At 46.2% G+C, this 72,089-nt stretch overlaps 1 protein-coding gene across 1 annotated transcript; it reads right to left on the minus strand.

The window, feature by feature from the left end:
- Positions 1–11,190: 11,190 nt before the first annotated feature.
- Positions 11,191–26,811, minus strand: LOC311227134 (uncharacterized protein). Its single transcript, XM_084312675.1, has 5 exons — positions 26,474–26,811; positions 23,997–24,113; positions 16,479–16,628; positions 15,555–15,665; positions 11,191–11,926 (listed from the first exon to the last, which is right to left on the minus strand). Exons 1-5 carry the CDS (start codon positions 26,517–26,519, stop codon positions 11,730–11,732), a joined length of 621 nt encoding a protein of 206 aa, XP_084168801.1. The 5' UTR covers positions 26,520–26,811; the 3' UTR covers positions 11,191–11,729.
- Positions 26,812–72,089: the final 45,278 nt, after the last annotated feature.

Below are 72,089 nucleotides of genomic sequence, written 5' to 3' on the forward strand. Positions count from 1 at the left end.
GCAAGCAGTGCAAAAATGCTTCCGCATTCGTCACCGCACGCTAGTGCGGTAAAGCGCCCTTCTTTTCAGACAAATGCTACCGTGCGTGCACCGGCGGCGGCGTGCTCGCTCAGGTGCGTGCGTGCGCCGGCGTGCTCGCGCGAGGTGCCCGCGCATGCGACACGAGCGGAGCTCAATATATATCAGTCACCGCCCCTTATTCAGTATCTAGCAAATAGCTCAATTGGCTAGGACACATGGCTGTGGATCCTATGGCTTGTTTGCTGGCGAGTTCGAATCCCATCGAAAATATTTTTTAACGTGATTTTTTTTTAACGTGTATTCTTTCGCCGATTAAGGTTAGGCATTGTTTCGGAGTTGGTTAAGGTTAGAACGGTTAAGTTTAGGCGCTGTTAAGGAGCTGGTTAAGGTTAGAGTTTGTCAAAGAGAATGGCAATATAATTTCTAAGGTTAAGGTTAAGGTTAGGCATTGTTTCGGAGTTGGTTAAGGTTAGAACGGTTAAGTTTAGGCGTTGTTAAGGAGCTGGTTAAGGTTAGAGTTTGTCAAAGAGAATGGCAATAGACAGCCTATTTCCGCGCGACCTGGGCGCTGGGCGGCGGAAAATGAAAGGCGCATTACTGCATGCCACTACGGCAAATTTTTGCACTGCTTGCTTGGCATAAAGCTACACGCAGACAGGTGGCCCAGTCCCTCCCGCTGTGCATTGCAAACCCTGGTTTCGCCAACCACGCGAGCAAGGTGTCTCGCGGAGTCGGGACATGTCAAAATACTTCCCAAAGGTCCCAATTGATTGATTGATTGATTGAAAACTTTATTAACAGATTGCAGAATGGGTACAATACAGTACAGCTCAATACACACAATTGTTAAGGGGATGCAGACCAGAGAAAGACTTTGGTCTTGTTTACATCAGGGTCCCCCATTTTCAATTCATCAGGACATACATGACATACAGATAGACAGTACTGCTACATCTATACATTTATGACATACCAGATTTGCGAATACAGTACTGTTTGTGATACAAAAAGAGTCCAGAAAAGGGAGTATATACATTTGACGTGAAAGCTGTACATTGGAGGAGGTTGGGTGGGGGGGGGGGGGGGGGGGGGGGGTTGGGTAGGAGGGGTTGGGGGGGGAACACTGTACATTGACAAGCAAACACTGTACATTGACAAGCAAAACTGTACATTGGAATATTGACAATCATACTAGGTGATTTACTGTACATTGGAGGGGGTTGGGGGGGGGGAACACTGTACAAACAAGCAAAACTGTACATTGGAATATTGACAACCATACTAGGTAATTTACTGTACATTGGAGGGGGTTGGGTTAGGACATTTACAGGGGCCAGTTTCGAATTGCAGTCTCCCGTAGGTGTTCTTTGAGAGTGGTTTTGAAAGTGGGTAGTGATTCACATTCCTTTACAGCTTTGGGTAGGGCGTTCCACATTGATGTGGCATAATTGCGAAACGTACTTAGTCCCTTGTTTGAGCCGAATCTGGGTTTAACATGATTTGTGGAGCTCCCTCTGGTGTTGTGATCGTGGTATTCACTGACCTTTGGGAAGTATTTTGACATGTACATGGGTACCTTGGTCGTGTAGTGTATCTTGTAGACCAGGCCCATTGCAAGTTGCTGTACTCTGTCGTCTACTCTAAGCCATCCTAGGTTGTAAAAGTGGGCAGGGGTGAGGTGGGTTCTAGGAGTAAGGTCAAGCAGTAGTCTGACCAGTTTGTTTTGAGATGTTTGTAATTTTGTTTTTAGCGCCTTTGAGGTGCTTTGGTACCATGAGGTGCAAGCATAGTCGTAGTACCCTTGAATGAGTGCTCCTGCCAGAGTCTTCAGGGTATTCTTGTTGACTTTTTTTATTACATTGGATGCCATTTTGTCACAGATTAGCCTCTAGGATGGAACCTAGGTAGGTAATTTCATCTTTCCTTGTGACAATATTGTCACCCACTGTAACTGAGAAGCCGTCGGTCTTGCTGAGTTTGTTATTTGAACCGAAGAGAATGGACTCTGTTTTGCCCATGCGTAATGATAGTTTGTTATCAGCGAGCCATATGCAGATTTTGCCTATTTCCGAGCTGAGGGTTTTTTCAACCTGTAACTTGTTCTTGTCAGAGACCAGCAGGGCTGAGTCATCCGCAAACAGGAACAAGTTGCAGTCACAAGCTGACAACATGTCATTTGCATAAATTAGGAACAGTAGCGGTCCTAGTATGCTTCCTTGTGGAACACCACAGCTCACTGTGAGGGGGGGTATAGGGTACCGTTTACCTCCACCATCTGTTCCCTCCCCTCAAGGTAGGATTGCATCCAGCTCACTGATAGACTATCAAAACCAATTGCTTTCAGCTTGTCAATCAGAATGGAGTGATTGACAGTGTCGAAGGCCTTTTGTAGGTCCAGCATGACCATTCTGCAGTATTTGCCCGCGTCCACCTCTTGTTTGATGTGGTCATTCAAATAGAGAAGGCATGTGTCAGTGTAGTGGGATGTTCTGAAGCCAGATTGGAATTCGTAGATTAGATTTTTTTCCGCTAGGTACTATTCGACCTGTTCGTAGACTCTTTTTTTCCATGACTTTCGAGATGGAGGTAAGAATAGAAACAGTGCGGTAGTTGCCTGGGTCTAATTTGCTGCCCTTTTTGTGCAGAGGGGTCACCCTCGCAATTTTGAAGTCCTTGGGGACGTGTCCCTGTTTTATGGAGAGGTTTATTATGTGTGTGATGACTGGGGTGATGGCGGCTGCTGAGTCTCTGAGGAATTTGGAGGGGATGTTGTCATGGCCAGTGGCCTTGTTAGGTTGGAGGGCGCTCAGTTTTTTGAGTACCTCATCTGTTGTTACCATTTCCAGCTTGAAGTCGTCCTTGCGGACCCCTAGGTTTTTATAGTAAGCTACTATGTGTTCTACCGCATAATGCCCTGAGTGGGAGGGTAGTTTGTTTACCAGTGTTGTGGCTATGTTTGTGAAGAAAATGTTTAAGTAATTGGCTACATCCAGCTTGTCTGTGATGAGCGTGTTGTCCGTTTTTATGTTTATGTTTGAGAATCTGATTTTAAGTTTTTTACTGCAGCCTAGTTGATTATTGAGTAATTTCCAAAGTTCACATGGTTTGTTTTTGTTTTCCTCAGTTTTGTCATTGATGAAATTCTTTTTTGCAGTTTTGATCATGGAGTTTACGTCGTTTCTTAGTCTGTTTCTTTCCAGTTTGAGTTCAGTCACATGGGCTTGGAGTTCACTGCTTGTGCTTTTGGTAAGCTTTGACTGACTTTTACGAAACTCAGAGCATTTTTTGTCTCTGGTTTTCATAGCGGCCAGTATTTCGAATTGCATCCACGGCTCAGCGCGATTTTTTACCCTGGTGGTTCTTAGGGGGGCCATGTCGTTTAGTATTGTTGAAAATTTGGTTTTAAAACCAAGCCATGTTTCTTCAACCAGTGTACCATTGAGTTAATCTGACCAGTTCATACTCTCCAGTTCAAGGTTAAAGGCCTCGCTAGAGTAGGTTTTGAGGTCTCTAGATGTGACTGTTTTGTGGCAGCCAGCCTTTTGTTTTAGCTTTTTACGGGTACAGAATATCATATAATGATCACTTAACCCGCATGCTAAAACCCCTTTATTGGAGATCTTTGACTTGTCGGAGGTCAGAATGAGGTCAATGGTAGTCTGAGTTGACTCACATACACGTGTGGGTTGGGTGATTAGCTGGCTGAGGCCGTGCAGATCACAAAACCTACTGAATGACTTGAAGACGGGTGCATCTTTTCGTTGCATATCCGTGTTCCAGTCTCCAATAAGAATTTTGTCTACAACCTCAACTCCAGCTAAACACCCGTCAAGTGTATCATAAAAGCCACTATGATCTGGCGGTCTGTAGATTGAGCCAACCAGTAGGGATTTCGCCCTTTCGAATAGGATTTCCACCCATACAGTTTCAATTGATTCATGATTCAAGTCATTTCTGTTGATGAATTTGGTGTCTTTGTGTATGTACATACAGACGCCACCTCCATGTTTGTTCCTATCATTCCTGATTATTGAGTAGTTCTCAATCTCTATCTCTGGATCTTTTACAGAATCGTCAAGCTTAGTTTCTGAGAAGCACAGTATGTTTGCCTTACCATTTATGAATAATTGTTTGATTTCATCCAATTTGTTTTTTAGGCTGTTTATGTTGAGGTGGAAAATGTTCAGTCCATTAGAGTTGGTTATTTCATTGATGTTGTCCGGTTCGAAGTATTGTTCATTTGTGATCTGTTCCTCTGTGTGGGGCGGGGGGCTTTGTTGTCATGGGTGGGAAGGGGGAGGGGGGAGTCAGGTCCCGCGCCGTGCTGGTACAACAAAGGACTCGTTCCTGGTTGATTTCGCTGTTAGCTCTGCTGGCTATGCTAGCTAGCCGGCTATCGGGCGTCGAGATGTTTGAGTCCCGCGTCGAGTTGGTCGTCATGGTTGCGACCCTCGGTTCACCTCCTCTCGTCTCTGCCTCACGTGTGCTCGTCTGCTGCGGCGTCATTGGGGGAAAGTCGCCGTCCGCGCTGTGGATGTAGCCGCGGGTTGAGTTGTTACTGTTGTTGTTCACGATGGGCACCTCCATCGCTTCTTGTGCTGCCAGACCAAGTCTTCTAGCCTGAGTTCTGGTCAAAACCGGGCCTGGGTTTAATTGAATGTCTCCCGAAAGTAGCAGAACCAGGATGATCTTGGTCCTACGGTCCAATCTGCCAGTCGGGGGTACGTTTTTACGTACCGGGCTAGCTGTTAGTAACGCGTGTATAGCCGCAGTTCCAAAGTCTAGATGTTTCTTTTCCGAGCCATTGAGAAGGTAGAAGTCACTGTGGGTCTCGTTTAATCCATTTTCACTTCTCTCCACTTCTGATTGATTTTGATTCATTGATGAATTGAGGTATGAGCCCGTAATCCATATTAGCAGGAGGAGAAAATGTGCACAAAACCTTGTTGTTTTGGTTCTATGGCGAGAGCTCTCAGTAATGCGACTGCTCATGACTGCGCCGGATGATGACACCACAGGGAGCTCCACAAATCATGTTAAACCCAGATTCGGCTCAAACAAGGGACTAAACACGTTTCACAATTATGCCACATCAATGTGGAACGCCCTACCCAAAGCTGTAAAGGAATGTGAATCACTACCCACTTTCAAAACCACTCTCAAAGAACACCTAAGGGAGACTGCAATTCGAAACTGGCCCCTGTAAATGTCCTAACCCAACCCCCTCCAATGTACAGTAAATTACCAAGTTTTGTCAATATTCCAATGTACAGTTTTGCTTGTACAGTTGGACAGTGTTCCCCCCCACCCCTCCTACCCCCCCCCCACCCCACCCACCAAACCACCTCCAATGTACAGCCCCCCCCACCCAACCCCACCCCACCTAGTACCCAGCCTCCCCCAATGTACAGTTTTTACATCAAATGTATATACTCTCTTTTCTGGACTCTTTTTGTATCACAAACAGTACTGTATTTGAAAGTCTGGTATGTCATAAATGTATAGATGTAGCAGTACTGTCTATCTGTATGTCATGTATGTCATATATGTCCTGATGAATTGAAAATGAGGGACCCTGATGTAAACAAGACGAAAGTCTTTCTCTGGTCTGCATCCCCTTAACAATTGTGTGTATTGAGCTGTACTGTATTGTACCCATTCTGCAATCTGTTAATAAAGTTTTCAATCAATCAATCAATATCGCACCCTGACTCTACCAATCGCACCCAAGGGGGACCCGACAAAAAGAGGTGGTCTGATACGGGGGGAACGTTCATCACCCCCGGTGAATGAGGTAGTTCCCCCGCTGAGCATCTTCCCGGCTTAGCTTGCTGGGGACAGCCTGCTCTGCGGCTGGACATGGATTGTGTGTGGTCCCCACGCTGCCCGATAGGGTGAGTCCCTACACACTGTCCCTGTAGTGATATTACTACCACCCAAATTACGCGTGCCTGACTGACCACCCCGGGATCGGAAGTCCAGACGGGGAGGCACTAACGTAATACCCGGCCTGGCTAGGGCGGGGCTGGAGGAAACCACGCTGAGACCTCCTGGGCCTAAAGTTCCCCCTCTGACAAAAATGTTTAGATACAGGGAACCCTGCTCCGTCGTCAGATACAACACCACGCTCACCAAACACAGACGTAGGACGTGTGGGGCGGGAGCCTCCCGACAGTCCAGCATTCTCATAGACAGACCCAGGCCTAGCTAGCAGCTGGGTGTCAGCCCCTGTCTTCATGAGAAGTGATATGTGGGGCCGCTTGCGCTTCACTGGAAGAACGCGGCCCGCAGCCAGAGGGGACAAATCAGAGCCTTGAATCCCGTAGTGTAGCGGGGGGGAGTGACCGGAGAGCGTGCTAGACACAGCTAGATGGCAACGGTTTTTTAGGGTGTGCCCATCTAATACAACCGATCCCTCGGCCGCCGAGGCTGTCGGCACTGTGATAACCTGTTCTCTTTGTGTCCAGGTTATCCCAGGCGGGGGACACATGGCCGCCGGTCGGGGGTCTCGCCGCAGCCGCTGGCGAGACCGTGCTCTCACCTCTGGCTGCGCAGTGTGGGGCGTCGTGGGACCCCGGTCAAATACCGCGCGCGTCTCCGTGGACAGACCAAAAAGTCCATCCACGGAGAGGGGAGCTCTGAGGAGGAGAACCCTCCTCTCCTCCTCCAGGGGAAATTGCTCCAACCAAAGATGTGTGTGAACAAGAATCGACAGCATCCTAGCCCTTCCTGCGGTTATTGCCTGCGGCTGGGTCAAAAGCTGAATAACCTCAAAACCTTGCGCGATGGTTTTGACGTCGGCTAGTCCTAAGACCCCATCACCGACACCTTTGAGCAATGTTATTAGTTCTGTACTGCGGCGGTATAAGCTTCAACAGCCCACTCAGCCACCTGCCGGGCCAACTCGCCCCTTGGCGTCGGCTACGGGGCGGGAAACCGCTCTACCATGTCAGGACAAAGGACCGATGCTACCCGCTTCACTAAGCACGGCACACCAGTTGCGGCTGCTGACCAAAGTATATTACTAGTGAAGCACTGCTTCACTAGTAGTCATGCAATAACCTCCACTGCGGCACACCTGTCCTGAGCCCCGTCGTCAGACCATCCACCCGTGTAAAGGATAAATGAATGAATGAATGAAAACTTTATTAACAGATTGCAGAATGGGCACACTTACCACGGCCCAATACACACAACTGCTAAGGGGATGCAGACCAGAGAAGAACGTTTGTCCTGTCTACATCAGGGTCCCCCATTTTCACTTCATAAATGCATAGGGTAGACAAGCCTCAGATACCGTTTGACCTACAGCAATGTAATGATTAACGGTGGGAAACTGAAAACAGCCCCGGCGGGACAACACGTGGGAGCAGCGTCCCGAAAAGCAACAGAATTAGTAGTAGCTGCGCGCGCCATGATAAATGGAAAACATTAAACAACGTGTCGCATTCATCCAAATACACAGCCCACCGCGCCATCACACCACCCGGTCGTCACACGGACAACCAGCAGTAGTGAACATGCTAGTACCAAAGCCTGCCGGTGTCGGTCCCCCTACCTGAGCGCGACATGGCTCGACCGCCGCACGCAGTCCGTCGTTCCACTGTCGAGGACAGAACAGAATAGGCCCGACGTTCCGTCTGGACGCGCCGAAGAGGGTCCGGGGGCTGGCGAACCTCTGGCGAAAGTCCAACATTGCGTAATTTCTCTCTTTGCTTCATAACAACGTTCCACCTGGTTGAAGTGCATATAACAAATCCACGGATGGAAAAAAACAAGGAAGGGCGTGGACGTGACCACTCCCTGTGTCTTGTAGGCTCGCACGGGAGTAGGCGTGGTCATGTGCAAGTTACGTGCATGTGCAATTTTTTCACAAGCACAGTAGGTGCAGGAGATACATCTCATAATGGCAGAGCGAGACGCGATTGGCCAGTATGAATATATAACCATGGGCTGATGAGCAGTAGAACAAGGCTATGCAGATAGACGGTGGGCCGAAGGTCTCTAGAGGCTTCCGTTAATGAAATGATTGATCTGGTTAAACAGACTATATGTTATTGTAATATGAACTACATAATATACTATAATAACACATTTCCGTTTGTTGGCAACGGTTGTTTGGTCATATCTTTATGAAATTAATGTGTTGATAAGATAAAAACTACCTACGTTTGTGAAAAGGGGCGTTGCTGCGGAACCAATCAAAACGCGTTACAACGTCAGGTGACTTGATTTCTCCCAATGACATTCCTCAAGCTCCGGAAACTAGGAAGTAAATTTGCAACTCGTCTGTTGACAACACTGGATTTAGCTCTGCATCGGTAAGCTCTCAATACTCATATACATTACTATTGAAATGCATTTTTACTTAACTCTACAGCATTATTCAAACGTGATAGGAAGTTATGAGTCATCAGCTGTTTATATGCATCCGTTTTGACTTCCGATTACACATTGGAAAATATTGTAGCCAGCTCACAGACTAACGTTACGTTAGCATTTTAACTTTCTCAGATAGCAATCTAACATTACGTTAGTGTAAATCAAACAACTCTAACCCAATACTAATAATAGTAACTTGTTTCACATTCTTGCTGTGTGTTACACTATGGTATAGCGGTATGTGTTGTTGCCTGTGACGTTGTACTCAGGGGCGGACCTTCCTACAGGCGATATAGGCGGTCGCCTAGAGCGCCACCCAGAGGGGGACGCAAAAAAAAAAAAAAAAATTGTGCAGTTTTGGCGCCCCCCTCTATATCTGCAACCATTATTTTTACATTAAAAAAATTCTAACATAAGGGAAAATGAGCCAAAAATCTAAAACGGTCGGTCGGTCTGAGCCTCAGCTTTAGGTGTTCACAGTCAGAACATGCTAGAGCGCTGTGCATTGATGGGTATTGGTCAAGTGGTTATAGAATTGAACGTTGAGGAAAGAAAGACTAACGTTAGAGATCTATGAAGAAAAAAGCAGTGGTGAATCTCGCCTAGGGCGCCAAATGGGCTAGGTCCGCCCCTGGTTGTACTGCTACATCTATTTATGACATACCAGATTTGTAAATACAGTACCGTTTGTCACAAGACGTTGTCACAACAGTTACATATGTACAAAATATACTGTCTCATAAATATACTCTTCCAATATATAAATATACATATAAATATATTGTTTTAGATGCTGTTGTCACTATGAATTACAAATGGGGGGCCCTGATGTAAACAAGACAAACGTCTTTCTCTGGTCTGCAATGTCTGCATCCCCTTAACAATAGTTTGATATTGGATGGTCCCTGTACTGTTGTTTACTGTCTATCTGTATGTCATGTATGTAATATGTTATGATGAATTGAAAATGGGGGACCCTGATGTAAACAAGATGAAAGTCTTTCTCTGGTCTGCATCCCATTAACAATTGTGTGTATTGAGCTGTACTGTACCAATTCTGCAATCTGTTAATATGATGAATAACGTTATCTATTGTAGTAACAATGTTCCAAAATGTATTGATTGTTTTTCTGTTTCCCCAGATGCTCAACCCTGGACCACACGACAGATATATTCTAGGCCTAATTAACCCTAGCCTGAGGGTTCTATAGTAATCAATCATGCAAGCTCAAAGATTGAGCTCTTGAGGTGACTGCTCTATATCAAGAACCATTATCAGAGTGGCAACTGCAGGACCTGTATTTCCCAAAACAATGAATATCATGATTGAATGAGAGGCCATGGTAAACAGCACAGTGAATAAACAATGTGCAGTCCCCTTATATATTGTTCTGGATAGAAGTGGGGCCAGGCTAATCTGCAAGAGCTCAACTTTTGAACAAGGATGGTCTCACATAAGCTGTCCGGGGACGACTCACACAGCTCTCTACTCTCTGGGGCCTGGACTGGACACCCCTCCACTGTACTAGTTACACATTACACACATACAAATGACAATAACACTATGTAACAACCATCAAATGCACTCACAGCACACACATCCACACGCACACACTCACTATTAAACAAACAACTGACTGCAGCATCCACTTTAGAACACCTAAACACACTTTATATTTATTGGCAAAGAATTTGCACTACAACCCATACCTCATTACACCTTACTGTAAATTGTACCTCATCCCATTTCTGCATTGTACTGTATAGTATATTGTATTGTAACTCAGTTACTTTTCTACTCTGCATTGTACATTGTATGTATATATTGAACACTTGTCTACGTACTTGACTTCTATTTTATACTTATCTATTTTTATCTAGCACAATCTCTGGAGCAAAACAGAAAGAAGCATTTTATATAAAAGTATTCTGTACTTCTGTATGACAACTAATAAAGAAACTTGAACATCAAAAAATCAACATTCTGTTCTCTATGCCAGGCTAGATCTGACCTTGACTCATGTTACAGGATTAATACACACTTTATACACAAATTGCATATAGCATTCTCTTTGGTAGCATTCATTCTGTGTTTATTGTGTCATACTGGGGAATAATATTAATATTATTATGTCCTATTGGGGACATAATTTAAAATTCTGAGCAATTCAATCGTTTTTTTTTATGGAGAGGACGTCTGACATTAATTGAAAACTGTATTAACAGATTGCAGAATGGGTACAATACAGTACAGCTCAATACACACAATTGTTAAGGGGATGCAGACCAGAGAAAGACTTTCATCTTGTTTACATCAGGGTCCCCCATTTTCTATTCATCATAACATATATGACATACAGATACAGTAGGCCTACTGCTACATCTATACATTTAATTATGACATACCAGATTTGCAAATACAGTACTGTTTATGATCAAACAATTGCAGATGGGATGCAGACCAGAGAAAGACGTTTGTCTTGTTTACATCAGGGTCCCCCATTTGTAATTCATAGTGACAACAGCATCTAAAACAATATATTTATATGTATATTTATATATTGGAAGAGTATATTTATGAGACAGTATATTTGCAGTCCAGAGAAAGACTTTCGTGAGAGACCAACAAAGTGAGGTATGTAAAAACTTGGAATCAAATTGTGGTCGTAGATCTAACGTTAATATCACGTTAACAATCTAATGGCTAGAAAGCTCACCTGACGTCGATATGGCTTAATACAGTGCGAAATACAATCTTATAGTAAGAAACAAAACACAAGTTGAACATAGTTTTGAACGTTTTATTACAATAGTATTTAGGTCGGACCGTCGGATCTAACGTTAATATCACGTTAACCATCTAAAGCTCATCTGTGACGTCGTTATGGTTAATACAGTGCGAAATACAATCGTATATAGTAACAAAACAATACACAAATTGAACATAGTTTTGAACGTTTTATTACAATAGTATTTACTGTCTCATGTTGCGATGTATAATACAGCTAGCGTTCCAGTCAGATTCTCTGTTGTTCTTGTTGACAATTTTGGGGTCCGTACTTCCCGTTTCTGTATCCTGATTGGTTTATCAGCTAGAGGTGTCGCAAGATATGCATGAGCAAACATTGAATCTAAATGTAAGATTACGAACACCGATGACCAACAGACGGCTGGCCAACAAACGTATTTTGACTCAACATAATAACTAGATATTACACACAAAGAATTGTGTAGTCTGCCAACATGGATCAATCAAGTTCACTTTAGACTGACTCGGCCTCCCCTCTAAGAGGGAAAGGGGTGAGGTTACTGTCTGAATGATCTTATTAATGGAAGAGAACAGATGCCACTGATGCCACCAGGAGCAACAGGCTAAACCCAGCCTGTCCTGCAGATGCGTTGCACAAATAGCCTTGGCAGCAGCTCAGATCGATGCTCCCTGCCATCGGCCCCGGTAACCCGGCCAGACACTGACCTCTGGAGGCACAGCCCTTCACGGTCACTTCCTGGTTTTCCACTTGAACTGTGAACACAAAAAATATATTGATGCATTTAACTTTAAAATGTACCAAAACATTTATTACCAGGGGAGCATGTAACCTAGAGGGTCACCCACCACAGTCTCACTAAATCCAGTGGGAAACACTGATGGACTAGCTTCACCAGGGCCAGGAATGTCAAATATTTTCTCTATATCAAAGATGTTGTCATTTGATGCCAGACTCATTATACCTTTAGCTTATTTAAAAAAATATTTATTGTCATTGTCACAGCCAACTAGTGACACTGGTTATTATGACATCCTGTTCTTATATATGATTATGAGGAATGTCTGTAGATTCTTCCTCCCACTTGTGTAAAACTGTGGGAACTATGGACTGTGGACTCTGGAACAGTAACTTGTGTACACTACAATATCTTGCGTGATCCTGGAGAATGGAATCAATGGAATCAATGGAATCAATGGAATCAATACAATAGGTTTATTGTATATATTTGTTTTAAATCTAGGCATATGTTACTATAGGTGTCTAGATGTGATATGTATTCTGGCTGGTAATGCCCAGTCAGAAAGGAATTGAGAAGAAACACGTTATGTGTAAACACATGTTAAGTGCCACAAGTCAACGAGTGACACTTTGTATAATGTTCTTATTTTAATTATATATGATTGGAGCTATGTATATGACCTGTATATTCTTTATACACTTATAAAACTACACTACAGTTAATGGAATATGCAGTCAGACAGCAAACAGAAACCTTTTGATAATGCATGGGGCTGCACAGAGTCCATTTCTCTGTCCATTTCTATTCATGCAGTAAGGAGTTACCCTTAGGAATGTGAAAGTCTAGAGAAGACAGCCCAAGTCAGAGGGGGCATTGTACTCTTGTGTATTCTTGTGAATCACTATTCTGATACATAACTGAAAAAGTAACAAATAACTGAAGGAGTTGAGAAGAAACACGTTATGTGTGCCACAAGTCAACGAGCGCCACCTGTGTTATAAACGTATACACTCTTAAAACTATATAACAGTTAAATGTTAAATGTTATGCTACAGTCAGAAATTTTGGTATAGAGGTGTATACATATTCTGCTGAATTAATTATATGTTTCATAATTCTATGCTTAAAAAGAAAGTGTGTAATACTATATATTACTATACTGTGTAAATTCTGTGTTCACTGGCTGAGAGCAACTCTGAGGACTCTCTGCCACTCTGAGACAACTCCGAGGAGTCGAGATGGGAGTTTTCACAGATGGCCTCGCGGCACTGGCAGACACCCGGTTAACCCTTGCAAGCCTTGCCCTGTTAAAATAGTGTGTGGAGGGACTCTCCATACTTGAATCACTATGTAACTGTATGTAACGCAAGTAGAGGAAAGGGGTTGATACTTACTGTATATGTACAGTACAATGATTGGATAAAATGTACTGATGTTTTAAACGTTGAGTGGCTAGTGAAATTACATCACAGTATTTAAACCAATGGCAAAAAGATCTTCTTTCCTTTATAAGGGCTAACTCGCTCCATCTCGAGAGATTTTTGGATTCTGCATTCTGATATTTTTAAGAGGAACCTTTTTGTACTTATAAACATGATTGTGCATTTATTGTAATTTTGTATTTAAAAAAAATAAAAACCTTTTGGAAACCACTTTGTGTAAATCCTTTTGACCATCCTGGTAGCGTGTTGCTTTTTAACAGTGGAGCAGTGCAAGAATGTGACAATTTGACCATGTGACCGCGGGAGAGCGGCAGTGCGGAAATAGGCTGTCTCTAAGACAAATGCTAACCTTAACCAGCTCCTTAACAGCGCCTAAACTTAACCGTTCTAACCTTAACCAACTCCGAAACAATGCCTAACCTTAACCTTAACCTTAACCATGCCTAACCTTAACCTTAACCATAGAAAGAATATTGCCATTCTCTAAGACAAACTCTAACCTTAACCAGCTCCTTAACAGCGCCTAAACTTAACCGTTCTAACCTTAACCAACTCCGAAACAATGCCTAACCTTAACCTTAACCATGCCTAACCTTAACCGGCGAAAGAATACATGTTAAAAAAAATAATCACGTTAAAAAAAAAAATTTGATGGGATTCGAACTTGTCAACAACGGACCGCAGGACCGCTGCTCTGCCAGGTGAGCTGAGCGCCAAATGAAAATCATGGCGGATTAGGGCGGTTACATAATTCCGCAAGCTCTGCCGCTCCGCTCCGCGGCAGCTCTGCGGTTGCCGCGCCTGCCGCGGGGCGTGTCGCAGCCAATCAGGGAAAACGCGGAAGCAACAGCAGCACTGCTCCGCTGTTATTAAGCAATAGGCATCCTGGTAAGCATTGAAATGTGTTGCACTTGTAACTTTACCCATTTTTTGCATGATGATGTAATGTTACAGTGGTAATACTTATTAAAAAAGTAGTAATACAACCAAGCTTTCAAATGAGCAGTATTACAAGCCCTTTCGTAAAATGATGATAATGATGATGATGGTAATAATAATATTATTTTTATTACAGGCGATAATGGTTCTCCTAGACATACATATTGTGACTTCGTAAGAGTAACTCCTAGTTGCCGTGTGACGGATAAGGGAAATGGATATCATCTGATTAACGACAGTGTCATACTGGTCAGATAAATCCTTCCCGGTGCAAATAAAATAAGAGACTCCGCAACTTCAATCACTTGACTATGGTCTTTGACTGGGGGGGTCGGAGCGGTGCGTGTGCTAACTCTGTCGGTCAGGTGTAATAACAGCATTTTGTAAGACGCATTGGGTTCTGAATATCAAAGACATCGCAGGACGCTGCTTGATGTTGAGATGAGCGGACCAATGAGTTATGGAGTTATCAATCTGACCGGAGACTAGCATGAGCATTTATCATATATATATATATATATATATATATATATATATATATATATATATCTTTCTCAGATTTTTCTCTGTTTTCTCCCCGTCCCAATTTTAGTCGTTGTGCCAATTCCCCCCCCCCCTCCCCTACCTGGTTGTTGTGCGCATGTTCTCCTACTGGTCGGTACAAGGGAACCCTGAAGTCATCCTCACGCTTCCTCCGACACGCGTGGTGACAGCCAGTGACTCTTTTTTCACCTGGCAGCGAGGACTCTCATTGGTGAAGTGTAACGTGTGGGAGGTCACGCTGCCTTCATCAAGTCCTGCCTCCGCTGAGCAAGCGCCCAGACCTGACCTGTAGGCGTCACTGTCCACAACACCAGATTCCCACCCATGACTTGCCCTCCCCCTAACCCAGCCAAACGGGTTAGTATAGCGATCAGCCCAAGCCCCAAGCAATGCTGACTCCGGGAGTCGAGACCGCAGCCTCTTGCATTGGTGACGAGCGCAATCTCCGCTATGCCACCTGACCGCCTAACTGTCATATATTTCTATTGTCATTTCTATGAACCTGCATGTACCCCCCCCCCCCGGTGCTGCTATGACACCTGCATTTCACCAAAGGAAAGGAGTAGATGAGATTAGATTCAAATGTATTGTCATTATACAGCACAAGTACCGTATAACCAAAAGAGGTTTGGCATCCAACCAGAGTGCAAATGTTACAGTAAAGTGCAAAATATACAAATTACTACTGTGTGTATAGTGCTAATCAGAACATCTTACCCTTAGCTGAGATGCAGTGGTCCTCGTTCCCTGAACAGCTCAGTGTGTCAGTGCAGTCCAGACCGACACAAGTGTGGCACCTCTTACCATTGGGAAAAGAGAAGCTGGGCACTGTAGGAATTAAACATTTCCATATAACGAGCCTGGAATAGCCATTGTCTTGAATGATCATGAATAATAATGAAACAATAATACATTTTTATATGCCTGAGAGTAGAATGAAACAAGATTAAACTGGATTAAACAAGATTAATTCTGGTGATTACTGGAATGTGTGGCTTTGTTCTCTGGTAATGTTTACCATTATACTATTGAACCAAATAATGCCACACAAACCAAAATCTGCTAAATCTGTCCACTTTCTTTTTTTTGTTAAATTACTTGAGGTCATAGGGGCAACCGTGGCTTGTTTCCCGGGGTGGAGCTTCATATAGGTGACATAGGTGGTTGCCTAGTGCACCACCCAGAGGAGGGGCCAAAAAAACCCAGCACATTTTTTTTTTTTATTATTATTATTTTGATTTAGCTGGGCAGAGTTTTTTGCACACATACATATTTTTTTTGCCATTTTGGGGTGAGAGAGGGGGGGGGGCTCGAGCTTGCCTAGGGCACCACATGTGCTAGGTTCGGCCATGCTCGTTTCCTTATTCTAGGTCAAATCACCAAAAAAACAAAACACACCTTTGCTAATGCTGAATGATGATATTTTGCCCCAAATCTGAAATGTTACAAAGTAAGCTGCTGGACATCTGACTGGTTCAGGGGATCCAAAATGATGTATTCAAGTTTATCCTGCTCTTTAGAAAACACCAAGCCAAAGAAACATCTGAATATCACATGGGGCAAAAAAAGCAAAAAAAGAAACCATAACAACCATAGCAATCGTTTTTTGCTTAAACATATGGCTACTGTAAACGTGGTTACCTTTGGGAGTAAGTTGAGTACAGTTGTCAGTTGAGCAACACTTGAACGCCGTCAGGGTTCTGACGGTTCCATAGTTGACCGAGCCATTTAAGTCACATTGATCGGCCATAGTACAAGACTTCATGTCCAAGTCGTGAAGTTGTATACCACCTGAATATTGGAGAATGAAAATGGAGGATAATTGATGTCTAAATCGTAGACGACTACTACCGTGCCAAGTTAATTCACAAGTGTTTGCTGCAGACATACAACATATGGGCTATAGGTTATGTTAAAGGGGTATGTGGTCCAGTTATGCTGCTCTGATTGAAGGTTATGTTAAAGTGGTATGTGGTACAGTTATGCTGCTCTGATTAAAGGTTATGTTAAAGTGGTATGTGGTCCAGTTATGCTGCTCTGATTGAAGGTTATGTTAAAGTGGTATGTGGTCCAGTTATGCTGCTCTGATTGAAGGTTATGTTAAAGTGGTATGTGGTCCAGTTATATATCGTATGGCTATCGCGTCCCGCTCTAGCCTAATGAGATACCCCTTATCTCCTAGTACCTACTGTACATCACCACAAACAACTTAATGCACCCATACCTGACCGGGCCCCGCCCCTATGGAGGCGTAGCCTATAAGACCATGGTCATGGTCACCAAACACCCTTCCTCTATTTTCGTTCCATCATATCGGCTGTGTGCACCGTATGTAACTAGTAGTATGAAAAAGATTGGAGGAATTGTGTAATGTTGAAAGCTTACCGGAGGTTGCTGGCCCCTGGCATCTTCGAAGCATGTTTTCAGCGACACAACGGGCCTATGTTGATGTTTCCTCGTCTGATGGCAGCAGACCAAGGTTCAGCTGTGCAAGATTGGCTGTCGGGCCAGCTTGTACCCAGGTAGGCCCTGTGTCTTCAGGCATGGGTATTAGTGTTAGTAATGCTGGTTTGTTTTGTTACACAACCATGTTGTGTGTTGGCGCCGGGGGCAGGATGGTTTGGTGAACGTTTCACTGCAGTGAACGGTTTCCAAACGGTCTTGGGCGTGCTGTTAAACATCTAATGCTATGCTACATGCTAACGCTAATGCTACATGCTAACACTACTGCTACATGCTAACTGCTACGCTGTTCTAATGTCTCCGCCGTGAGATGTTGTCACTTCTCCCTCCTCTTGCCCGGTTCATCAATGAAGGTCAGTCGGTAGCTGTTGTGGGGGTTTTGCTGAGTCCTATTTATCTTTTTTACGGGTAAATGGGTTGACAACAGGGTAGGCCGTGGCTAGGTAGCCTAGCCAGGTACGTTACCTTTGTGTTCCGGCGGGGTCTGTGGAACGGTGTCCCCATCTGGGGCCGATGCGTGAGCTCGGCGGTGTAGCAGTAGAGCTATACTACTGCAGGATGGGACTTAACGGCGGGTTATGGCTCAGCTGGCTAGTTCCTATCCACATTGGCGTCGGGTAGTGGGGCTATGGGTCCAGCCGACATGGTAAACATGTTGCGTGTCTGTGCGCAGGCGGTTGTTGATCTGGGTCCCACATCGCCTCACGCTAGGCTGTAGTAGTGTAGGGGGCTACTGTTTCGTTCTGTCACTCTGCTATGAGAAGGTCTGTCTTTGCTACAGCTTTCTCTCCTCTCAACCATTTATGCTGACGGTCAATCGGTGTCTACTGGGGGAGTAGTGCGGGGGGGGGGGGGGGGCTTTGTTTACCTTTTTTGGTAAATGGGCTAAGCTAGGGCTGGTGTGCTGTTGTGAATATTTTTAATGAAGGCGGGACTAGTTCGCTCTGGTCCGCCTCCCCTTAACGTTGTGTATATGGGTTTGCTCATTCTACAGTATTTTGTGGGTTAGTTCTTTTATTCATTTAACCCTTTCATGGTGCACACCACAGTGGAGGTTGCTGTTTGCAACCACCACTGGTGCTCCGTGTTAACATCAGTCCTTTGTTTTTGACATATTGAAACAGTGCCCCGCCCGGCCGACGCCATGGGTGGGTCGGCCTGGCGAGTGGCTGGTGGGCTGCTAAAGCCTGTACCGCCACGGTATGGAATTGGCAGCGATTAGAACTATGTTCGAATTGCTGTTTTTTTCTATTAAAAAATTTTTGTCTGGTGGCGGGGCCTTGAGGGCCAGCCGACGTCGACACATCGCGCGAGGTTGTTGACGTTATTAGCTTTGACCCAGCCGCAAGCTATAACCGCTCAGGGTTCCCCTCTCCGCAGGGGATTTTGGTCTTCTGCTGGAGCGCGGGCGGTATTGTCCTAGGCCCCACACCGCCTCACACCGCGCAGCCAGAAGAAGAGAGAGCACGGCCTCGTCAGCGGCGATGACGAGGCCCTCGACAGGCGGCCATGTTTTCTCCCGCCGGAGGTATCCTGGGCGTTGATTCGACTGGTGTCCACAAGGCCGACAGCCTTGGCGGCCGAGGGATCGGCCATGTTGGATGGGTTCGGCTTGAACAAACAAGCCGTCACCGTCCTGCCGCAAGCAGCCCGCTCTCCGATCACTCCCTTCCCCAACACCAGCGGAAAAAGTGGGCTCTGATTGTTTCCTTTGGCTGCGGGCCGCGTGCCTTCGTTGAAGCGCGGGCGGCCCCACTTTTCGCTTCTCATGGGGACAGGGGCTGACACCCAGTTGATGGCTGAGCCTGGGTCTGTCCGTGAGAATGTTGTGCTGTCAAGCGGCTCCCACACCATAAGCTGTGTTGGTTGAGCCTGGTGTTACGTCTGTCAACTTAAGTGTTGTCAGCAGGGGGGCTCGAAACCTTTCGAGGCACACAGTGCGGGCTTCCCTGGCCTCGCCTTCGCCAGGCCAGGTATCATGTTGGTGCCTCCCACTCCTGAAAAATTGGCAGTGGTCTCGCAGGCACGCGTGATTTGGGGTGGTAGTAATATCACTGCAGGGCTACGGTGTGTAGGAACCCATGGGGTCCTTACACCTTGCATGTCCGGCTGCAGAACAACTCCTCAGCATGTTCTGGAGGGGTGTTCAGTGGGGGGGCTTTTTTCACCTAGGAAGCCCCCCGTATCAAACCGGCCCTTTCTGTCGGGGTCCCCCCTTGGGTGCGATTGCCTCGTGGGTGGTGTCAGGGTCAGATGTCCCGACACGGAACGCTCTGCTCGCACGGTTCCAGGGTTGGCTACGCACAGCGGGGGGACCGGGCCAACTATCTACAGTTCCTGGCGGACCTGCGCCACATGGCGGCGGGTGCGTTGGGAGTGTCATCACATATGACTACGGCAGTACCATATGTCGAGGTGGATGGAGAGAACGCTGAGGCGGGGACTTGTGTTTACACAACCCCACCCGTTTTCAGGTTTGGTACAGACCCTATTGTCAGGGTCTCCAGCAGTGACAGCTCTGGTCAACGAGATCCAATCTCTGTGGACGAAGCAAGCCATCGTCGTGGCGTTCTCCTCCCGGTGTTCTCTGCCTGAGAAATCGGGAGGGGGGGGTGTCAGACCCAGGCTGGACCTGTCCCATGGGAAGGTTCAGCATTTTTTGGATCGTCTCCTACCTGTTGAACACTGTCAGGTGGGGGTCTGGTTCTCCTCCATAGACCTGTAGGATGCGTATGCGCATCTCCGATCTTCCATCCTAGGGCTTACCTACGCTTCCTTTGCAGGGTTAGCGTATGAGTACCGGAGGCTGCTGTTCGGTTTTCTCTGGCTCCCCGCATCTTCACCAAGTGCGTGGAGGCCGCACTGGGGCCTCTGCGTCGTCAGGGGTTACGGAGTGTTCTGCCCTGACGACGTTCTGGTCCTTCGCGGTCAAGGTGGATCGTCAGGTCTCGTACCAGGCAGGTCTCTACCAGCCTGGGGTTGCTGTAGACTGGATGTAGAGTACTCCTCTCCCCGTCAACGGTTGAAGGGCTATGGGCGTCCCTCTCAGAGCGTGTTGTCCTAGGACGGTTACGGCGCTGTCTCACGTCGCGTTTTCACCGACGCCTCCCTCGCTGGTGACGCGTCGGGCCAACGCAGTAGGGGGCAGCTGGCAAACCATGCTGCCCGGTCTGCGCTACGTTCAATGTGTTGGTGTTGAAAGCGGTCCTTCTGGTCCACAAATGGTGTTGATCAGGACGGACGATACGACGTCAGTGTCGTGTATCGACAGACAGGGAGGGGTACGCTCCCCCCGTCTGCACCAGGCGGCGGGCGGCTGGCTATGGGCGTCCTCCATCTGCGCGGCCTGAGGGCTCCCCACATCCCCGGCAGGGAGAATGTGGGTACAGGTGTACTGTCGCGGGGCGGTCCTCATCCTGACGGGTGGGGATTACGTCTGGACATAGCCAGGCAGGTCTGGGACCGATGCCGTGCCGCCTGGGATTCTTCCCCATACATCTGTTAGGTCAGTTGTTGGGACGGGTACGTTGAAGGGCGCAGGTTCTTGATCCTGATGGTGTTACCATCCGGAATGCGCATGCTCCATCCACTGTCGCGCTTACGCGGGCAGATGACGTATGTTCCAAGTGTGGTGTAAGGTGGGGGGCCGGGACTCAGTCTCCTGCCCCCTGGCTGCTGTCCTTAGTTACCTCCAGTCTCTCCTTGATAGACTGTCGGCTTCGACGGTGAGGGTATATGCAGCAGCTATATCCTCCTATCATAAGGGGTTTGAGGGGATGTCTTGTGAAGCGTTTCCTGCTTGGCGCTCGACGCGTTAAGCCGGTGCAACGCTCCTGGGCTCCGACTTGGGATCTTCAACTGGTCCTCGGTCGGTTGTCCTTGGCCCCGTTTGAGCTGCTCGAGCAGGCGCCGTTGGAACAGCTGTCGTTCAAGACCGCGTTCTTGCTGGCCGTCACCTCCGCTGACGCGTGGGTGTGCTTTGTGCTCTCTCGGTACGACCAGAGTGCCTGTCTTTCGTTCCGATTGCGGTGCCACTCTGCGGCCTAATCCTGCCTTCGTGCCTGTAAATATCCGGAGTTCTTCCGCTCCAGGGATATTGTGGTTCAGGCGTTTCATCCGCCTCCTCACAGTGGTGAGTTAGATGCGGGCCTTCACCTGTCATGTCCGGTCCGTGCTTTGGGAATTGCCTCAGCCTTACTCAGGACCTCGGGGTCACCGTTCGGCTTTTTGTCTGTCACGGCGGTTCTCATGCCGGTAAGGCACTATCGAACAACGCCTGTCTCATTGGTTGTGCGAGGGCATTGCCCTCTGCTACATGTTGGCTGGGCAGGATCCCCCTGGGGGCGTCAGGGCGCACTCCACTCGTGGGGTGGCTGCCTCTGCCGCTCTCCTGGGTGGGGCCTCGGTGGAGGACATCTGTGCTGCAGCTTCATGGTCCTCCCCGGGCCCCTTTGTAAGGTTTTACCTCATGGACATGACCGGGGGTTCTGTCTCCCAGGCGGTTCTGGGGTCTGTGGCCTTTCCTGCTTCCCGTCCTTTGGTAGGGTAGCAGGAGTGTGTGGGTATGGGCCACAGTGTGTTGAGTCACACGTGGTTCCGCCTGTGCGGTGTGTTCAAGGGGTTCTAGTTCCCTCTTGTTCGCATTCAGGTGGAGTTGACTGCGCCCCCCCTTCATTAGGAAGGATGGGGTGACAGGGCTCCCCGCACCCCTTGATGTGGGCTTACGGGTCCTCAGGGGGTACATCTGTCGGGTCTCGCGTCCGCTCTAACCCATATCTCATTAGGCTAGAGCGGGACGCGATAGCCATACGTTATATAACGATAGGTTATGTATATAACCTAGTTATATTAGTATTGGCTGAGCGTCCCGCTCTACACGGCCCTGAGTTCCCTTTTGAGGGATCTTTTACTGGAACGAGATTTGGCGAGGAAGAGTGTTTGGTGACCATGACCATGGTCTTATAGGCTACGCCTCCATAGGGGCGGGGCCCGGTCAGGTATGGGTGCATTAAGTTGTTCGTGGTGATGTACAGTAGGTACTAGGAGATAAGGGGTATCTCATTAGGCTAGAGCGGGACGCTCAGCCAATACTAATATAACTAGGTTATATACATAACCTATCGTTATGCTGCTCTGATTAAAGGTCGTGTTAAAGTGGTATGTGGTCCAGCTATGCTGCTCTGATTAAAGGTTATGTTAAAGTGGTACCGTATGTGGTCCAGTTATGCTGCTCTGATTGAAGGTTATGTTAAAGTGGTATGTGGTCCAGTTATGCTGCTCTGATTAAAGGTTATGTTAAAGTGGTATGTGGTCCAGTTATGCTGTTCTGATTAAAGGTTATGTTAAAGTGGTATGTGGTCCAGTTATACTGGTCTCTCTTGGAAGTTGTCAGGCTTCACATTTGAAAGTACATCATCTTCATCAATTGTTCCCATGTTTTCTCTGCAACATATTATATGTAACTAGTAACTGAGGGGTTCCGATGAATGTAGTGGAGTGAAAAGTACAACATTTCCTTTGAAATTTACTGGAGTAAAAGTACAAAGTTCCCTAAAATGGAAATACTCAACTTGGATTTGTACTTAAGCAGGGGCGGATTTAGGATTGTAGGAGATCCGGGGCTTAGCCCAGATAGGTGCCCGCGTTTTTTTTAATTTTTTCTATTTATTATTTATTTATTTTTTACTTTAAATCTTTTTCTTTTTTTGGCAGGCAAGGGGCGGTTTGGCAGATTTTCTTTTGAATTTAATGAACCTGTAAGTGCAATTTCCTGCAATATAGAGCCTTCAATCTTGACCAATAAAGCTGCTCTTTTCACTATAAAACTCAGTTAACCATAACGTAGTTATGGTTAGATTTATATATTGGGGGGGGATATATCATATTTTTCATATGATCAAAAAGTGGTGGAGCAAGAGCATACCTTTGCTCCCCCAAGTTCAATAGTGGGAGAGCAGAGATGCTCCGAATGCTCTTATGGCCAGGCGTCTATGATTCACTGATACAAAGTAAAATAGTGCAGTGCAATAAAATAGTTAGTAAAATAGAATAAAATAATGCAATAGTGCATTGCAATAAAATAGTTATCATCGTATTTTTTCGGGAGGCCGGTAAGGAGTGCATTACAGTAGTCGAGTTGGCTTGAGATAAAGGCATGCGTCCTTTTGATTTATAAATGGCCGTACTTTAGCTATGTTTCTAAGGTGGAAGAATTACGTTTTTGTCAACTTGTTGATTGTGATTTACAGCTTAGGTCTGAGTCTACCATAACACCAAGACTTAACTCACTCAAATACAGTTAGCAGCTGGATAGACCACAGATGGAAATTAGCTTCTGCTAAACCTGGTGCAAACATATTTTCATGTAACAATGATGAATTGTCAAAAAAAATATATATATATATATAATTTTTTTCTTTTCTTTTTTAATAGATTCAGGGCTTTTCAGAAAGCATTCGGGGCTTGAGCCCAAGTAGCCATCCCCTAGCCCCGCCCCTGTACTTAAGTACAGCGCTTGAGTACAAATACTTTTCGCCACTGTTAAGAACATTCCAAAAAGTGTGTATTCTCCATCTACAAGTCAAACTCTTCAACATACTCTTTAACATCCATTATACCCCAAGCATAGATGGTTGAAAAAATTTAATCTGTATTGGACCTTTAACCATTATAAATGTAACACCATACACTACGTACCCATGTATGTGGTGACTCTCATTACTCCACACTGCGTCATGGAGCTAGGACACTCTACCACTGTGCCCGTGCAGTCCCCCGACGGTCCAACACACTCGTAACATTGCAGGGTGAAAGCTAAGGTAACAGATAAACAAGCTCAAATGAGTTAAATAGTAAATGGCTGCATTTATATAGCAGCTTTTATCCAAAGCACTTTACAACTTGTGCCTCACATTCACCCATTCACTCACATTCACACACCGACGGCAAAGGCAACCAAGCAAGTGTTCAGACAGCAGTCAATGCTACTGCTCGTCTTCCCCAGTATTATGCCGGCTGCGGCCGCAGTCAACGGGGTCCCACTCCCTGTGCCCTCGCCGAGCTATGGCATGGTGGGGGATTTTTCGAGAGGGGACCCGGGTAGCGGGCAGGGCCAGCTGTGTCCGGGTTTTCCCCCAATCAACCCATATGTCACTAAAGGACAGACGGGGGTCGAGTGTCAAGGGTCTGACCAAGGCCTATCTGCCCTTTACACAGGTGGAAGGCTGGGTCAGAGGGCATAGGACCAGCGTACCGTGCTTAGACAAGCCACTCGCCTCTGTCCTTTGCCCGGAAATATTAGAGTGGCACCCCGACCGGAAGCCGATGCCGAGAGGTGATTCGGGCCGGAAGGTGGCGGTGTGGGCTGATGAAGCCTACACCGCCGCGGTACAGAACCTGGCAGCGGTGACTAACATTGCTCAACTAGCTGCTTTCATGTCCAAGGTGGCGACAGGCAGAGGGGACTTGGGTCCAGACGACACCAAGACCCTCGCCCAGGCCTTTGAGGTTATACTGCACCTGACACAGCTGCAGGCTACAGCCTCTGGGAAGGTGACGACGCTTACAACCCTGATGCATAGACATCTGTGGCTAGAGCAGTCATCCCTGGAGGAAGGGAGGAAGACTCCTCTCCTCATGGCCCCCCTCTCCGAGGATGGACTGTTTGGTTCATCCGCCGAGGAGATGTCAGCGGCCTATAAGGCCCAGGCTTCCCGCGCCGCCGCCACAACCAGAGGGGAGAGCCCTGTCTCGTCAGCGGCTGCTGCGAGACCTTCGACCAGCGACGCTAAGACCCCTGCCCCCCAGGGCACCCTAGCGCGCAAAGTGCAGAGGGGTCCGAAATACCGACAGACCCGGGCAAGCTATGTGACATGAGGATATTGCTGTGGCATATACCTTTACTGTCGAGGCCGAGAGCCTATCAAAGATAGACTGAAGGAAGGACAGAACCGAGTTTAGAGAACATGACATCGGGTCCAGACCTTCAGCCCGACACCACTCTTGAAATATACGCCACTTCCCTGCGTAAACCGCGGTAGTGGACGGAGCGCGCACATGCAAACATGAAGTGCGCAGATCCTCCCAGAGATTAAACCAGCGCCTTCATTCCGCCTTGTCTGCTCATTGTTCATCCCCTAGTGTATGTAAAAATAGGGCAACAATAGGCAGGCAGCCTGTATCAGTTCCGCAACCGTTTCCATTTCCGGGGTAGGCCTGATTGGCCGCGACAGGCACGTGACGTGCGTGGCACGCCCCCGCGGCAGCCCCAGCGGCAAGCGCGCTACTGCTGGAGTTCACTTCGCCTTTCACATCACTGCCGTTGGCGAAAGCAGGATGAGAGAGCGTAGAAGCACTGCTTATATGCTTATTATGTCTGCGGGGTACAGTAAACGTTTCTCCCGGTACATTCTGAAGAGCACACCGCTGTATGTTGGAGAACCAGCGGTCTTCCGCTCCTCCTCACTCGAGTGAGAGCAGCGCCGTGCACAGCTCAGCCCTGTGCCGTCTCACACAGGGCTGAGCTGTGCACGGCGCTGCTCTCACTCGAGTGAGGAGGAGCGGAAGACCGCTGGTTCTCCAACATACAGCGGTGTGCTCTTCAGAATGTACCGGGAGAAACATTATGTAATTATGATACTGGGCAGAGGGCGACATGTTATGGAAGCAAAACAGCTAAAAAATACAATAGGGTCCAGCTGCAGACGTAATTCGAGATACGTCAGACGTACTTCGAGATACTTCCGCATAGCCCTGCCACAGGACTATTACGTCAGACGTACTTCGAGATACTTCCGCATTAGTCCTGTGGCAGGGCGAAGTACCAATCTGGACCTCGAGGCTCCAAGTCTGCAGCTCGATCCTACTCAAAAAATACCACTAGATTCTGCCTTTCTTTTGCCAGCATTTGGAACACACGGCCAGCCGGCACCGCTTCAGGTTACACAAAAGACCACACACACACGCACACACATGTACCCTTTCACTACCACACAACAAAGGGTTAACCCTTTCACAACCACACTACAGAAGGTTAGGGTGGTAGTGAAAGGTTAACCTTCTGTAGTGTGGTAGTGAAAGGGTTAAATGGTAAGCAACTGATTAACTGTCAATGTTTAACATACACAATTACAGACAGTAAAATATAGAACATAGTTCAATCATTAAAAACTTGCCTTTGGGGAGAAGCACAGTCCCTAGTATCAGTACCAGCAGATGCATTGTGTGTGTCGATTTAATTCAACTGAGTCAAAGAGGGATGGGCTTGGTTTACAGCCTTTATGAGCCTTCTATTATTCAGGAGGTGGGGTTTTAAGGTCCGTGTACGTTTTGATAGTTCGTTTTTCGTTTCAAAAGGAAAAACGAAAAAAAAACGGAAATACGAGGTGTTTCCTATTTCCGTTTGAAACCAAACTCGAAAAAACGGGGAAAAACTGAAATACGGACCTGTTTTTCGTATTTTGGTATCAGAATCAAATGAAAAAAACGAGTCAATAATGGGCCGTGTAGGGCCGTGTACGTTTTGATAGTTCGTTTTTCGTTTTTGATGTGAAGAATGGAGAACGGAACCACGTGACAAGTACATTTTTCAATGTAAAAGCCATGCACAATCTAACGTGAACGAATATGTATAACGTTATGAATAAATACATGCATACAGATCTATACCAGGGTAACGTTATGATACATATACATTTTTTGTTTTGTGCATTTCATTTAGACATTATATTTATTGTCCGTGTGATTGAAAACTTTATTAACAGATTGCAGAATGGGTACAATACAGTACAGCTCAGGGGATGCAGACCACAATAAGCCGTGACATGGTCGACAAATCATATTGATTTGCAGTAGGCAGGCTTTTTATTTGATCAACAGAAAAATAATCGTAACTATACATTATAATCTAGGTATTTTGGCGCATTAGTAGCCTCCGGTATTTCATCAGTGCAATACATATGCCTAATTTCTATGCGCAATTTGTACACGTCCATCGTGGAGGATTGCTCAGACGTCTTGGTAAGCGTCATTATCGACAGTATAGAATGAATGAATGGATGAAAACGTTATGGGATGCAGACCAGAGAAAGACGTTTGTCTTGTTTACATCAGGGTCCCCCATTTTCAATTCATAGTGATAGCCTAACGTTGCAGTGTATCAATAACAGTTGGTTACTATTATTACTACTACTACTACTACTACTACTACCACCACTACTACTACCAGTGGCGGACTGGCCATCGGGACGTTCGGGACGAATCCCGATGGGCCGGTGTTCTGCAAAATCCTACTCCCTGCAGAATTCTACTGCCGAGCGCTCCTGCGCTTGCGCACGCATGCGCATGACCCACAATCCCTTTCCACTCGTTTTCAGCTACAAAATTCTGCTGCCGAACGTCTTGTTTGACTTGTTGATGGTGACGCAATATCTTAAAACATATTTGTACATACATAACTTATTACTGTATAAGCATGTAAATATTTGCATGCAATTGGCTTTGCAGCAGAATGTATAAAGCATGTATAAAGTAGATGATAAAATGTCGTACACCAAAATGTGACGATGACGACATCCAGCTGACACGCAGCTGTACCCTGGTCTGTATAGCAATGGAGAACAGGTGGACCGCATATTTGTACATACATAACTTATTACTGTATAAGCATGTAAATATTTGCATGCAATTGGCTTTGCAGCAGAATGTATAAAGCATACGTAGATGATAAAATGTCGTACACCAAAATGTGACGATGACGACATCCAGCTGACACGCAGCTGTAGTGTATATATACTGTATCTTAGTCAGGGACAGCTCTAGTGTATATATACTGTATCTTAGTCAGGGACAGCTCTAGTGTATATATACTGTATCTTAGTCAGGGACAGCTCTAGTGTATATATACTGTATCTTAGTCAGGGACAGCTCTAGTGTATATATACTGTATCTTAGTCAGGGACAGCTCTAGTGTATATATACTGTATCTTAGTCAGGGACAGCTCTAGTGTATATATACTGTATCTTGGTCAGGGACAGCTCTAGTGTATATATACTGTATCTTAGTCAGGGACAGCTCTAGTGTATATATACTGTATCTTACTCTTCATCAGTAGTGTATACTGTATCTTAGTCAGGGACAGCTCTAGTGTATATATACTGTATCTTACTCTTCATCAGTAGTGTATACTGTATCTTAGTCAGGGACAGCTCTAGTGTATATATACTGTAAGATATAGGCGATTCGCGCTACGGCAGTAGTTCTCAGCAGAGTAGTGGAATTTTGCAGACGCGTTGTGCTACGGCAGCAGTTTTCGAGGAAGTAGTAGTGGAATTTCGCAGCACTGACGTCACCGGCAGTAGTTCTCAGCAGAAGCAGTGGAATTTTGCAGACGCGTCTAGCGAGTCGCGCTACGGCAGTAGTTTTCCGCAGAACACCGGAACCAAAGTGGGCTGGTCCAAAAAAAAAAAAAAAAATCTTTTTTTTTATACTTTTTTTTGTAACTTTTTTTTTTTTTACTTTATTTTTGGGCCAGTGTGTGGGCCAGTGTGTGGGCCACTAATGTGGGCCGGTGTGTGGGCCAGTGTGTGGGCCAGTGTGTGAGTCGGTGTGTGGGCCACTAATGTGGGCCAGTGTGTGGGCCGGTGTGTGGGCCAGTATGTGGGACGGTGTGTGGGCCGGTGTGTGGGCCAGTATGTGGGCCAGTCTGTGGGCCGGTGTGTGGGCCAGTGTGTGAGTCGGTGTGTGGGCCACTAATGTGGGCCAGTGTGTGTGCCGGTGTGTGGGCCAGTATGTGGGCCGGTGTGTGGGCCGGTGTGTGGGCCAGTATGTGGGCCAGTCTGTGGGCCGGTGTGTGGGCCGGTGTGTGAGTCGGTGTGTGGGCCACTAATGTGGGCCAGTGTGTGTGCCGGTGTGTGGGCCAGTGTGTGGGCCAGTATGTGGGCCGGTGTGTGGGCCGGTGTGTGGGCCAGTGTGTGGGCCGGTGTGTGGGCCAGTGTGTGGGCCAGTGTGTGGGCCGGTGTAGTGTGTGGGCCGGTGTAGTGTGTGGGCCAGTGTGTGGGCCGTATGTGGGCCGGTGTGTGGGCCATTATGTGGGCCAGTGTGTGGGCCGGCAATAAAACAATAAACAAGTTGCATAAACTAAATCAGATTAAAAATTATCACAGTTTTGGTTTGCCTTAAGATGCAGTTTAAGATGGGTCTTGAACATGGAGTATGTAGGGCACTCTCTAATCACAACTGGTAGGCTATTCCAGTAGTTACCACTTTTAACAGAGAACACAGTTTTTGCAATGGTAGTATACCGAAAAGGCACCTTACAGTCCCCTCTACTGATGGCCCTGGTGGTAATGCCAGTGTCTGCTTTCTGTTGGATGAACTCATTCAATGGGGGAGGGGCAAGTCCATGCAGAACCTTGTACATGAAGCAAGTATATTTGAAAACTTGGAAATTCTCGAAACTTAGCATGTTATGTTTTTCTAAAACATTACAGTGATGAAATGAAATTGGTTTCCTATCAAATACTTTTATGGCTTTTTTGTAGAGTAATTCTATTGGTGTAAGAGTAGTGACATATGAAAGAGACCAGTTGATCAAACAGTACTCGATGTGTGATAAAATCATTGAATGCAGAAACATCCTTGCAGCATTAACTGGCAGGCAGGGCTTGATCTGCCTGAAGTTTTCGATGTTAAACTTGACTGTGTTTGTCACTTTCTTCACATTACTTTTTGAAGGTCAATGTAGAGTCCAATGTGACCCCAAGATACTTGAATTAATGTACAATGTCCAGCTCCGCCTCTCCCAGAAACACATTAGAGTGAGTGACCTCTACTGGTGACTTTGTGAACATCATACACACTGTTTTCTCGGTGTTAAGTGAAAGACATGCTTTTGTTAGCCAGTCTTGAATGAGACATGAGACATCAGTGAATGAGATTCACGTTTCCTCCCAACCGCGAGTAGGCCTAGAAGCGCAGAAATGGAGAATGCAAAAAAAGAAAGGGTGGAGCTGAAAAAGCTAGAATTGCTAGTAAAAGACGCAGAACAATGTTCTAAAATTACACACATGTTTAGTAGAGGAAGGGCTGGCGTTAGAGTAGCTGCTGCTGCTAATGATGATGAAGTTCAAGTGGAAGGAACCAACAGTAACATGACAGGTGCGTGCAGTAGCCTAGTGCATATTCTACTGCTGGTGTGTGCCGGTTCATGAGGGCTAGCTAGCCTATACTAGTTCTTGCAGTGATTTCAGTCATTCTATTACAAGACAATGTGCTTTCCGTATTCCTGATTCCTTACAGCACGTGGACGTAAATAGTCGTGACTCGTGACGTTTTTTCTCTGACTAAAAGTTTAGTTAGCAATGTTAGGACTAGTGCCCACCACAGCATCAGAAGCTAAAGTGCTAACCTAGAGAGCCAATCAGAACCTAGGACGGGCTGCAAATTAATTGGCTACTAATATTATAATAGTAAATACTCAAATAAAATACTATTATGTTCCCTTTCAAATTTTCATGTTGATATAATATTGGTAATCTAATTGATTGAATTGATTAGTTGCCATTTTACATGCTTAAATAAGATGTACCTTAGAATTCCCAACAGTTAGCCATGTTCTCGATTAGTCTCATCTACATGTTTGTAGATAACCACAGCTAACTAGCTTAAGCTAACAACTAGGTCAACTACTACCCCGTAGTTAAACAAATGTGATTGCATATAACAGCTAACTGCTACAGCTAAGTTGGTAGTTAGCCTATTCCATTAATGTTGAATGTATTTATGAAGGTTGTTGATGGTGGTTGGCGCTGAATAGCAGACATGATTCCGTCAGTCTGCCACAGGGAAGCTGTGTTTGCTGATGCTGCTCACGACCACCAGTAGTGTATGACTGTGTGAGTGTGAATGCTTGATGGTTTCTGTGAAGCGCTTTGTGGAACAATGCTGATATACAGTTAAGAATGAGTAATTCGCTTTTGGTTTTTAAGAAAATGGTTTGTAAAGCTATTTTTGAAAACTACAAGGGTGAATAATACTGTTTTTTTTTTGTGCTATTTTCTTTTAGAATACTGTTTTGGAGTCTTAATTTTTTTAATTTTTGTTAAGAATATAGGACAGGCTATATAAGCATTGCTTCAGTCTGTACCTTCTCAGTCACTGTAAAATCAAATATTGTTAAATGATGGTGTATATTGTATTGTGTGAGATGATGACTGAATAACTACTACTACTACTACTACTACTACTACTACTACTACTACTACTACTACTACTACTTGGGTGTTTTCAAAAGGCTGAAAAACGCTGTATGAATTCAAGCCATTATTATTGATTGCTGATGTTCTTCTTATGCAGTTGACTCTGAGGAAAGAGAGAGCGCCCAGTCCAGCACAGCTGACCCTGAGGGGAGAGAGAGCGCCCAGTCCAGCACAGCTGACCCTGAGGGGAGAGAGAGAGCCCAGTCCAGACAGACAGACAGACACACAGAGAGAGAAAGAGAGAGAGAGACACAGAGAGAGACACACAGAGAGAGACACACAGAGAGAGGGAGAGACACAGAGAGAGAGAGACACACACACACACACACACAGAGAGACACATACACAGAGAGAGAGAGAGAGAGAGAGAGAGAGAGAGAGAGAGAGAGAGAGAGAGAGAGAGAGAAAACAAGCTCTTGGAATGGGTGTCTGGGAGGAAGTGGGGGGTCTTTCGATGTTGATTATTAAACGGCAAGCAACTAATGTCATGAGTGCCAAATTAAAGGACAATAAATCCAATCTAACTGAAATTGTGTAGCACAGACCTTTTCTATGGATCAAACCCTCTATTATTATGGTGTAGTTAATACTTCATGTATCCTTAATCCCTAGGCTAATGAGGCACTAAGATGTTAGTAAAAAAAAAAAAGCATATGCCAATGACAGGAAGTAACGGTATATGTGTGTGTGTGTGCACTGTGCATGAGTGCACATCTAGGGGCGGTGTGTAGATTTGGTCTCCCTGATGTTGACTCCTTAGCCACAGCCTTGGGTTGTTTAATACTGGACAAGTGTTTCATAACGGCCGTTGTGTGGGCCGGTTTCGGGGTCGGTGCGTGGGCCGGTGCGTGGGCCGGTGTGTGGGCTGGTGCGTCTGAATGTCCCGGGCTGAATTTGTGTCCCAGTCCGCCACTGACTACTACTACTACTACTATTACTACTACTACTACTACCACTAATATTACTACTACTACTACTGCTACCTTTACTACTACTATTACTTCTACTACTACTATTACTACTGCTACTACAACTACTGATTGATTGATTGATTGATTGATTGATTGATTGATTGAAAACTTTATTAACAGATTGCAGAATGGGTACAATACAGTACAGCTCAATACACACAATTGTTAAGGGGATGCAGACCAGAGAAAGACTTTCGTCTTGTTTACATCAGGGTCCCCCATTTTCAATTCATCAGGTAGTACTACTACTAGTACTACCACCACCACTACTATTACTACTACTACTACTGCCATAATTATGTGGCATAATAATAATAATTGACAGTGCGACACCTGCTGGTCAGTTTCTGTAAGTAGTTTTAGATTGTATGTTTTTCCACACTTTACTGTAGTGTACGTGTATTTACACAGTTAACAAAGTCCATGTAATATTTTACTGCACGTTAGAATACACAGAAGTAACGATGGACGTGTACAAATTGCGCATAGAAATTAGGCATATGTATTGCACTGATGAAATACCGGAGGCTACTAATGCGCCAAAATACCTACGATTATTTTTCTGTTGATCAAATAAAAAGCCTGCCTACTGCAAATCAATATGATTTGTCGACCATGTCACGGCTTATTGTGGTCTGCATCCCCTTAACAATTGTGTGTATTGAGCTGTACTGTATTGTACCCATTCTGCAAAAAATGTATGTATCATAACTGTAACTGAGGGGTACAATTCCCTGACTGTATTGTTAGATATGATATTTAATACCACTACCTCATGTACTTTAACTTCTGGCCACCCAGTACAAGATATAAGTATGATGAACACTTTCCCACCTGATGAAACGAACCAACACAAATGTACCAAATCGAAGGTTTAATACAGCAAAGGGTGTATACAACGATCACTTAATTACATTTATGATTTGAAATATGGAATATGCACTTTTATGGCAAATGAGTATTCGTAGGTAAATCAACATTGAATGTCCAATCTCTGGTTACGCAGGGAGTAAGTATACAACCTGGAATATTTAGGAAAACGATAGCGATGGTACTTAAATGATTATAGCTGGATACACTAAGGGGGGGGGGGGTCCCGCTGGTTGTAAGACAGTAGGAGGGGGGGGTTAGAGAAGCCGCTGGCGGTATCCCATCTGGCCGACGGTGTCTTGGGAGAATCCAAAGTCTTGGACACGGTGCCCACAGAACCTCGGACCGCAGACGAATACAGCTGGACCCTCTGTGGAACGGTATCTGCCGGTCCACAACGGAGAGACGTGAGGCGACCTCACGTGTAGAGCGCCGTCTCACCTGGAGTCCTCTCCGGGGGGTAATTCCAACACTCAGCAGTGTTGGCCTTTATCCATGGAATAATCAAAGCACACAAAGCATAATCCAAGCCGTGGAAGGCTCGCCGTCGTCTGGGTAGAGTAATCCAATATACAGGTCCAGTCGCTCTTGGCCCGGAGCTCCTCGGATGCAATCACCACTAGGGGTCTGACCAGCCTGGTTAAGCGTCCAGATAACGTCAGGAACGATGGGGGGTACTGATAACTTTAGAACTCTAACCGAACGATGCACCATACATAAATAGACTATTATTAGCTTAATAGAATACGTCCAACTCGACGGTATGGTGCCAAACTATGACCATTCAACTATTAATCTACACGATATCTCAATGCCTATTCTGGGCCAAGTAGGCCTTACTACACCGCACGTGCGTCGTGGGGAGGCTTTTGCGTCTGTCACTCTGTTGGAGGGTAAAGAACTGGACTAAAAGAAAGTTCTACTTTACTGGCGCCATATATATATGCGCTATGAACAAATAGTACCATTCGTATTTCGCCCGACATATTACTGCGCGGAACCGGGGGTTGCCTCGACATGTTAGGCGGCACGATTGAACTTGGACCTAGGGGTATGGCAACCTGGCGCCAGGTTCTCGTCCAATGGTAGAATGAAACTATTATGGGCTGTTTAGTAGAAACGGGGATATTCAATGCATATTGTACAAGGAATATACAGGGGATATCAAACGATATACAAATACAATTAAATATATATATATAAATAAATATACATATTCGGTTTAATCTGATCCTTCACAACAGCCGCCCCCTAATTAGTCCCACCTAATTAGCTAAGCAGAGACAGATTAACCGCACTGTCTACCACTCAAGGTCCGCTGTAAGGGTCAGTCAACTCACAAAGTCATAGGGTCATGGTCATCATCGATAGTATCTGGGAGTCGGGGCAGTTCTATGAGTCTCGCCACGGGACGTGTGTAAGTGCGCCCTTGGACGAGTACTTCAGCTGCTCGGACCTTGCCATCGGCACCGGTGATCACTTTGCTTACGCGGCCAGCCGGCCACATAGCTCTGGGTAGCGACTGATCAATAATCATGACGACTGTTCCTTCTGTCAAATTGTCTCTCTCTTTTACCCACTTCTGGCGGGTCTGTAGAGACGGTAGGTAGTGAAGTAGGAAGCTGCTCCAAAACTTGTCAGCTAGTACTTGGCTGTACCTCCACATTCTTCGGCCGTTCGCTTCTTCAGGCCTGTACATTGTCTGGGGTAGCGCGGGGTCCAGCCGCCCCATTAGGAGTGTGTTGGGGGTGACTGGGTCGACATCTGCTACATCACTGGAGACGTAACCGAGGGGCTTTGAGTTCAATACTCCCTCGATCTCCGTGAGGACTGTCATTAGGACTTCCTCTGCCACAGTCTGGGCTCCGAGTACGGCGTACAGGGCTGTCTTTATAGAACGTACTTCTCGTTCCCAGGTTCCACCGAAGTGGGGTGCGTTCGGGGGATTAAACTGGAAGTCAATCTGGGCTGGAGCGAGGTGGGTCTTAAGTTCTGGGCCCATAGCTTGGAAGCTCTCTCTCAGCTCTCTTTCTCCGCCTTTGAAGTTGGTCCCGTGATCAGACAACAATGTAGACGGTTTTCCTTTCCGTGATGTGAATCTCCGGAAGGCCATAAGGAATGAGTCTGTGCTCATGGTCGGAAGGAGCTCGATATGTATCGCTCTGGTGGTCATGCATTTGAATACAATACCCCACCGCTTCTCGGTGCCTCTTCCTCTCTTTATATACAACGGGCCAAAGCAGTCCATGCCTGTGGAGTGGAATGGCTTGTCGCCGATTCGGAGGCGACAGGGGGGTAGGTCAGCCATCCGTGGTATGCTGGGCTGCGCGCGCCACTTACGGCAGTCTAGACAGGTTCGCTGGAAGCGCCGTACTGCTTCTCTCCCTTGCAATATCCAATAACGATGTCTGATCTCCGCGAAGACTCTCTCTGCTCCTGCGTGGTGTACATCCTCGTCGTATTTCTTTATGATCAGCTCTGTGACCTTGTGTCGGCTGTTCAAGACGATCGGGTGCTTAATGTCATCTGGTAGATCGGGGGCTCTCCGCAGGCGACCACCCACTCTGATGAGATTATGGGCGTCACTCTCTGGTGCCAGGTGAATCAGTCTGCTGTCTGATGGGACGGGGTTTCCTCCCTGTAGACAGTCTAGCTCATCGGGGAACGAGTCTCTCTGGGCTCGTTGTAGTAGAAGAAGTTCTGCTTCTTCGTAGTCAGCTGCTGACATGTCAGTGGTGGACTGAATCTCTGGGTGGTGCCGCAGGAATGTTCTTTGTTGCGCACTCTCTAGGGTAATGCAGTCATCTATGTTGGGGTCTGTGGGGGCGACAGTGCTCAGTCCACAGAACATAGGCTTCTTGTTCTCAGCCTCCTCGTTACTTGCTTCCCTCGGGGTGGGCGTAGGCCAATCTCCTTCCGGGAGCTTGAGGAATGCTGGTCCGTCACTGTAGATGTTGCGACGGGTTAGGTCATCCAGAGACATTCCCCGGGTGATGACGTCAGCTGGGTTGTGTTTGGTGTCCACATACCTCCAGCTTGCTTCTTCTGTTAATTCTTGAATCTCGGTGACTCTGACTCCCATGAAGACTTTGTATCTGCATGAATCAGACTTAATCCATGTGAGTACTGTCGTGGAATCTGACCACAAGATTGTTCTATGCACCGGAATGGTGAGTTCACGTTGGATTAACGTGGCTAGATGCGCTCCTGCGAGGGCTGCGCAGAGCTCTAGACGTGGGATAGATTGTTGCTTACGTGGGGCTATTCTTGAGCGGGCCAGTATGAAAGCAGTGTGTATCTTTCCTCCCATCTCTTGGGCACGCAAATAGGCAACCGATCCGTAGGCTACTTCGGAGGCGTCGCTGAAGACGTGTAGCTCAATCTCGCATGTCTCTGGCCTCACTGTGGATGGGAAGTAGCTGCGGCGTATATTGACACCTGGGAGTGAGCGGAGTTCCGTCTCCCACTCTCTCCATGTTGAGGCAAGGTGTGCGGGTATTGGGTTGTCCCAGCCCTGGTCCTTGTCCCATAGTGCTCGTACAATCATCTTTGCCCTGGTGGTGTAAGGTAGAATACATCCCAACGGGTCATATTGTCTGGCGAGTGTTCTGTACACACTCCGTCTGGTGGTCGGTATCGCCGCCGACCTTCCCTGCTCTGGAGCCAAGGGTTTGTGTCTATAGTGGAGCGAGTCTGTTTTGAAGCGCCAGACTAATCCTAGTGTCATTTCTTGGGCTTCTCCTGGGATTGTCGCCATCCAGGTCTCGCTGCTGGCAGCCTTGTCCGCGGAGGAGAGGCTGCGCAATACGTGCAGGTCACTGCTGGCCCACTGCCTGAGATCAAAGCCGCCTTTGATTAGGGAGGCGCGTAACTTGATTAGGAGAGCCTCGGCTTCTTCTTGAGTCGAGACGCTTTGTAAACAGTTGTCCACGTAGAAACTGTTCTTCACACCGTGCTGGACCTCTTCATCTGCTGCTGGGTCCTCTTGGTCTCTCTGTGGGCTGGTACCGGCAGGGCACCATAGCCAGCTGGTCCAGGTGCTATTCCTCGGGGCTGGTCGTGCGTCGTGCTCACCCGTGAATAGAGTCGGGGGTCTGTAGCGCAGCGCTGCGGGGGTATAGCCTGGGCTGCACTGGACCTCCTGGTCCGGTGGAGTACTGTGCTGTCGTCGGGCTTGGTTCTCCTCCTCTCCCTCTTCTTCCTCTATCAGATCTTCCAGATCCTGTAATCGTTTATCTTGCTTCTCCGCAGTGTATGCCGCTCCTTCCTTGTAGCTGGGTCTCGCTTGGACCGGTCTGGGAAGGGGGTCTGCGGGGGGTATAGGCTTTGTCCGTTGGTCAAGTTCAGGGTCGCTTGCTCGTTTAGGAGGCGCTGCTCTTGACTGTTGTCTCGACGAGTTCCTTGAACCCCTGGTGGAGGGAGAGGGTGTTGCCCTGGGGATCATCAGCCGATTCCTTAGCTGCGCCATTAACTTGTCGCGCTCGGCTTGTATTCTGTCGCGCTCGGCTTTGCGCTGGATGAGAGCGAGTTCGCGCTCTGCGTCTCTTTGGGCATAGTCAGCGGCGCGCTGGGCTTCGGCTGCGGCGCGCTCTGCTTCTCTTTGGGCATAGTCAGCGACGCGCTGGGCTTCGGCTGCGGCGCGCTCTGCTTCTCTTTGGGCATAGTCAGCGACGCGCTGGGCTCCGGCGGCGGCGCGCTCTGCTGCGGCCCGGTCTCTTACCATATTAATTTCCGTCTGAAGGCGTCTCATCTCCCGGCGTCTCATCTCCCGGCGTATGCGCTCATCTTCGCTCCGTCGCTGCGCTTGGAGGCGTTCTCTTTCAATAGTAAAATGTTTGTGCTCGCTAAGCGCCTGTGCTTGGAGACGGTCGCGTTCACCCTGAAGTCGATCGCGTTCGGTAGAGGCTGTCATGCGGACGAGGAACGCCTGTTGTAGCATCCTCGCCGCTTCTCTGGGGGAAGGCGGTTGTGGAGGTGAGCCGCTCCTGCGTGAGCCGCTCCTGGGGGTACTCGTTGGGGAGTCCTGGAGCTCTAGTTCCTCGGCGCTCTCCTCCTCTTCTTCCGTGGAGAGTTCTCTCTCTGTAGGGTTGTCTTCCTCCCGGGGCTGTTCGGGGACTACTTCTTGAGTAGTGGCGGGGGGTAAAGGCATGTCAATTCCCTCCTGGTCCCCACCGTGAGCTTGGTCAGTTACATTAGGACCTACTAGGGGCTCTGTGGTCGGGGAAACCTGGTTGTTAAGGTCAGACATAATTTTACTTTCTACTTTTACCGCGTTTACCGTTTGTCGAAGGCTAGGTAGTTGACTGACAGTGTAAGCCTCTAAGTACTGAGGTGTCTGTCGTCTGCGCCGCGGGCGTTCTAGGTTAGGAGGATCGTTTCGTGGAGTGTTCATCATAGGCCATTTCGATATTAATAACACTATATTAATATTACACTAGTTACCCTCCGGCTCGAAGGACCAATTGTAACTGAGGGGTACAATTCCCTGACTGTATTGTTAGATATGATATTTAATACCACTACCTCATGTACTTTAACTTCTGGCCACCCAGTACAAGATATAAGTATGATGAACACTTTCCCACCTGATGAAACGAACCAACACAAATGTACCAAATCGAAGGTTTAATACAGCAAAGGGTGTATACAACGATCACTTAATTACATTTATGATTTGAAATATGGAATATGCACTTTTATGGCAAATGAGTATTCGTAGGTAAATCAACATTGAATGTCCAATCTCTGGTTGCGCAGGGAGTAAGTATACAACCTGGAATATTTAGGAAAACGATAGCGATGGTACTTAAATGATTATAGCTGGATACACTAAGGGGGGGGGGGTCCCGCTGGTTGTAAGACAGTAGGAGGGGGGGGTTAGAGAAGCCGCTGGCGGTATCCCATATGGCCGACGGTGTCTTGGGAGAATCCAAAGTCTTGGACACGGTGCCCACAGAACCTCGGACCGCAGACGAATACAGCTGGACCCTCTGTGGAACGGTATCTGCCGGTCCACAACGTAGAGACGTGAGGCGACCTCACGTGTAGAGCGCCGTCTCACCTGGAGTCCTCTCCGGGGGGTAATTCCAACACTCAGCAGTGTTGGCCTTTATCCATGGAATAATCAAAGCACACAAAGCATAATCCAAGCCGTGGAAGGCTCGCCGTCGTCTGGGTAGAGTAATCCAATATACAGGTCCAGTCGCTCTTGGCCCGGAGCTCCTCGGATGCAATCACCACTAGGGGTCTGACCAGCCTGGTTAAGCGTCCAGATAACGTCAGGAACGATGGGGGGTACTGATAACTTTAGAACTCTAACCGAACGATGCACCATACATAAATAGACTATTATTAGCTTAATAGAATACGTCCAACTCGACGGTATGGTGCCAAACTATGACCATTCAACTATTAATCTACACGATATCTCAATGCCTATTCTGGGCCAAGTAGGCCTTACTACACCGCACGTGCGTCGTGGGGAGGCTTTTGCGTCTGTCACTCTGTTGGAGGGTAAAGAACTGGACTAAAAGAAAGTTCTACTTTACTGGCGCCATATATATATGCGCTATGAACAAATAGTACCATTCGTATTTCGCCCGACATATTACTGCGCGGAACCGGGGGTTGCCTCGACATGTTAGGCGGCACGATTGAACTTGGACCTAGGGGTATGGCAACCTGGCGCCAGGTTCTCGTCCAATGGTAGAATGAAACTATTATGGGCTGTTTAGTAGAAACGGGGATATTCAATGCATATTGTACAAGGAATATACAGGGGATATCAAACGATATACAAATACAATTAAATATATATATATAAATAAATATACATATTCGGTTTAATCTGATCCTTCACAACAATAACGTTACCCTGGTATAGATCTGTATGCATGTATTTATTCATAACGTTATACATATTCGTTCACGTTAGATTGTGCATGGCTTTTACATTGAAAAATGTACTTGTCACGTGGTTCCGTTCTCCATTCTTCACATCAAAAACGAAAAACGAACTATCAAAACGTACACGGCCCATTATTGACTCGTTTTTTTCATTTGATTCTGATACCAAAATACGAAAAACAGGTCCGTATTTCAGTTTTCCCCCATTTTTTCGAGTTTGGTTTCAAACGGAAATAGGAAACACCTCGTATTTCCTTTTGAAACGAAAAACGAACTATCAAAACGTACACGGACCAAGATGCACCCTCTTCTCCTATAGCATTACAGCAAGTTGGTTTCATTTCTGATTCAGTGATCCTCTTTGGTGGTTTCATTTCCATAAAACCCACAACTTAAAAAGATGTTCAGTTTCATTTGCAGAAAAGTCTATGAACATTTCCGAAACTAGAATCCTAAACATAATATGGAACCTAAAATGTTTAAAAAGTACAATTTTAAGAGCCCCGTAAAATGTGTCTTCTCTTATTCCTTGGGGTGGAAAATGTTAAGGTTTGACACCGACCCCAAACGCAACGACACAAGAGAGTAGGATTCAGAGTTGCCAAAAACAAGGGCTTGTTTATTTACACTAAATAAACAGCATAGACTTGGTAGAGTTCACACAAAGACTGGAATACAAGCAAGGATGAATGTTGCTGCTCTGCAGCTTCTCCCGGGATGGTAGTCTGGGGAAGCAGACGATGACGTCAGAGCCGCTCTGCAGACTTCTCTCGGCAGAATCTCCGAGGTGGTTGCGGGACCGAGAGGGAGAGAGGGAGCGAGTTAGCTCAGAGTGCAGTTGGAACAGAGCAGGTGACAGGAGAGGTGACTTGTACCCAAAAACAGAGTTATCCAAGTGACTGAATCTTCGGTGTATATACACACTGTGAGTAACGTTCCAAACACAATCCCACGTGATAGAAATCTTCGGTGCAAAATAAACACTGTGAGCGAAGTCCCAAAATACAAATCCAAGTGATAATATCTTCGGTGTGTAAACACACAGTGGGCGATGTTAGGCCAAAATATTATCCCAATGAAACAATCCAAAAAAGGGCTAAACGCTGGGTGAGTGACTGTCTGATAAAAAGCAGGAAATCTTCAGTGTTATATAAACACACGAAAAACGGAATAGGATCAAAGACAGTCATAAAAACTCACCCAGGCGCTGTGCGTAAAGAGCGTTGGAACAGAACGGAGCGAGCGCGTCGCCACGGGAAAAGGGTGTCCAAGAGGAATGCTTCTTGAATATCCTGGAGGCAAAGCACAGGGAAAAAACAGCAGGCAAGGCAGGAACGGCGAATGCAACTGAAATATCAAAACGATCCAACAAAACTTGAATGGGGAAACGGGGTATAAATAATCAGGGAATGCTTAATTGACAAGCAGTGACAGCTGAGGGATGTGATTGACAAGCGTGTGGTTGGGGGAGCACCAATCAACGACGTCTATGGGAAGAAGCGTGTGAATAGGGGAATGCAATGATTAACAGAAAACAAAAGGAAAAACAGAGCGAGTAGGCTTAAAGGAACAGAGCGAGTAAGTGAGCAATGGACAAAAACCTCACAGAAAGTAACTATCATAAGTACTTTTTCTTGCGTATTTATATACAGTTTAACTTTTTTTCAATTGGCTTTTTGAGGCTTGTTAAGTCATACATCCATGCTCCTGTTGTGACTATTTAGTGTATTTATTGTATTGCATGGACTTGTGCGTTTTATATTGTATTTTGTATTTGTCTATTTCTTTGTACTTTGGTGCAACTTCGGTTGGTTTTAAATGTTCTCTATAAATAAAGGTGACCTTGACCATGACCTTGTATGTATGTTCCCTAATTCATGGCAATATATGTGTATGTGCATATGGTTCTAGGTGTGTGTGTGCGTGTGTGTGTGTGTGTGTGTGTGTGTGTGTGTGTGTGTGTGTGTGTGTGTGTGTGTGTAAAATTTCAAGTTTTGCACTGTACATTACAGTGAAAATGCTTGGTTCTGTATGAGTCCCCTAAGATTGTGCTTCATACAGTAAAAAAAAGTTAAGAATAAAGACCACACACTATACAAAATATACAATATACAAAACTAAAATACAAAATGCAAAAACTAGGTAGAGATGTAGTGCAAATATTTGAGTAATTGTTGACGGAGTCACTTATGGGGCAACAATAAGTTGGTCATGACGACAAGGTTTCTCTCCTTAGCCTTTGGCATGGTTTATTATCACATTGCACACATCAGTACACATGAGACCTTCTCTTGTGAGAGCGACGGAGGAAGAGACAGATAGGGAGGGAACATTCCCGTAACACTTTCAGTGCCAGCAGGGGGCGCACAATTTAGTGCTTGAATGCCCATCATCCACTTCAATGTTAGCGTTAATAACGCCTAATCTATGTTTTAAATTGTGTCTAATTGTGTCTAATCTGCCTGTCGCTTATCAATGACTGATTTTCCAGTCAACATTGTCGAAGCGGATTGTTTTTTTATCGGTTCATTTCCGTTTTATAGCATTTTGAAAAGCCCTCGTTTTCAAGGAAAATAAAAAGATTCCACAATAAACGCCCTGTACTGGAATATTCTAGAATACAGAAAAACTTTGTAATTTTTCGGCCTATTTATGAATCGTTTTCAAATAAACGCTAGATTATCGATAGTATATGTGTACGTATGCACGCTGCCGCAAGCTGAAAATCGATTACCTCATTTCCTCAACATCACACACACACACACACACACACACACACACACACACACACACACACACACACACACACACACACACACACACACACACACACACACACACACACACACACACACACACACACACACACACACAGGGCGAACGCTGAGAGCTCAGCGAATACAACTGATTATCCCAAGACTTGTAAAATAGATTCCTTACCTCGGATCAGATGTTCTCCAAAAAGATCATTCCAATTCCTGATCGTCATTCCAAAAATCGATCGCTTTTATTGATCCAACGCTGGGTGCACAAAACACATATTCCACGCTGTTCTGAGGGACCAGAATGACTGCAATCGGCTCGGATTACATGCCTGAGAAGTAAAATGTGGATTCCAGATTTTTCTTTTCTCATCCATTTTCATTGAGTCCATTCCAAAAGGGTGCATTACCATCTGGGAGACGATAGGGGGCGCTTTTTTCACATCTGAGCTCCTGATGGGGCTGGAGACTCGGTTGATGAAATATGAATTCAGATCGCCAATAAAAAAAATAACACGCTAATTGTCGTGGTGGGCATTCAGGGGGCGGGCTGATAACACGTGTTATGTCGTGGTGGGCTCTCAAAGTGTTAAATACCCTCTTACCTGGCGCCAGCGTCAATAGCTCCGCCTATAGCGCCCTCTTGTGGAAACAGTTAGACAGTTACATGCAATCGTACACATCACATAACTTTAACACTCCCACTTACTGTACAACTTTTTCAAAAACAATTCTTCAAAGAAAACAATACAGTTCAGAGCATCAAAAAGAATATGGCAGTCAATACTTACACACCAAACATGACCTCTGCAAATCTTCTCAATTTCAGTTTGGAAACAGGCTTCGTCATAGCATCTGCAACCATGTCGTCTGTCGGACAATAAACAAGTGTCATCCTTTCTTCCCTGATGACTGATCTGATGAAATTATATTTTATATCCACATGTTTACACCTCTGTCGGCACACAGGGTTTCTCGCAATTGCAATGGTTCCCTGGTTGTCTTCATAAACAACAGTTTTCTTATATACATAGGTATCCATTCCTTCGAGCAGTTCTAGATAAATACATTCCTGTATTGTCATAGCTAGAGCCATGTATTCGGCTTCACAAGTTGATAGTGCCACTGTGGGCTGCTTCTTTGTTTTCCACGAAACCAGTGAGCTGTCTGTGTTCAAACTCACACAATACCCTGTGGTACTTCTTCTGTCTGTGGTGTCTGCCGCCCAATCTGCATCACTGTAGGCTTTAAGCCCTAAGCCCTCGCTGCTCTTTCTGAAACAAAGCTGTTTACCTTTGAGATAACGAAAAACATGTTTTGCTGTAATCCAGTGCTCATCTGTGGGGTCAGCAAAATGCTGTGGCAATTTACTCACTACAAAACATAGGTCAGGGCGAGTACATGTTATCAAATAAATTAGGCTACCTACAGCTTCTCTGTACATTTTTACATCTGTCAATTTCTGAGCGTCCTCTTGGTAGTCTAGTTTTTGATCACATGGTGTTTCCCTTGTTCTACATTCTTGCATGTCAAAAAGTTTCAGGATCTTTTCCACATATCTCTTCTGGAATATTTTTACACAACTGGCAGACTGTTTGAAGTCCATGCCTAGAAAATGCTTTAACCTGCCTAGGTCTTTCATTTTGAATCTGGTGGAGAGCATACCTTTCACCTGCTCTAGGTTTCTACTTATTTTTTTGTGTCTTTTCCCCCCTCCATTTTCCTCCGATTTTCTCCCATCCCAATGTTAGTCGTTATGCCAATTCCCAATCCCCTTCCTGGTCGCTGAGCACTTACCCCCCACAGTCGGTCTGGGAGAGTGGAGGCTACCACGTGCTTCCTCCGACACACGTCCAGCCAATCAACCACTTCTTTTCACCTGGCAGCGCGGATTCTCACTGAGAGGGCGTAGCGTGTGGAAGGATCACACTATCCCACTCAGATCCTATCCGCGCTTAGCAGGCGCCCCGACCGAACTGTAGGAATCGCTGTTTACAACGACCCGGACCCACCCCGCCAGCTTCTCCCACCCTCTAATACTGCCAATTGTATTAGTGTGAACGGCCAGCCAAGCTGGTGACAACCCCGGAGCTGTGAGCTGGATTCGAACAGGTGAATCCAGCCGCTCCGGGGTTGGTGACGAACGCAATCTCCGTTACGCCACCTGACCGCCCTAGGTTTCTACTTTCTAGTGTTGTCCGCTGCGATGATCAAATCATCTACTTCTGTATTTAAACATAGAATCCACTCCTGTATTTAAACATGGAATCCACTCCTGTATTTAAACATGGAATCCACTCCTTCTGTATTTAAACATGGAGTACCCTCCTTCTGTATTTAAACATTTAGCTACAAACCTGGCTTTGTACTTGTCGTGGCCTTCAATACCCTCCTTGATTGAGTGCACCCATTTTCCTCCCACTGTCTGTCTGCCCTCTGGTAACTTGGTTAGAGTAAAGGTGTGGTTGTCCTCTAGGGACCTCATCTCCTCATCCATTGCTCTCTCCCATTTACTTGATTCAGGGGACACTATGGCCTCTTTAAAGGTCTGAGGTACTCCACTCACTACTCTGTAGCAGTAATCAATGCTGGTAAGTGTACTGTCATCCTCGTCACTTTCTCTCCGGGCATAGTCTTTCAGATACTTTGGGGGTTTGTGTTCCCGTGAGGGATACCTCCCACTGCATGAGGCACGTGACGTCACCCTCGGGTGCTCCTCGTCATCGTCCTCTGGGGGTTGCTGACTGTCTGTCTGCACGACTGTGCTAAGTACACTAGCCTGAGGTGTCTCTGTTTCTTCACACCTTTCTCTGGAGTCCAGCTCTGGCTCCTCTGTCTGAGTCTCGTTCTCACATGTTGTCTTTGTGACAAATTGGACTAGCCTGTGTTTTTGCACTTTCCCTTTACCGGGATAGTATACTAGAAAAGTGGGGCTTCTTTTGTCGTGCCCTACAAAGAGTCCTTTTTCACATCTGGACTCGAGCTTTCCTCTGTCCTGCTGGTAAGTGTGACACACATAGACTGTATGTGGTCACAGTGTTTTTATTTGTTTTGAATACATATGCAACTTTAAGGGACTATTTAGTTTAGCCAGCAGATGGCAGTGGAGTCTTAAGCCACAGCCCACAGCGGAGCTGTAACTATTACTCCGTGCTGCTTCCTGTCATTCTGTGACAGGACGTCAATGGGAAACAATAACATCTTCTGTCTCCTCATTTCATCTGTTTACCAACAGGTCAGTAGCATGAAATAAGCACTCAAAACATTCACAAAATGTATGTAAAACAATGATATGGATGTGGACATTGCTTATTGTATAATTTCGTAACAGATGTCTGTAGATGAGGAGAATGTGGATGCTAGCTAGCAGTCACCTAGCTAGCTGCTAACAGTGTTATTGTGCACGCAGGACAGGTGGAAACGAACGTCATAGCTGCTTGTTTGGTACAGTTAGAGGAATATTATTTTCTATACTTTTTGCCTTATTCATTTACAATGAGTTAAATGATTAGATATATATATGTTATATATATTTACTGTTTCTTCATTTGCCTCATTCATTTTAAATGAGTTATAAGGTTAAATATATATATGTTATATATATTCACAAATGTTATTGGGGTATAATTACCTGATGCCTCTATTGTTTGCTATACTGTTTCTTCATTTGCCTCATTCATTTACAATGAGTGATACGGTTAAATATATATATGTTATATATATTTGCAATTGTTCTTTATTTAATTGAGATCTATACCAAAAGAGTTGGATTCAGATGTATTTTAATAAATGCATTCTGTGACAGGACGTCAATGAGAAACAATAACATCTTCTGTCTCCTCATTTCATCTGTTTACCAACAGAATCCTATCTGTTCAGGTCTCACACCTGAGACCTGTAACATAAGCATAACACACTGATCCAAATTTGTGCATTCTAGCTAGATTACATTTCTTTCCTGTCAGTGCTGTATACGGGGTGGTGCCCGTGTGCTTATTAAAACACCTGTTTCTGGTGTAAGCGGCTTCTTGTACCGCATAATGCCATAGGTAAGTTACCAGCTATTAGCTTACACCTAGCCATTTCGAAAAGAGTACGTCCTTCCCTCTCTGACACCCCGTTCTGGTGTGGGGAGTACGGACATGACATCTCGTGTCTTATCTTGTTCCTTCTCAACAGTGATTGGAACTCTCTATTTGTGAACTCGGTTCCGTTGTCGGACCTCAAGCATCTTTTTTTTTTAAACTTTGGCCATTCCGCTGGCTCTTTTTTGCGTTTATCGCATTTATTCTGGTCAAGAATGACCGACAGAAACAGGCTGAATGGGTACAGATGGGGGGGAAGACACTCTGGGAAAGGCACGGCTGCAGTCCGGGATTCGAACTCGCTAAACCCCAGATCCGTGACGAGCACGGTTGTCCCCGGCGCCGAAATAGCGCTCGAGGTACGCGGTGAGCTACTGGAGCTCCCCTGGACCTCAAGCATCTTATGTTGCCATAAGGGGCTACGTCTGCCAGGAATTTCTCCGTGGCCTGGAGTGTGTCACTCTTTGCTTTGAGAATGTAAACAAACACTGCCCCTGTACACACATCTGTAAAAGACTGTACATATCTAAAGCCACCTATGGACTCGTTGCTTACTGGACCGGCTAGATCTGTGTTAACTAGTGCAAGTGGTACCTTTACTTTTTCTGTTTTTATTTACTGACTTCTGTTTCCTGTTTGAGTGAACTTCCCCTTTATGCACACCTCACATTCTTTGTCAGGTCTACGCTTTTCACCTTTAATGTGCATGCCTTCTGTCACTGCTTGCAGTTTCAGTAAATCCTCGTAATTACAATGACCCATGATCTCATGCCATGTCTGAATATCGTGACTGACAGTCACATTACACATATCATTATTATTACACTTGTCGTTGTCATTACACTCTGTTTGTAGATAATACATTCTCTTGTACACCTCTATGTTAAATCGCGTACCGTCAGGCTCTACAAGAACATCTTTACCTTCATTGAAGAACACTTTGGCACCGTTTGCAGTAGCAGATTTGACAGAGAATAGTTCTTGTGGGAACGAGGGTATGTAGAGAGCGTTCTTTAACGTCACTGTACACCGGCGCCCCTCACTGTCTATGAGGCATACCTGTGCGTCTCCTCTCCCTTGCGCCAACCCGTAAGTGCGCTTCCCGTCTGCCAGCTCCATGCTGTGTCTCTCCGGCTCAAAGGTGTTGTCAAAGTTCTTGAATCGATTCCTGTCATTGATGACGTGGGACGACGCACCTGTGTCCACGATCAGTCCCTTCCTTTGGGCCTGCTGTTGCTGCGTTGGCTGGGTGACGTACGCTTTTTTCCCCCCCGAAGATGAAGTCCTCTCGTCCCCCTACTCTCCGGGCGTCGTCTCGACTCATCTCACGTCCACCGTCGTCGCCATCTTGTCCACAGCCGGCATCTTGTCCATGCGCGTACCGTGCACTCTGGTCGCGTTTCTTTCTACACACTTTGTCTGTGTGCCCCGTGGATTTGCAGAAGCTACACCAAAGTCTTTGTGCAGTTATCTTTCAGATGCCCTTTTTCTCCACATCGCCAACATGCCAGCTCCGTCGTGGGCCTGGTCTTCTCTCTCGGTGCCGCCCGGGCCTTCAGCACCCTCTCTCCCGCCTCCGCGGCGACTGGGTGTGTGTCTTCTGAGGCCTCAAAGTTCTGCAACTTGGCCTTGAACTCTCCCAGCGACATGTCCGCTGAACCGTGTGTCACCAGTAGTGTGAATGGTTTGTACAGCTCCGGTAGTCCTCTCATAACCATCGCCATCATTAGTCCATCGCTTGGTGCTTCTCCTGCACTCTTAAGCGCCGTAATGATCTGCTCAGCTCTGATGACGTATTCGGTTACAGTCTCGGTGTGCCCCTTCTTCAGCGCGGTTAGTGTTATGTAAAGGGATACGATTCGGGGTCTTCCCCGTCCGATATAATGTTCTCTCAACACTTTTCGGCCTTTGTGCTTAGTGTCGCGGAATATCAGCCCCAAGCTTGTGTCGTCTAGCAGTGGTGCTAACTCACAGTATGCGTCGGCATTATGCTTGTTGTCCAGGGCTCGCGCGGCCGCCGTTACTTCTCCCGTGGGGGCCGTCAAGATCGTTGTCTTCAGTCCCACACCGTGCATGCAGCACAACATTCGCTCTTCCCAGAGCTCATAGTCCTCTGCTCTTCCGTTGAACAAGGGCCATTTGCTCTTTCCTTTGGTCGCCATCCTCTTTTGATGGTAGGCGTAGCTTTAGCTCCTGTTAGCCTAGCCTTTAGCCACGCGGTGCTCCCGGTGCTAACCTAGCCTATACAGTACTTCAGCTAAACTTGCTACCCTTGTTATTTCGCCCCTGCGTGATCTGGGCCCATAACCTGTTGACAGAGTCACTTATGGGGCGACAATAAGTTGGTCATGACGACAAGGTTTCTCTCCTTAGCCTTTGGCGTGGTTTATTATCACATTGCACACATCAGTACACATGAGACCTTCTCTTGTGAGAGCGACGGAGGAAGAGACAGAGAGGGAGGGAACATTCCCTTAAATACCCTCTTACCTGGCGGCAGCGTCAATAGCTCCGCCTATAGCGCCCTCTTGTGGAAACAGTTAGACAGTTACATGCAATCGTACACATCACATAACTTTAACAGTAATAACTAGATCAAATATAAATGAGAAATGGCTGCATTTATATATAGCGCTTTTATCCAAAGCGCTTTACAATTTGTTCCTCACATTTTACCCATTCACTCACACATTCACACACCGACGGCGGAGGCGACCATGCAAGGGAGCAATTAGGGGTTAAGTGTCTTGCTCAAGGTAATTGAGCATCTTTGAGTTTTGGACTGTTAGACCACACTTTGAGAAGTTGTTATGGATATGTTTTACAATTGTGTGACAATTAATAGACAATTGATTGAGAACATCTTTTGGATAAAAGCATCAGCTAAATGACAATATGTAATGTAAATGTAAATTGAAAATAAGGTGAATTGATACTGAAAATTCCATATTCCATATTACATATTGTGAGGTTCGCCTGTTCCCTGGACCTTTAATTCCCTGTCTCCTCACCTCACCAGCCCCCACCCTCGCGTTGTTGATTTATTGCATTCCCTGCCTCGCTCCGTTCCTTTAAGGTACTGTGAGGATTCTGTGTTGATTGGTCCGTGCCGAACACACACTTCTAAGTCAAGTATCAATTACCATCACGCACCTGATGTGTGTTCTAATTAGCGCCCCAGAGGGCTTTAAATAGCTGGACTTCCCCTTCAGTCCTTGTCGGGTCGTTCTTTATTCTCTCTATTCTGTATCCTTATCTTATCTGTATCTGTATGCTGGTTCATCTCCGGCGTGAGACGAGGTGCCAGCCATCGCCACCTGTCGCCGTTTGCCTGGAGTGGGACACAGCCGGTGCGCTCTCTAATTCTCTACGGGAGGTTTTCCTGTGTTCCACTCCAGACGTCTAGCTGGCGCGCTACTACTCCAGACGCACATCGCTCCCTATCCTACGGGGGGATGCGCGCTCTTCAAGCCAACGCGCCCCACTCCAGACGTCTAGCTGGCGCGCTACTACTCCAGACGCACATCGCTCCCTATCCTACGGGGGGATGCGCGCTCTTCAAGCCGACGCGCCCCACTCCAGACGTCTAGCTGGCGCGCCACTACTCCAGACGCACATCGCTCCCTATCCTACGGGGGGATGCGCGTTCTTCTAGCCGGCGCGCTACTACTCCAGACGCGCTACTACTCCAGACGCGCTACTACTCCAGACGCGCTCCACTCCAGACCCCCGAGCCGGCGCGCTCTTCTAGCCGGCGCGCTACTACTCCAGACGCGCTCCTACTCCAGACGCGTTCCTACTCCAGACGCGCATCGCTTCCTAATTCTCTACGGGAGGATGCGTCTCTCCGAGCCGGCGCGCTCTCCGAGCCGGCGCGCTCTTCAAGCCGTCGCGCCCTACTCCAGACGTCTAGCCGGCGCACTACTACTCCAGACGCGCATCGCTTCCTAATTCTCTACGGGAGGATGCGTCTCTCCGAGCCGGCGCGCTCTCCGAGCCGGCGCGCTCTCCGAGCCGGCGCGCTCTTCAAGCCGACGCGCTCCACTCCAGACCCCGAGCTGGCGCGCTCTTCAAGCCGACGCGCATCGCTTCCTAATCCTCTACGGGAGGATGCGTCTCTCCGAGCCGGCGCGCTCCACTCCAGACCCCGAGCCGGCGCGCTCTTCTAGCCTGCGCGCTCCTACTCCATCCCTGTAAGCAGCTCTGGCCCTCGCCCTGTCCAAGGCCTTAACCCTGTTTTCTCTGTCCCTGTCTCCAGCCCGCCTCCCCGGGCCTCTGTCCCTGTTTCCCCTCTCCAGTGCCCCTGTTCCTGCCCTGTCCTTTGCCCTGGCCCTGTCCTTTAGCCTTAACCCCTTAGCCTGCTCGCCTCTTAAAGGCACAGTGCCAATTTTCCCTATTTCTTGTTTCCAGTATTTTGTGTTCTCCCTTAAAGGGACAGTGCCGCTTTTTGTTTGTATTCAATAAATGCCCTGTTCTTGGCTTACTCTCATACCTGTCTTGTGTTGTGCGATTGGGGTCGGTTACAAACCATAACAGTACGACCCGACCTGTCGACGACCCCAGCCAGCACAGACAGTGTATGTTGAGTTTGTCCTTTGTTAGCTCCCCTGTTAGCCTGTTAGTCTCCCCTGTTGGCTTCTTTGTTAGCTCCCCTGTTAGCTTCCCTGTTAGCTCCCCTGTTAGTCTCCCCTGTTAGCTTCCCTGTTAGCTCCCCTGTTAGCCTGTTAGCTCCCCTGTTAGCCTTTGTTAGTTCCCCTGTTAGTTCCCCTGTTGACTCCCCTGTTAGCTTCCCTGTTAGCTCCCCTGTTTAGCCTGTTAGTCTCCCCTGTTAGCTTCCCTGTTAGCCTCGTTAGCTCCCCTGCAGCCTGCCAGGCCTCTACTACCAGCTTGGCCCCAGTCTGCTAGCTTAGCCCCGGCTGCTAGCACAGCCTCTATGTTAATGCAGCCCTTGCAGCTAGCATAGGCCCTGTAGCTAGCCATGCCCAGGCAGCTAACCCGGTCCCTCTGCTTGGCCTCCACTTTTTGTGTAGCTTTCCCACTGCTAGGACTGCCCCTTCAGCTAGCAAGGTCTGTTTCCCCACTGCTAGGACTGCCCCTTCAGCTAGCAAGGTCAGTTTTCTCCCACTGCTAGGACTGCCCCTTCAGCTAGCAAGGTCAGTTTCCCCGCTGCTAGGACTGCCCTTTCAGCTAGCAAGGTCAGTTTTCCCACTGCTAGGACTGCCCCTTCAGCTAGCAAGGTCAGTCTTCCCCGCTGCTAGGACTGCCCTTTCAGCTAGCAAGGTCAGTTTTCCCCACTGCTAGGACTGCCCCTTCAGCTAGCAAGGTCAGTTTCCCCACTGCTAGGACTGCCCCTTCAGCTAGCAAGGTCAGTTTTCTCCCACTGCTAGGACTGCCCCTTCAGCTAGTATGGTCAGTTTCCCCGCTGCTAGGACTGCCCCTTCAGCTAGCAAGGTCAGTTTCCCCACTGCTAGGACTGCCCCTTCAGCTAGCAAGGTCAGTTTCTCCCACTGCTAGGACTGCCCCTTCAGCTAGCAAGGTCAGTTTCCCCACTGCTAGGACTGCCCCTTCAGCTAGCAAGGTCAGTTTTCCCCACTGCTAGGCCTGCCCCTTCAGCTAGCAAGGTCAGTTTTCCCCACTGCTAGGACTGCCCCTTCAGCTAGCAAGGTCAGTTTCCCCACAGCTAGGACTGTCCTTCCAGCTAGCTTGTTCTCTCATGCTGGTCCAGCCCTGTCTGCTAGCCTAGCTCCGGCAGCTCGCGCAGCCTCTATGTTAATGTAGCAGTACAGCTAGCATAGGCCCTGTAGCTAGCAGTGCCCTGGCGGCTACCCTGTCCCTCTGCTAGCCCCACTTTTGGTGTAGCTTCCCCTGCTAGCATGGCCCATTTTTTTTTGTTTGTTGCCTTGTCATGTCCCCTGCCCCTCTGTCTGTATTTTTGGGTCGCCCGGTGGCTCCCGTGGAGGGGGGGGTACTGTGAGGTTCGCCTGTTCCCTGGACCTTTAATTCCCTGTCTCCTCACCTCACCAGCCCCCACCCTCGCGTTGTTGATTTATTGCATTCCCTGCCTCGCTCCGTTCCTTTAAGGTACTGTGAGGATTCTGTGTTGATTGGTCCGTGTCGAACACACACTTCTAAGTCAAGTATCAATTACCATCACGCACCTGATGTGTGTTCTAATTAGCGCCCCAGAGGGCTTTAAATAGCTGGACTTCCCCTTCAGTCCTTGTCGGGTCGTTCTTTATTCTCTCTATTCCGTATCCTTATCTTATCTGTATCTGTATGCTGGTTCATCTCCGGCGTGAGACGAGGTGCCAGCCATCGCCACCTGTCGCCGTTTGCCTGGAGTGGGACACAGCCGGTGCGCTCTCTAATTCTCTACGGTAGGTTTTCCTGTGTTCCACTCCAGATGTCTAGCTGGCGCGCTACTACTCCAGACGCACATCGCTCCCTATCCTACGGGGGGATGCGCGCTCTTAAAGCCGACGCGCCCCACTCCAGACGTCTAGCTGGCGCGCTACTACTCCAGACGCACATCGCTCCCTATCCTACGGGGGGATGCGCGCTCTTCAAGCCGACGCGCCCCACTCCAGACGTCTAGCTGGCGCGCCACTACTCCAGACGCGCTACTACTCCAGACGCGCTACTACTCCAGATGCGCTACTACTCCAGACGCGCTCCACTCCAGACCCCCGAGCCGGCGCGCTCTTCTAGCCGGCGCGCTACTACTCCAGACGCGCTCCTACTCCAGACACGTTCCTACTCCAGACGCGCATCGCTTCCTAATTCTCTACGGGAGGATGCGTCTCTCCGAGCCGGCGCGCTCTCCGAGCCGGCGCGCTCTTCAAGCCGACGCGCCCTACTCCAGACGTCTAGCCGGCGCGCTACTACTCCAGACGCGCATCGCTTCCTAATTCTCTACGGGAGGATGCGTCTCTTCAAGCCGACGCGCTCCACTCCAGACCCCGAGCCGGCGCGCTCTTCAAGCCGACGCGCATCGCTTCCTAATCCTCTACGGGAGGATGCGTCTCTCCGAGCCGGCGCGCTCCACTCCAGACCCCGAGCCGGCGCGCTCTTCTAGCCTGCGCGCTCCTACTCCATCCCTGTAAGCAGCTCTGGCCCTCGCCCTGTCCAAGGCCTTAACCCTGTTTTCTCTGTCCCTGTCTCCAGCCCGCCTCCCCGGGCCTCTGTCCCTGTTTCCCCTCTCCACTGCCCCTGTTCCTGCCCTGTCCTTTGCCCTGGCCCTGTCCTTTAGCCTTAGCCCCTTAGCCTGCTCGCCTCTTAAAGGCACAGTGCCAATTTTCCCTATTTCTTGTTTCCAGTATTTTGTGTTCTCCCTTAAAGGGACAGTGCCGCTTTTTGTTTGTATTCAATAAATGCCCTGTTCTTGGCTTACTCTCATACCTGTCTTGTGTTGTGCGATTGGGGTCGGTTACAAACCATAACACATATTCCAGTTCTCTTAAACAGATTTCCATTACTGTAAGTCTGTAACACTATGTTCTAACCCCATTTAGAGGATGTTGATCCTGATGCGCAAAGATACATGGAGAAATTGATCTTTGGAATCAAAATTATCTGACATAAAGGAGCAGAGCCCACAGATGAGCTGGACGATGTCACCATCGTAATCGAGGGAGTTCTGCAAGATCTGAGATATGTGGCAAATGGTTGCACACTCCTGTTTGGCCTGGTCTACAGATTAAACCTGAGCTATACCACAAGGACCTGAGACACACATTTGAATTCCTTCAGAAAGTGTTGATGGAGTTGGATTGCCACAGACTTTCGAGATGAGTAGACCTCTGCGACCACAGTGGAGTGTTAGGACTGTTTGGTCTCATTATGATAAAGAGTGTAACTGAGGGGTTACAAAACCCTGACTGTATTAAAGATTGTGATAGATTAAACCACTGCTAATTATTATTATTATTACTTGCCAGAAAGTACAGTTAATTATGGCAGACACTCAGAATAACACGGCACGGTGACAAAGAAATATCATTTAGAATATTTATTATTATGCAGCAATTGTACAGAATGGGAATTAAGGTCGCGCTTGTATGGCGAAGAATATGAATAAAGTCAGTCAGTAGCAAAGTCAGTTGGAATGAATAATTCCTACGATGGGGTACTAGACTAAACGCCGCCTGGCGTAGGATGGCAATGTAGGGGGAAACGATGGTACCGCTGGAGACAGGCGGTGTCCTCCCAGAGATGTAAGCTCTGGAGGAAAGAAGAATGTTCGGATACTCAGTCTGTTCAATTGAAGAAGAAGGGGTTCTCGTATAGATCCAGTCCTTGTAATCCAAAGGCTCAGCAACAAAGCAATAGCTGTAATCCAATTGCCCGATAGCAATGATGATAGCCAGCCAGCTTCGGTCCTCGAAGCTAGCCCGAAGTAAGATCTTCAAGGTGGTTAAATCCAAACGACAGTGAGTATTAACAAGGCTCTACTCCAGGTAGTACGTTCCACAATCACTATAATCCAACCAATACTGGTTCTGCAATCGCCGCCGTAGGTTCCAATATGCACATATGGTCCAAGACTAAGCCCTCCTCGTGTACTGGCACTAACTACTAAGTCCACCCACACTTGCTAAGTTGTCACTAGTTACTCAACGAACGAACTGCTGGGTAATGCTGCACACGAACGAACTGCAGTTGGCACGATTTACACTAAATGACGACTCTTTACTTCACATTAAGCTAAGTCGAACTTGACGTTACTGCATTAACTCTGACACTTTTACTATTCACTTCGCACGTTAGGTTCACAACACTCTGTTTAGACGAACTGCTTGCACTTCACTGTTTCACCGAACTGCTGCTGTTCGCGCCTTCCACGATATATATACTTAAGTGGCTTTCTAGTGCCAAGCCTCAGCTCTCGTCTCGAATCAATGCGCCGGCACCAGGCATGTTCCAACATGCCCAGACTCGCCTTTGAACCTGACTTTAGGGGGGCGCCGTCTGGCGCCGAGAACGTCAAGGACATTATCCAATGAGGAAAGTGAATATTACTAGGATTCAAACGCAGGCTTAAAGGGATATAACTTATATATATAAATAATATACAAGGTATATAAAACAATAAACGTAGATTCTCAGCTTTAATCTGGCCCTTCACAACAAAGAGTGTTAGGACTGTTTGGTCTCATTATGATTAAGAGTGTTAGGACTGTTTGGTCTCATTATGATTAAGAGTGTTAGGACTGTTTGGTCTCATTATGATAAAGAGTGTTAGGACTGTTTGGTCTCATTATGATAAAGAGTGTTAGGACTGTTTGGTCTCATTATGATAAAGAGTGTTAGGACTGTTTGGTCTTATTATGATAAAGAGTGTTAGGACTGTTTGGTCTCATTATGATAAAGAGTAGGACTGTTTGGTCTCATTATGATAAAGAGTGTTAGGACTGTTTGGTCGCATTATGATAAAGAGTGTTAGGACTGTTTGGTCTCATTATGATAAAGAGTAGGACTGTTTGGTCTCATTATGATAAAGAGTGTTAGGACTGTTTGGTCTCATTATGATAAAGAGTAGGACTGTTTGGTCTCATTATGATAAAGAGTGTTAGGACTGTTTGGTCTCATTATGATAAAGAGTATTAGGACTGTTTGGTCTCATTATGATAAAGAGTGTTAGGACTGTTTGATCTCATTATGATAAAGAGTGTTAGGACTGTTTGGTCTCATTATGATAAAAAGTGTTAGGACTGTTTGATCTCATTATGATAAAGAGTGTTAGGACTGTTTGGTCTCATAATGATAAAGAGTGTTAGGACTGTTTGGTCTCATTATGATAAAGAGTGTTAGGACTGTTTGGTCTCATTATGATAAAGAGTGTTAGGACTGTTTGGTCTCATTATGATAAAGAGTGTTAGGACTGTTTGGTCTCATTATGACAAAGAGTGTTAGGACTGTTTGGTCTCATTATGATAAAGAGTGTTAGGACTGTTTGGTCTCATTATGATAAAGAGTGTAGGACTGTTTGGTCTCATTATGATAAAGAGTGTTAGGACTGTTTGGTCTCATTATGATAAAGAGTGTTAGGACTGTTTGGTCTCATTATGATAAAGAGTGTAGGACTGTTTGGTCTCATTATGATAAAGAGTGTTAGGACTGTTTGGTCTCATTATGACAAAGAGTGTTAGGACTGTTTGGTCTCATTATGATAAAGAGTGTTAGGACTGTTTGGTCTCATTATGATAAAGAGTGTTAGGACTGTTTGGTCTCATTATGACAAAGAGTGTTAGGACTGTTTGGTCTCATTATGATAAAGAGTGTTAGGACTGTTTGGTCTTATTATGATAAAGAGTGTTAGGACTGTTTGGTCTCATTATGATAAAGAGTAGGACTGTTTGGTCTCATTATGATAAAGAGTGTTAGGACTGTTCGGTCTCATTATGATAAAGAGTGTTACGACTGTTTGGTCTCATTATGAAGGTGGTTCTATAGGTCTGTATGTACTAGCTCTAGCACCATTTTAGCTTTGGCATCTGCCTGTCTGTTTCCGCTTTGAGTGAATTTGCCCCGTGCACATACTTCACAGTTATGATTAGATGATTAAACATGATTAGTCATGTTTCCCTTTGATAGACATCCCTTCAACCACTTTCTCTCATTTTGACACATCCTCAAAATTACAGTGACCAAGTATTCTATGCCATGTCTGGATGTCATGACAACGATTACATTCATCAGTATTTTCATCCTCTACTGTGCTACGGTAATATAGCCTACCATACACATCCATTTTTAACCTGGTACCATTCCGATGAACCAGCCAGTCATCATGTCAAGGTTAACTGACTATATTCAATAATGAAAGGTAGAAAACATCTTTCAACGGTTTATTCAAAAGTGAATCAAGCAATTAATTACAGACAGGAATAGGATACGTTTCAAGGTGGTTCATTGCAACGGGCAGAATCCACTTCTACATTCTGCAAGGAACAGGAAGACACAAGATATATGTCGTCACTAAGCCAATGAAAATGCTTCTTCAGGAAATAGAATCAGAATACACAGTTTTTCTCAATTGCTTTGGTGCATTTGGTGCAATTAAAATTCTTAGTTCAACCTCCACAACATTTAGTCATTTGTGCACATCATAGTAGCAGTTTCTCATTCCTCCGAACAAATTGCAAATGCTTTTGGACATGCATCAATTGCTTTCATACAATGCTCTTCTGTTTTATAACATTATCATTTGCTTATGTCATGTCAGTCAAAATTAACTATACTTATGACTGCTGAATAGTCATTCCCTATAAAACGAATAGACCTCATTTCATTGCTTGAGTCATTACATACAAATATGTTGAACTAGTTGTAAAAATCTGTCATTTCTTTATAATTTCTTTCCTGAAAATGTCTCCCAAATTGAACAATTTATCTTGGGTGAACCTCAGCTTTCACTGATGAGGAGGAGTGTGTGAAGCATTAGTTGTAACCAATGATAAGCCACTTCTCCACAGTCACTCAGAGCTGAATCCCATGAACCCTCAACTGGCATATCTGAACCGAGCAGGACACCATTTCGACAATACTGTGACGCAGAAATGGAAGGTCAGCATCGTGGAAGAGGGGCGAGGATGCGGGGAGGAAGGGGAAGGGGACAAAACAGGGGAAGAGGAAGAAGAGGCCAAGTACATAGGCAGATTCCTGATGAAACGCCTTCTGGGGCCTGCCACACTCCTGTTCGATGGCGGCTCGCTAGCAGACTGAGGACGGTTCCAGTTCCCCTTTCCGAGCATGCAGCCGCCCCCCCCCAACCATCTCTCTACACCCTGGGCACTGACCCTGGCCCGCCTCCTCATCAACCAGCCCCACCACCGTCTCTCTACACCCTGGGCACTGACCCTGGCCCGCCTCCTCATCAACCAGCCCCACCACCGTCTCTCTACACCCTGGGCACTGACCCTGGCCCGCCTCCTCATCAACCAGCCCCACCACCGTCTCTCTACACCCTGGGCACTGACCCTGGCCTGCCTCCTCATCAACCAGCCCCACCACCGTCTCTCTACACCCTGGGCACTGACCCTGGCCCGCCTCCTCATCAACCAGCCCCACCACCGTCTCTCTACACCCTGGGCACTGACCCTGGCCCGCCTCCTCATCAACCAGCCCCACCACCGTCTCTCTACACCCTGGGCACTGACCCTGGCCCGCCTCCTCATCAACCAGCCCCACCACCGTCTCTCTACACCCTGGGCACTGACCCTGGCCCGCCTCCTCATCAACCAGCCCCACCACCGTCTCTCTACACCCTGGGCACTGACCCTGGCCCGCCTCCTCATCAACCAGCCCCACCACCGTCTCTCTACACCCTGGGCACTGACCCTGGCCCGCCTCCTCATCAACCAGCCCCACCACCGTCTCTCTACACCCTGGGCACTGACCCTGGCCCGCCTCCTCATCCACCAGCCCCACCACCGTCTCTCTACACCCTGGGCACTGACCCTGGCCCGCCTCCTCATCAACCAGCCCCACCACCGTCTCTCTACACCCTGGGCACTGACCCTGGCCCGCCTCCTCATCAACCAGCCCCACCACCGTCTCTCTACACCCTGGGCACTGACCCTGGCCCGCCTCCTCATCCACCAGCCCCACCACCGTCTCTCTACACCCTGGGCACTGACCCTGGCCCGCCTCCTCATCAACCAGCCCCACCACCGTCTCTCTACACCCTGGGCACTGACCCTGGCCCGCCTCCTCATCAACCAGCCCCACCACCGTCTCTCTACACCCTGGGCACTGACCCTGGCCCGCCTCCTCATCAACCAGCCCCACCACCGTCTCTCTACACCCTGGGCACTGACCCTGGCCCGCCTCCTCATCCACCAGCCCCACCACCGTCTCTCTACACCCTGGGCACTGACCCTGGCCCGCCTCCTCATCAACCAGCCCCACCACCGTCTCTCTACACCCTGGGCACTGACCCTGGCCCGCCTCCTCATCCACCAGCCCAAGAGCCTGTGGTATTGGAGCCCAGTCCCTTGCAGGACTGTGTCACAGCCTACCATACTTAGTCTCAGGCCCAGCAGAGAAAAGTGCCTACATTTACATTTACATTTTGTCATTTAGCTGACGCTTTTATCTAAAGCGACTTACAAGTTTTGTACGACAAGTCAGTAGGAAGGGTACAACTCTATCAGCTGAGTAACAATGTTCATCAAAGTGTTTATTTAAGGGAGCTCCAGTAGCTCACCACGTACCGCGAGTGCTATTTCAGCGCCGTGGACAACCGCGCTCGCGCGGATCTGGGGCTGAGTGCGTTCGAATCCCGGACGGCAACCGTGCCTTTCCCAGAGTGTCTTCCCCCCCATCTGAACCCTTTCAGCCTGCTTCTGTCGGTCGAACTTGACCAAGTATGAATGCGAAGAAAAAGCGATAAACGCAAAAAGAACCAGGTGACTGGTCAAAGTTTAAAAAAAAAAAAGTGTTTATTTATTGGAGGGGGGGGGGGAGAAATGTTATGTTTGATAACATAGGTCGGTCCATGATATACTGTATACAGATACTGTATATATATATAACCATAACTATACTTATGACTGCTGAATAGTCATTCCCTATAAAACGAATAGACCTCATTTCATTGCTTGAGTCATTACATACAAATATGTTGAACTAGTTGTAAAAATCTGTCATTTCTTTATAATTTTTTTCCTGAAAATGTCTCCCAAATTGAACAATTTATCTTGGGTGAACCTCAGCTTTCACTGATGAGGAGGAGTGTGTGAAGCATTAGTTGTAACCAATGATAAGCCACTTCTCCACAGTCACTCAGAGCTGAATCCCATGAACCCTCAACCCATATCTGAACCGAGCAGGACACCATTTCGACAATTTGCAATGTATGAGGGTCATCCTTTTGTGTTACATGGCTGCATAAAGCAAGCATTTGTTGACCCGCATGTTGATAATTGGCAAGGAGTATTAAAACTTGGAACTTGAAAAAGATCTGTTTAAGGTAGAAAAAGAAAAAAATGCAATTAATTTGCGATTAATCGCGAGTTAACTATGGACAATCATGCGATTAATCGAGTTAAATATTTTAATCGATTGACAGCACTAAATATATATATATTATATATATATAAATATATATATCGCTATCATACAGTGTTATATGGGGGGCGACCGTGGCTCAGGAGGTAGAGTGGTCATCTGCTAATCGGAAGGTTCCCGGTTCGATTCCCGCTCCTCCCGGGCAGCGTGTCCAAGTGTCCTTGAGCAAGACACTTAACCCCTAATTGCTCCAGATGAGCAGATTGGCACCTTGCATGGTTGCCTCCACCATCGAATGGGTGAATGTGAGGAACAAAATTGTAATGCGCTTTGGATAAAATCGCACCATTTACCATTCACCATATGGGTACTAGGATGAGGTAGGTAGTTATGATTACAGTGTAAGGCAGTTGTAGACAGTGAAGGCAGTAGAGAAGTATTGATTGAGTATATAGGCAACAGAGGTCAGAGTTTGTACAGTATGGGCAACAGAGCCCAGAGTTCAGAGTTTATATGGTGTGGCAAGTGTGTGATGTTATGCCGATGATGTGATTATACTGATGTAGTGAAATAGCAATAGTAGTGTGACAATCCTGATCCTCCTCGTGATTCATCCGCTCCGTGTTTACCATGTGGTCTTGTATCAGGTGTCGCCACAACATTTACTGAACTAAACTTCAGCAGCAGCTCACGTGACGGCTTTCATTACATCTCCCCCAATATCACACTTCGCTAGGGGTCACGCACTCTGACCCCCGGGGTCACATTGGAGCCGGACACAGGTGTCATGGCACAGCAGCAACCTTCCGTTCAATTCCTGACCCATCAATCAAATCGAGTTAGGCGATATGAACGTCACATGCACCGATGTTTTGAAACCTAGGGGTGGACACACAGATGTGGACAAAACGTGTACGTAGACACACAAATACACGTTCCCACACATACACACACACAGGCATGCATGTACATTAACACAAGTATACATACATACATACATACATACATACATACATACATACATACATACATACATACATACATACATACATACATACATACATACATACATACATACATTGATACATACATATGTAACGGTTGTGAAATCGTCACCTTAAAGGTCCCATGCATTGTAAATGGCCTTTTCCAGTGTTTAGCATTGTTTCCTAGCAATTGGGGATTATATAAATGTGGTCTGTCGTTAATTATCATATTGACTCATCAGTCTAGTCTCGAGTTCACGAGATCTTCCCTCACTCAACTAAGCTGTTCTGATTTGACAGTATTGCTGACGTGAATAAGGTACTGATTTGCAGTAACGCCCCCTCTATGGTTGTAGCGCATAGTGTAACCCGACACTTCCTCAAACGGGTTCTGACAGAGAGGCAGAGAACGAGCGAGCAAGAGAGGGAGAGAGAGAGATAGAAAGGGAGAGAGAGAGAGGGACCGGCGGGACCGCATGCAGAAGTGTGTGTAAAAATGTGTATGCGCCATCTCTCTCCCTCGTCGGAGCATTTACACAAAAACTTGACTGCGTGTGTATCGGGGACGGATCTCTCCTCTCTCTCTCTCTCCCTCGTCGGAGCATTTACACACAAACTTGACTGCGTGTGTGTCTGGGACGCATCTCTCCTCTCTCTCTCTCTCTCTCTCTCTCTCTCTCTCTCTCTCTCTCTCTCTCTCTCTCTCTCTCTCTCTCTCGCTTGCTCGTTCTCTCTCTTGCTCTTTCTCGTATGTATCACGCTGTGTGGGTGACTGTCACTAAAAGCGCTTATGGGCGGAGCCCATCCAATAACAGCCTGACATCCTGAGGCTGAAAAATGATGCTTTTGAGTACTTGATTAGAAATATAAAACAATTAATTTTTTTGAAAAAACCCTTACAGATGTCTTCCATAGACTCACAGGAATTGTGTAAAGTTGCCCAAATAGTGCAAGGAATAGCAATGCATGTCCCCTTTAAACTTCGATACCCGAGGGAGTCTCGAACCCGGGTCTCCCACGCCGCGGGCAACAGCACAGGCCGCTATACCAAGAGGTGAATTCACTGCTTTGTAACGTGTCTGTGTCTTTTGAGGATGAGAGTGAGTTTAACTCATAGTACCGCTACTCACCCCAGTCACTTCACAACATCTGAAGTCCTTTGTGACTGCGTTTCGCGGTACCATCCGTTACATACATACATACATACATACATACATACATACATACATACATACATACATACATACATACATACATACATACATACATACATACATACATACATACATACATACATACATAACATACATACATACATACGTACGTACGTACGTACGTACGTACGTACGTACGTACGTACGCACGCACGCACGCACGCACGCACGCACACACACACACACATACATACATACATACATACATACATACATACATACATACATACATACATACATACATACATACATACATACATATGTAACGGAGGTACCGCGTGTCTATCCACAGTCACAATGGACTTAAGCGGTACTGCAAGTAAACTCACTCCCCAGAGGCATCCAGACCCATTACTAAGAGGTGAGTTCACTTCTTGGTATAGTGGTCTGCGATGCCGCCCGCAGAGCGGGAGACCGGGGTTCAACTCCTACTCAGGGCATGTCAAATAAGACCGGTTACACATACATACATACATAGTACATACATAAGAGAGACACCATTTAATAACCACAGTGAGAACAGGTGACTCTTACAACAGCACAAATCGTGACTTAGCCTAACGTGATTTAGGCTAGACATTTTTAAATGAGAGTGTGACAGAAGGGCTGTTCATATTGTACTTACTCTGAATATAATAAGCTGTTAATGTTGTTCTCACTCTGAATTTCACAACAGGGCCTTGCACTCTCAAGGAGATATTTTGGTTCAGTAATTGCTCATAAAAGCTGTCGGGGGATATATTATGGAAAATGAGATTTGACCATCTGAAATGTCACTTAGACGCTGGGGGAAAGCACTCCTTGCCATGTTGGCCAGGGTTTTGAAGCCTTCTGATTAACAAGCCTAACAAGCTCTTCCTAATTATTGCCCTTTGTGATGCCAATAAAGCAATACATTTGCTTTAATGAATTGGCTGTGCTTTTTTGGAGCCAGAAACACACTGTTAATGCACTGCCCAGTTTGTAAAGGTTTTTTACTCTTCAGTAAACTTCCCAGGCATGGAAGGAAACCATTAATTTAACATTTGGAATGGTGTGTACAATGGCGTGTACAATGCAACGAAAGAAAAATGTGTTGGAGAATAGATAATGACATTTTATCTTTTGATTATTTTACCTCCTTGAAGTGGCTTTATGGCATGAGAATGGTGGATCGTAGCCTAACTACATTAGGTTCATTTTAAAACATTTATTTGCAGTTCTATCTCCTTATGGAGAGCAGGGAGATGAGAGTTAAAGGAACACGCCAACATTTTGGGAAATTTGTTTATCGTCTTCTCCAGAGAGAGACAAGAGGATAGTTTCCTCTCTGTACGTTCAGTAGAAATCTGGCTGCACCTTAGCCTAGCTTAGCACAATGAATGGAAGTCCTAACATGCAGCCAGATACAGTAGCTTTCTACTGAACGCACAGAGAGGAAACTGGTATCTATCTTCTTGTCTCTCTCTGGAGAAGACGGTAAGCTAATTTCCCAAAATGTTGGCGTGTTCCTTTAAAAGCCTTCCTTAATCAGGCATATCAGCTGTGACCTCACTGAGTCAGGGAATAGTCATGGAAACAGAATGATGCACCTGTTCTATATATAGAGGTTACGATGGAAGTGATCATCAACAGGGTTCTCTCTAAAATGTGAGTGGGGGCGTGGCAGGTATAAATTCATATAGTGCTTACACCCCACAATGAAGCTCTATAATCCATTTCTTCATTCAAGCCCCGGATATACCAAAACATAAAATCAGAAAATCCAATAAATAAATAAAAAAGATATTTCTTTAATAATAGATCATCATGCTTCCCGTGATAGAAGTCGATATAATAACTATTTTCCAGCCATCACACTCTGTCTCCTCAGGGGGGCTCTGCTGTGAAAGGCCTCCTAATTAGTTATGGTGCTCTCATCCCTGACCCTGTAGATCAATAGTTCTTGGACCTCCACATTGATACTCTAACGTCCACGGATAACGGGTCGTACCCTTTCGTGGTTAGCGCTGTTGCCTCTGGTCTAGGTGAACCGGGTTCGATTCCAGACTGCCCCCTAAAAAATGTGCTGCAATAGGTCATAGGTCAGGGACTCTCTTTAAAGCCCCAAATATGAATAAATGGGTAGTTCCACAGCCAAAATAAATAGATAGCAATGCAGACATGTTTTCATTCTCTAGTTGATAGACTCAGCTCACTAGACAGCAGGTACATTTTAGTTTTTTTGTACATTGTATTTGCTATTTGCTGTATTTTGTAGCTGTAAACTTTAAAAAAAATAAATTTTTGTTGCCAATGTTTGTAGTGGATTCGGAATAGACCTGCAGAGTGTCATGATGAGTTCAAATAAACGTGTTTTCTATCCACTGATAAAACTGATCAAAGAAAAATGTATGTGAAGATGCTCCACAATTATATGGTCAAAAAGATCACAGATTAACCCATTCTCCGCCAATCACGTGTTAAGGCGAGTTTCTCCGCCATGCGTTGTCTGCCAATCACGCCGTAAGGCGTGTTTGAGATCAATATTTCATATTTTCGTCATGGTATTCATATTTCACCCACGGAGTCTTGGCTGATGCTGTCTGAGCCATCACAACTCTGCAACGCTTCAATACCGCCACCTGGTGGCCGATCGTCGAGTTGCCAAACTGGAAGTGCCCATTGGAGCTTGGTCCGTCCCCTATTTTCGTCCGGCCACTCGTTTAGCATCCCGGGGCTCAATACAGACACCGTGGATATGGATCTTTGGCATAACTCAATAATCAACATGATTTGGACGTGTATTAGTAATATACAAACCGGAAATTGATTGCATCGATCAACATCCCATAATTGGGATCTGTTTGCTCCACTCTCATCGCCCAACGCTACGAGGAGACTGACGTGAGTTTCAGCGTTTTTCTTTATCATTTTCGATACAAACTGCTCTGATCAATATATCACCCATACTAGATAAATCATTTAACGTCGGTCATTGAATTATAAACGACCCCCCCCCCTCACCCGCAGATGATCAGTCATGACGTTTAGGACCATGTACAATTGAAATTTTTTATATAGCATGGATCGGTATCAAACTGCATTTGATAATCTAATATATGCATTTATGCCTATATCTCACGTTCTATGAAATACTGCAGAAAACGATAAAAACATATTTATACTCTAGACGGTATTTTAGTATGAATGTGTGAATGAAAAAGTAAAACGTTCCTACATCCTGAACGATAGATAATTGATGTTGAATGGGCCATAGTAATGTCAATTTAGCAATACAATTTAAAAAGTTATAGCCCTGCAAAGAAGGTGAACATCTCCATAGACAAATAGCGCTGGCAGAGGATGGTTTAGGATGATCAAAGTGCGTGGCAGAGAATGGGTTAAGGCTCCAAAGTGGCAATCAATCCATGTTTTTGTTTATTTTGGCGACATCTATTGGTGATAAGTGGTTGTTGCTGTTCTGGTTTTGCACTGTATTGACTGTATTGCACTGCTGTTGCTGCTGGTGATGTAAAACACATCACTTCCTGTTGCTGCTGGTGATGTAAAACACATCACTTCCTGTGTGCTAAATGATTTTCCCGGGAATGTCCTGCCAGTGTTTAGAACAGCTGAGAACAGCACATGTAAAAACATTCCTGAACTGGTTCTACTTTAGGTCGAATCACTATTGTGTTCTATCAGTTGGCGATAGAGTGGTAAAATAGACATTTATTCATATGAAAATGTTTGGGATTATTACTTTAATACATGTTTGAAACTGAACCTAAAGTCTACATGGCCCTTCATGTATTGAGCAAGTGTCATGACCCCAGGGCCTATGAAGCCCATGAAAAACCTTTAATATGGTGTCAAAGAAATACATGGGGGGTCCAATCTGAAAATGTAGAAATTTACTTTCTTCAATTGGTGAGAATTATACTTTTGTGGGAGATAACGTGGGTTTTCACTTGACAGCTCCTTTGCTCTCACTAAATAATAGCAGTGGTTGTTTACCAGAACTAACCGTCACCACCAGGCAATAGTATACAGGCAGAAGCAATAATTACAGTGTCTGTGTCGTGCATAGGGATATATATATACGACATATAATAACGGAGGAAAAACGGAAACAGCTCGAGAGATGGAACAGACACTTCACTATCAGCAGCGATTATACTGTAGAGCCTTTTCAGTTGAACAATGCCTGAGCGAGAAAGCGCTGTCGAGAAGAGGAGACTCCTGAGAGAAAAGGGAGAGGAAAAACAAACATGTTGTGTAAAAGAGTCCAAGTACGGCAAAAAGAAAGTCTGTGAGTGTTTATCGAAGGGATAGTTTCTTCTGATAAAAGAAGCCTATGGCTTACGGTGGTTGCTCTCAAGAGAATCACTCGATCACAGACTTCTGTTATGTAGCGCATAGAGCAGAAACAAGTAGACGCTTTGAAAATAATGAGAAAAGCTGTTTAAAGTTCGAGAGGAAATTATGTTCATGATGCCTTTCTGACTGTTTGTCTGCCTGTTTCTGTCTCTCTCTCCCACTCTATCTCTCTCCTTCTATTTCTCTTTCTCCCCCCTCTCCACTCTTTCTATCTCTCTCACCCCTCTCTCATTCACTCACTCTCATCCCTCTCTCACTCCCCCTCTCTCCTTGTTCTTTCTCTCTTACCCTCCCTTTCTCTCACTCTAACCCCCTTCTCTCTCACTCTCTAACCCCTCCTCTCTCTCACTCTACCCCCCCTCTCTCACTCTAACCCCCCCTCTTTCACTCTCATCCCTCTCTCACCCCCTCTCTCACTCACTCTTATCCCTTTCTCACTCCCCCTCTCTCCTTGTTCTTTCTCTCTCACCCTCCCTTTCTCTCACTCTAACCCCCCCTCTATCACTCTCTAACCCCCCTCTCTCTCTCACTCTACCCCCCCCTCTCACACGCTCTAACCCCCCGTCTTTCACTCTCTCATCCCTCTCTCACTCCCCCTCTCTCTCCCACCCTCCCTTGCTCTCACTCTAACCCCCCTCTCTCTCTCTCTCTTCGGGTCATAAAACTAGCCCCCATTTGCCAAAACCATAAACACTTTTCACCTGTAGACACAATTCACAAAACTCAATCCCCTTTTCTCATACCTCTAAACACATTTTGTCTTGCTAAAACACATGTTGCAATCTCTGATAAAATGTGCACATTGAAGCTCATGTGATGCAAAATTATAGCCACAGTCAGCAAAAGTTGAACACAATGAGCACATCTGGTGTCATTGATTTAAACACAACGATTCAAAATGTAAGACACTTGTTGCAAATGCTGTGACCACACCTATATAGGCCAGTGCAGAGTGCACAGTTTGCTGAAGGTTCCAAAGGATTTTTCTTTTTTTCTTTGGGGTGGGGGGCAAGAAGGATGTGTACAAGATGCATTACTGTATAATATTCCCTATACTGTCACTGAATTTAAAATTGTTAATTTTTTTTGGACATATTGATAAGGATAGTGGAGTTATGTAATTACTGTAAAAAAAAACATCACATTGGGTTTAAAATGTTTACGTGTATTGTAATGGATCCTCCGTAGTATTTACACATTTTTGCATTGGTTTGTGATAACTGTATTTTCTTAGTAATTTGTATACAGTATTAGGAAATTACCATTGCATAGTCTCTTTTGGTAACAAGTATTTTCTGTTTGACCGCATTATTTGATAATGCCCATTGTATTTGAAAATGCACCAATAATTAGAGTAAACTTCAACGATGAACATATCCACTGTTCTGACACTATAAACTTTAGCATGAAATATAATCTAATTAGGTTCAGTTGTTTCACATTTGCATGCTATATACGTATTACATATTTTGAGCCCAATATTTAGGAGTATAGCATTTTGCATTATGACCAAGGAACACTTTCAATCTCTTTTTTGATCTAAAGGATTTAGTTTGGCAGCATTATTTGATGATGACTGTTGTATATTGAAAATGCAGCAATGACTTACGTAAGCAATTGTGGAAAAACTGTAACTTACAAAAAGCCCACTGACCTATAGCTCATGTTAACCAACCCCCTGTATCGTCATGGTTATTTGCATGCTCCAGAAGGGTTACATACATACATACCTCCAAACATGATTTCCACCTAATCATCCCTTCCCCTTAATTGGCTGATATCAATCCCTGTCTCCTGAGCCGTTCAGCCATTGATGTGTGCCTGGTGCCAGTGTATGGCAGCCATTGAGCCTGCGTAGCCCAAGGTTGGGTTCTACCAGTGGTGGTGAAGGAGGCAATTTCCACCCTATACCCTACATTGTGGGGAGCACTTTGAGTGTCTAGAAAAGCACTATATAAATGTAAAATATAAATGTAATTATTATTATTATTATTATTATTATTAAATGTACATAAAATGGAAATTCCTCTTTTGCTCATTATGAAGCCCGTTGGAAAGCTATTGGGCTATTGGTTCACACTTTCGAGGGCATGAAAAAATAAAACAACTCCGGATTGTATCTTTAACACGGGCGCCACCGCTCCGATGAAGAATTGTGATTTTCATAGATATAGCCCAGCCAAAAGGGAGACTGGTGTACAAGATGGTTATGAAATGAATAGAGGCTAAATGAAGCTCAAACAGATAGCACTCACATCGGAGCGCTATTTGAGGTGTTCTAGTGAAGAGGGTGCCTCGCAGATCACCGCCCACCCCACCCGACTGATATCTGTCTCAATATCACACTTGAATTTAGATCCTTTGTCCCCATTAAGTGTTCCGTTTCTGTGAAGCGAAATTAGAGGATTATTTCAATCAAACAAGTATTTATGGAAATAAGAGTCTTGCTCAAGCTCTCTTTATTGTGCACATGGAAATAGAACACGGGTTCGGTTCTGTCTCTAGGATTCTTGAACACTTAAGTGACGTCATGCTGTGAAGCTGGAAGCCCTTCTGTAGGAGCTGCTGCTTCTAGCTGCTGGAAGCCCTTCTGTAGCTGCTGTTTCTAGCTGCTGGAAGCCCTTCTGTAGGAGCTGCTGCTTCTAGCTGCTGGAAGCCCTTCTGTAGGAGCTGCTGCTTCTAGCTGCTGGAAGCCCTTCTGTATAGACTGCTGCTTATAGCTGCTGGAAGCCCTTCTGTAGGAGCTGCTGCTTCTAGCTGCTGGAAGCCCTTCTGTAGGAGCTGCTGCTTCTAGCTGCTGGAAGCCCTTCTGTAGGAGCTGCTTCTAGCTGCTGGAAGCCCTTCTGTAGGAGCTGCTGCTTCTAGCTGCTGGAAGCCCTTCTGTAGGAGCTGCTGCTTCTAGCTGCTGGAAGCCCTTCTGTAGGAGATGCTGCTTCTAGCTGCTGGAAGCCCTTCTGTAGCTGCTGCTTCTAGCTGCTGGAAGCCCTTCTGTAGCTGCTGCTTCTAGCTGCTGGAAGCCCTTCTGTAGCTGCTGCTTCTAGCTGCTGGAAGCCCTTCTGTAGAAGCTGCTCCTAGCTGCCTCACAGCTTTACACTTCTGCCTCATTGCAGTTGATTGTTTTTGAGTGTCAAGTGTGAATGTTAATCTCTCATATAGGAGTTGAGTGTTTATGTTTGAATTGCTTTCTAACCTCACCCCTACCACCACCACCATCACCCTACCACCCCTACCACCAACACCACCACCAGCACCCCTATATATATATATATATATATATATATATATATATATATATATATATATATATATATATATATATATATATATATATATATATATATATATAACTGATAGGGCATACAGACCCTCATCTGCACCTTGATTACACTGCCTATTGCTCATATGCGTATACACTCACAGTTAATTATATTGTTATATTGTTTACACTGCCCATTTTTACTTTTCTACTGTACTGTATTACCTGTATTATGTCTTCTACTATTACCATGTACCTGTACCTCCCCTACCCCACCCCTACCACCACCATCACCCCTACCACCACCATCACCCCTACCACCACCACCCCACGAAGAATAGCTACTGCAATGCTGTAGCTAATTGGGTACCTAATAAACTAAACCCCCACCACCACCACCACCACCACCACCACCACCACCACCACCACCACCCCTTGTGTGCAACAATATGGTTACCACAAAGGTACTTTTCTAACTAACTGTCTCTCAATATCTGAATGCATTATTTATGTCCTTGACATACGCATGTGTGTGTGTGTGTGTGTGTGTGTGTGTGTGTGTGTGTGTGTGTGTGTGTGTGTGTGTGTGTGTGTGTGTGTGTGTGTGTGTGTGTGTGTGTGTGTGTGTGTGTGTGTGTGTGTGTGTGTGTGTGCGTGCGTGCGTGCGTGTGTGCATGTGTGTGTGTGCGTGTGTGTGTGTAGGAATAGTGAGATGCAAGCAATATGCAGCAGCACTAAAATACATTAAATATGTTATTGGCAATTTACACAGTTTCATTCTCACTAGTCAGACGTAATGCAACCCACACGTGAATAATCAATTAAGCTGTCCTATAGCCAACATCTATATGTAATAACATTTAGCTTAGTAGCCTAATAATAGCTTCATCTTGCAATTGGTCCAATTTCAGATTGATTTACTGCACACTGGAGTACTAATGGCCCCATTTCAAATGTGTCTGGGTTTTTTCCCCTTTCTCTCATTCCCATTAACTCTATTCTTATTCTAGAAATGACGACAACAAAAGTGATGACAGCAACAACAACAACAACACAAGTAGTAGTGACGCGCACGTTAATTAAGAATGGCAGCGATCTTGAGCTCAGCGGAGCGCATGCACATAATGACGCT

Source organism: Notolepis coatsorum, assembly GCF_963971535.1.
Source record: "Notolepis coatsorum genome assembly, chromosome: 4".
Lineage (NCBI taxonomy): Eukaryota > Metazoa > Chordata > Actinopteri > Aulopiformes > Paralepididae > Notolepis > Notolepis coatsorum.

Excerpts from the sequence above, each read along its gene's own strand:
- LOC311227134 (XM_084312675.1), bottom strand. The coding sequence starts at position 26,519 with ATGCATCTGCTGGTACTGATACTAGGGACTGTGCTTCTCCCCAAAG. Across the intron at positions 24,114-26,473 it reads GACTGTGCTTCTCCCCAAAG|CTTTCACCCTGCAATGTTAC; the intron begins GCAAGTTTTTAA and ends CTGTTACCTTAG. Across the intron at positions 16,629-23,996 it reads GAGAGTCACCACATACATGG|GTGGTATACAACTTCACGAC; the intron begins GTACGTAGTGTA and ends TCCAATATTCAG.